At 40.1% G+C, this 70,633-nt stretch overlaps 4 protein-coding genes and 1 long non-coding RNA gene across 8 annotated transcripts in view; 4 read left to right on the top strand and 1 right to left on the bottom strand.

Annotated features, from left to right (window-relative positions):
- TTC23L (tetratricopeptide repeat domain 23-like) overlaps positions 1–1,068 on the top strand; it is a 51,650-nt gene extending 50,582 nt beyond the window's left edge. The window contains exons 10-11 of the mRNA XM_010853849.1: positions 174–323; positions 1,060–1,068. Coding sequence (XP_010852151.1) covers positions 174–323; positions 1,060–1,068 — 159 coding nt within the window. The remainder of the gene's footprint in view (positions 1–173; positions 324–1,059) is intronic.
- Positions 1,069–3,170: 2,102 nt separating this feature from the next.
- Positions 3,171–14,934, top strand: LOC104998567. The gene is made up of 3 exons (XR_826481.1): positions 3,171–3,253; positions 12,222–12,328; positions 14,225–14,934. It is a non-coding gene; the product is annotated as an uncharacterized LOC104998567 (long non-coding RNA).
- Positions 14,935–17,408: 2,474 nt separating this feature from the next.
- Positions 17,409–26,248, bottom strand: RAD1 (RAD1 checkpoint DNA exonuclease). 4 transcript variants are annotated; one of them, XM_010853812.1, is made up of 6 exons: positions 26,036–26,248; positions 25,349–25,576; positions 23,976–24,084; positions 22,430–22,688; positions 19,980–20,078; positions 17,409–19,669 (listed from the first exon to the last, which is right to left on the bottom strand). In XM_010853812.1, the coding sequence occupies exons 2-6, from the start codon at positions 25,541–25,543 to the stop codon at positions 19,492–19,494; spliced, it is 840 nt and encodes a 279-aa protein (XP_010852114.1). In that variant the 5' UTR covers positions 25,544–25,576; positions 26,036–26,248; the 3' UTR covers positions 17,409–19,491. The 4 variants fall into 4 exon arrangements, with proteins under 4 accessions (XP_010852114.1, XP_010852115.1, XP_010852117.1 ...); XM_010853813.1 differs by having other exon boundaries at positions 25,349–25,634; positions 26,036–26,122; XM_010853815.1 differs by having other exon boundaries at positions 19,581–19,691; positions 26,036–26,123.
- Positions 26,249–26,271: 23 nt separating this feature from the next.
- On the top strand, positions 26,272–35,155 carry BRIX1 (BRX1, biogenesis of ribosomes, homolog (S. cerevisiae)). The gene is made up of 10 exons (XM_010853816.1): positions 26,272–26,464; positions 28,899–29,010; positions 30,440–30,483; positions 31,855–31,925; positions 32,645–32,694; positions 32,822–32,895; positions 33,051–33,101; positions 33,228–33,329; positions 34,321–34,449; positions 34,699–35,155. Exons 1-10 carry the CDS (start codon positions 26,306–26,308, stop codon positions 34,966–34,968), a joined length of 1,062 nt encoding a protein of 353 aa, XP_010852118.1. The 5' UTR covers positions 26,272–26,305; the 3' UTR covers positions 34,969–35,155.
- A 4,264-nt stretch (positions 35,156–39,419) lies between these two features.
- Positions 39,420–67,137, top strand: DNAJC21 (DnaJ (Hsp40) homolog, subfamily C, member 21). The gene is made up of 12 exons (XM_010853811.1): positions 39,420–39,676; positions 46,997–47,090; positions 48,929–49,052; positions 49,373–49,495; positions 49,889–50,193; positions 51,045–51,196; positions 53,351–53,438; positions 55,983–56,141; positions 56,543–56,585; positions 62,267–62,439; positions 65,252–65,327; positions 65,819–67,137. The coding sequence occupies exons 1-12, from the start codon at positions 39,580–39,582 to the stop codon at positions 65,984–65,986; spliced, it is 1,602 nt and encodes a 533-aa protein (XP_010852113.1). The 5' UTR covers positions 39,420–39,579; the 3' UTR covers positions 65,987–67,137.
- Positions 67,138–70,633: the final 3,496 nt, after the last annotated feature.

Genomic DNA, 70,633 nt, shown 5'->3' with positions numbered 1-70,633 from the left:
CAACTCTTCATGGAAACATTACCTAGATGACATATCACACCCGACTGACTGATCCTGGTGGGTTGTGCCATTGTGGGGTAGGATGCCTCCTGTAGAGAACAATACAACCAGCATGCTCCTTCAGAATTGCCAGGTGAATTAAAAGTATGTATGTATTTTTTTTAATCCCCTAGGAGGCTTATGGACTGCTAAAGGCTTCATTGAGATCTCAGGTCATCAGCTATGGTGACTGTAGTGAAAAAGTGGCTGAAACACTTTATAACATGGGCAAGATCTGCTTTGCCAAAGGAGAGCTCAGAAAGGCAGTTCAACTGCTAAGGAAGGTAAATACTGGCTGGTTTTGTTACATTTGCTCCCAAGCCTGTAAGCACAACGTGAGGGGAGGGATGTGTGTGTGTGTGTATTTTCCCTTTGCTTCCTTTTCTCTCGCCCTCCTTCCTTCCTTCTCTCTTTTTCAAAGTAAAGTGTTCTCTTTTGAATATTCTCCACATTGTTAGATGTGCTGAGGAAGAATATGACTATAGAAACTTTTATTGTGTCCATGCCTGGACCAGAGTCTTAAAAGAGTAACACTCTAATCCTGAAATCTTGGTATGTCAGCAGCAGAATCTTGAGGAAGGACTCGAGGTTGTGTTAGAACAAGGAACACTTTGTACAGCCATCCTTACTCAAGTACTGATTCCTAGGATCCTAGAAGTTTATTCCCCAGTAGTAGGATGTGGCAAGAGGTGTGACTAACAGTTGTTCAACCAGTCAGCTTACTAACAGACCAAGCTTAAGACTTAGTAACATTAGTAGTGATGTCTCTACTTAAAACCCAGCTTTGTTCAATGTCAGAGGAAAAGTTAGTATAAATCAGCTAATATTCATGAAAGTGAAAGTGAAAGTTACTCAGTCATGTCCAACTCTTTGTGACCCCATGGAGTATACAGTCCATGAAATTCTCCAGGCCAGAATACTGGAGTGGGTAGCCTTTCCTTTCTCCAGGGCAGAGTCAAAAGCAGTCCACACATGTATATTGCCAAATGTCAGGACTGGATACATTTTATCTCCTTTCAGGTTAACTAAATGTAATCAGAAAATACGTATTAAAATAGTAAGTAACAGAAGAAAGGGGGCTTCATTTTGAAGGTTAAGGGAAAACAAAAACCCTGTGAAAATATAAGGTCACAACAACTTCTTCAGGGAAGGATAAACACATGGCTGGCAGCTCTGTCATGGAATCATAAACCTGTAAGAAGAGAAAACTTTAAAATGAATGGATCACAGTTTGAGGCAAAAAGATGAGATGAAATTAAATTTTTAAGGGTGAATTAAGGAATTTCAGGAAAACAAATTTGAAACAATTCAATCCGGATTGAAAATATTGAAGAGAATCTTAACATGCTGAGTGTTGTTGAGCAATATTCCCCAAATCTAGGATTGCAACAGAACAAAACAAATTTGTAAAACAAAATAAAAATGAAACAGAAAACAGATTCCTGAGTCCCACCCTATTAAATCAGATATTCTAAGACTGGTGTCCAGAATCTGTATTTTTAATCCTTTTTAGCCAAAGAATTCTAATCTATTTCTGAAGAGAGACTGTAATATCAGTACTTGAAATAGAAACAGTAATTAAAGAAATCATTGAAGATAATTTTTATGAATCATAAAAGACCACATTGTAAGGGTTTGCTTACCATATTCCACACAAAATCAATGAAAGGAGAGCCCCAGCTAGATCTTACCTAGCAATGAAGGCTCTGCCCTCCATTTGGAATAGGGATTCAACCTGAATCTTTGTTTGGATGCCAGACATTGTGTATTTTACATTGCTGAGTATTGGATATTTTTGTGTTCCTGTAAGTATTCTTGAACTTTGTTCTGGAATTCAGTCAAATTACTTTGTTGTGAAATTTTGTTACACTAGAGTTTGGTCCTTTTAGATCTTGCTTTTAAGATTTGTTAGATGGGACAAGGGCTCATTTAGTCAAGGGCTGTTTATCCCCCATTTCTGAAACAAAAGTGTCAGTACCTCTGAGTAGCCCACCCAGTGCTCCACGACAACGTGGCTTTCCAGTCTGGCTGGTGGGAACAGGCATTGTACCTGGCTGTATGTAAACACTGCCCTGTTCCCTCTGGGACCTGCAGATGATTCTTTTCTCAAGCCTTGGGCAATTTTTACATGTCTGTGTTAATCAGTACTCTCCTGAATACAGTTATCCCTCTGTGTCTGTGGGGGATTGGTTCTAGGACTCCCCACCCACCCTCTTCGCCAACACCAAAGTCTGCAGATGCTCAGTCTCTAGTATAAAATGGTGTAGTACAGTCAGCCCCACTGTACCTGCACTGGTCAGCTATATTTGAAGGGGATAATCGGCAGATACAGATATTCTTTTTCTGTGCAGCTGTCTCTCCTCTGTTACTCTGCCCTAAGAATCTTCTGAGAGTCTGAGCTCCATATCCTCAATTCAGGACGCTTGTTGAGCTCCACTTCCCTGCATCAAAGCTTGGAGAGGCTCTCACAGTAGTAATCTGGGGAAGTCGTAGGGTTTACTTCACTTGTTTTCCCTCTCTCAGGAACACCGCCTTTTGTTGCCCAATGTTCACTGTCTTGAAGATCGTTTCAAATACATTTTGTCTACTTTTTCTTTTTTGATTGTTTCATTTGGGAGGGTAAATCTGGTGCCTGCAATTCCATCTTGATTGGATCGAGAGAGATCAGCAGTTAAGTTTACAATGGAAAACTGCTTAAGGGTAAAGTTATGTAGCATAAGAATGCAATGCAAATTTGGGACTCATACACTGATTTCGTTTATATCCATCCATTTGGTTACAGCTATTTGGAAAATCCTGATAGAAACCACAGCTGTAATTCTGGTGGAGACCACTCTAGGTTTTAGATAGGTGTGCTGTCAGTTTTCAGGCCCGTTACTTAGATTATCCATAGCCACGGATGGTAGTGGAAGCTTCAGCAAAGCAGAAGGGAGAAGCTCAGAGGGGTCAGAGCCTTCAGTTCAGACTCCTTCCTGCTTAGTAGGGAAGCAGGAGGAAACAGAAGTTCAGCCTTTTGAAATGTAAACCTGTGACATCTCAGTTCCAGTTGTGCTCTCCTGAGTTTGATTTATAGTTAAGCTGCTTGCTATCTGCTTCTCTTTAACTTACTATGTTTCTCAACTTGCCTGCAATGTCTGATGATTCAAATACTCATATATGGAGATGAGCACAGTAAAAGCAGAGACACAAAAAACCTCCTGACCCTAATGCAGAGGTGAGTTCTGGTCCTGATCATCAACCAAGTCTTCAGTGTGGATATACGCATAGCATGGCCTCTCCCAGATTCATTTATTTGGGGTGATTCACCTCTATTATTCTTGTTAGGCAAAATGCCAACCTGTACTTTGGATGAGGTCAAATTCTAACCTGGAGGTACCTAGCCAATTTCTAGTAGTCTTTCGAACCCAAAGCTATAGGGATCTGCTGAAATAATATTTAGTATTTATATCTCCTTCAATGCTGAATGTTATAACCAAATCCCACTAGACTGTCTCAGCTAACAGAGTGATAGATACAAATTAGGTTTATAACAAAGTAAGTGAATACATTAAACTTACTTTTCTTGCTGAATATATAAAATCTAAGTCCCTAAACATAAGGCAAGTTTCACGGGGGGGGCAGGAAATATTAATAGTTGTCTCCAAAAGTAATAATTTAAGAACCTCTTCAGATTCATTTTAAAAAATGTTTAAAATTTCAGCCAAAGACAGTGTTTTGTGCTGACTTGCCCCTTTATTTATCCTTGGCATATCATTGCTGTTTATTTCAGAATGATGTTGATCCTGAACTGTTGTCTTTTGTTGAGTGTGTGTTAAATCCCTGAAACTGAGCTAGGTCCTATCCATAAAGAACCTAAGCCTGACAAACACCCTACACAATAGCTCTCATTTGCCAGAAGGAGTCTGATATTCTGTAAAGGAACATGCTTAAATTCATGTAAGTCCTGGAGGTTTAGATCCAAGCAAGTGTGACTCTAAAGGCCATGTGCTTTCCCCTTAGAGCCCTTTAACAAAGAAGGGTGCCATTATGGGGTGAGAGTTAGGATTCTGATTGCTTTTCATTGGAGGTGATTCATAGTTAGTACTTTCTCATCAGGTTGGCCAGGTGGGGAACAAGCTGGGCACAGAGAATTCATGCAGCCCATCTTGTCCCCACCTGCCTCAGTCAGAATCACACCTAAAAGAAGCCCAGCAGAAGACTGTCTCATGTTTCCTCTTACCCAGGACAGCACGTTCTCTAGCCTCTCTCAGAGATGCCCATGGTAGGAGGGGATATGGGGAACTCTGCCCCCTGCCCACTGGTGTATGTGAAAGTATGTCCTCTTAGTAACCATCAGTTCAGTTCAGTTCAGTTCACTTGCTCAGTCATGTCTGACTCTTTGTGAATCCATGGACTGCAGCACACCAGGCCTCCCTGTCCATCACCACCAGCTCCTGGAGTTTACTCAAACTCTTGTCCATTGAGTCAGTGAAGCCACTCAACCATCTCATTCTCTGTCTTCCCCTTCTCCCACCTTCAATCTTTCCCAGAATCCGGGTCTTTTCAAATGACTCAGTTCTTTGCATTACATGGCCAAAGTACTGAAGTTTCAGTTTCAGCATCAGTCTTTCCAATGAATATTCAGGACTGATTTTCTTTAGGATGGACTGGTTGGATCTCTTTGCAGTCCAAGAGACTCTCAAGAGTCTTCTCCAACACCACAGTTCAAAAGCATCAATTCTTTGGTGCTCAGCTTTCTTTATAGTCCAACTCTCACATCCATACATGACTACTGGAAAAACCATAGCTTTGACTAGATGGACCTTTGTTGGCAAAGTAATGTCTCTGCTTTTTAATATTCTGTCTAGGTTGGTCATAACTTTTCTTCCAAGGAGCAAGTGTCTTTTAATTTCATGGCTACAGTCACCATCAGTGATTTTGGAGCCCCCCAAAATAAAGTCTCTCATTGTTTCCCCATCTACTTGCCATGGAGTGATAGGACCAGATGGCATGATCTTCGTTTTCTGAATGTTGAGTTTTAAGCCAGCTTTTTCACTCTCCTCTTTCACTTTCATCAAGAAGCTCTTTAGTTCTTCTTCACTTTCTGCCATAAGTGTGGTGTTATCTGCATATCTGAAGTTATTGATATTTCTCCCAGCAATCTTGATTCCAGCTTGTGCTTCATCCAGCCCAGTGTTTCTCGTGATGTACTCTGCATATAAGTCAAATAAGCAAGGTGACAATATACAGCCTTGACGTACTTCTTTCCCGATTTGGAGCCAGTCTGTTGTTCTATGTCCAGTTCTAACTGTTGCTTCCTGACCTGCATACAGATTTCTCAAGGCATTTCTCAGGTGGTCTAGGTATTCCAAACTCTTTAAGAATTTTCCACAGTTTGCTGTGATCCACACAGTCAAAGGCTTTGGCATAGTCAATAAAGCAGAAGTAGATGTTTTTCTGGAATTCTCTTGCTTTTTGATGATCCAGTGGATATTGGCAATTTGATCTCTGGTTCCTCTGCCTTTCCTAAAACCAGCTTGAACATTTGGAAGTTTTCAGTTCACATACTGTTGAAGCATCGCTTGGAGAATTTTGAGCATTACTTTGCTAGAGTGTGAAATGAGTGCAGTTGTGCAGTAGTTTGAGCATTCTTTGGCATTGCCTTTCTATGGGATTGGAATGAAAACTGACCTTTTCCAGTCCTGTGGCCACTGTTGAGTTTTCCAAATTTTCTGGCATATTGAGTGCAGCACTTTCACAGCATCATGTTTCAGGATTTGAAATAGCTCAACTGGAATTCCATCACCTCCACTAGCTTTGTTCGCAGTGATGCTTCCTAAGGCCCACTTGACTTTTCACTCAAGGATGTCTGGCTCTAGGTGAGTGATCACACCATCGTGATTATCTGGGTTGTGAAGATCTTTTTTGAATAGTTCTTCAAATGTTCAGAAACCATAAGAACATTAATAATAACTGTAATGTAGAACTTATACCAATCACCTCATGTTATAAAATACATATACTATTTCTGACTCATAAATAACCCTATTTGGTAGGTGTTTTTATCTTTCATGTTCAGGTGGTGAAACTGGTAGTCAGAAAGTTTGAGTATCTTGTTTAAAATCATCTAGCCAGTACTGTGGTAAGATTTGAACCCAGATCTGTTGTATTTCAAAAATGTACTGCCTTTCACTCTGTAACAGGGATTCTGACTTTGAGGAATTTGAGAATACATATGGGGGCACCTGGCCAGCAGGCATGTCCCCAGAGTCTCATTTTACATATGGTGGAACTGAGTACAGATCACGTTCAAGTTAAATTTCCCAGGAGGAGGAAGAGCTGGGATGTGAACGTAGGTCTCTCACTCCAGAATGTGCCCTTCATATGGAAGATAGCCTACTCTCTGAAGGCAGGCTCTCTGGATTTTAAATCAGGCTCCATCACTCAGCTCTCTGACCTGGGTGAGGTTACTTAACCTCTCTCAACCTCTATTTATTCATCAGTAAAATAGCAGTGCCTTCCTTGAAAAGTGGGTTTTTCTGAGACTTAATAAGATCACATATAATACAGCACTTAGATCAGGGCCTGACAGGTCTTGAGTACTGAGTGAATGTTGGCATAAGAATAAAATTATAATAAGAATTATCTTTCTGAGGTGCTGGAGATAATAGATCAGATATCACCTATTACTTCCCAGGTGGCACTAGTAGTAAAGAACCCACCTGCCAGTGAAGGAGACATAAGAGACTCAGGTTCTATCACTGGGTTGGGAAGATCCCCTGGAGGAGGGTGTGGCAACCCACTCCAGTATTCTTGCCTGGAGAATCCCATGGACAGAGGAGCCTGGCAGGCTACAGTCCATAGGATTGCAGAGTTGGACATGACTGAAGTGACTTAGCATGCAAGAGTGATGGGTAAAGAGTATTGCAAGAGTCAGCCCTGTCATCTTAACCTGCCTCTGCCACTTACTATACATAACCTTGGGAAAATCACTTAACTTCTGAGCCTTGCTTTCTCCATCACTAAAATGCAGATAATAGTATATCACATAGAGTTACTGTGAGCTTTAAATAAAATAATGTATATAACATGCATAGGCTAGTGCCTGACAGAGTATGTTCTCAGTAAATGTTAGCCAAGCATCCTTTCCTCTGCATTATTCTGTACTATACAGCCTTTTGCTTCTAGGGAAGTGGGTCACAATATTTGAAATTGTAATTGTGATTAATTGTTAGACAGTATTACAATATGTTTGTGTTTGAGAATTTGAATCTGAACATACTAGGTACACTTTGTACTTTAGAGGTAATAATGAAACTAAAAGAGCAAAACATGTAGTTTCAGACAAGAAATGCTTGTTCCTCAAAACCGAAAGCAAAAGTTCTACTCAGCTTGTATTTGAAAAGAGAAACTCCAGAATAGCTGGAGTGAATCCATTGCCTCAGTAGCCTGAGTTCGCTTTCCACCTCCGCGTCTCAGTGTTCTTTGTCCTCCATGATTTGAAAAGAATCATAGGAGCGGGAGAAATTAAGAGGCATTGGAATAACCCAATTCAGATCCCAGGTAGTATGAACTTCTTTTGGTTCTTGGAGACTAATTCCTCTCTTTGTAAATTCAATGAAACCTAGACATACCAGGAAGGCACATGGAAGGGGAAGGATCTTAAGGACTCTGCTGTAGCAGAAGTTGAGTCAGTAAAGGTTTGTTTCCCTGAAACAAGTCCATATCTCATCCCTCAAGAACCACTGAGCAAAGCCATAGGAGTTGTTGCCAAAGCCCAGATGTCAAAAAAAAAGAGGAAAAAAAAAAAAAAACCTAGTCCAGGAATTGTTCTCTTCGCTTGAGCATCTTGCTGGAATAATCAGCCCCAGATGTCCTGGAACTCTGCTAGTTTTCCGATGTGTTCTTGTGCTTTCTACCCCACCTCCTCCGGAAACCCAGTGACAACATTCACTGGGCTTTCATTGCCAGGAGCCCAAATTCCTGGCTTCTGCAGCCTCTGCAAAGAAGTGAAAGCAGAACTGGCTGCATGAATTAGGAGTTAATTCCAAGGTTAAATGTTTGTTAGTTGCACGGGCCTCAAGTAAGATCTTAGTGTATAGAAAAGGTGCAGAAAATCTGATTTAGAAGTAAACATTGAGATTGTTTAGTCTGACTTTTACCTAAATCACAAGTGGACTTCAGTTTTAATCATTTATTTATCAAGCTCCCTCTAGGCTCTAGAAAATACTCAGATTTTTAAGATACAGTCCTTTTACAAGAAAACAGACACACTGGACCAGATTACAAGTTAGTCTGCAGTAAAGCTTTAAGAAAAATGTAAACAGAGGACAAGTAATAAATTGTGAGCCTGGAAATGTAGGTGGAGACTGTGTGTATGCTGTGGGTAGCGGGCTGGGTCTTCAAAGAAAAGTAAAATATCAACGGGTAGGAAGCCAGCAGTGGGCATTTGACGTAGCACGACCAACAGCATAGTGCCATGGAGAGGCTTGACATTTCTGAGGAAAAGCAAGTGGCCTGGAGTTGCTGTAGTTGGAGGTATATGAGTAAGACTCATTGGAAAAGACCCTGATGCTGGGAAAGATTGAGGCAAGAGCAGAAGAGGGTGACAGATGATGAGATGGTTGGATGGCGTCATCGACTCAATGAACGTGAGTTTGAGCAAGCTTTAGGAGATGGTGAAGGACAGTGAAGCCTGGCATGCTGCCGTCCATGAGGTCGCAAAGAGTCAGACATGACTTTGAACAACAATAGGAACATGCTGGAGATGTTTGGGAAGATAAATTGGGGTCTGATTATGGAATGTTTTCTGTGCCATGCTGATGAGTTTAGAATTTATTCTGTAGGCAGAAGATAACTATCAAAAAGTTTTGAGCAGGATGTGCCATGATCAGTTACTGGCTTTAGAACATTAACTGTCAGCCCTGGGAAGGATGGATGGGATCTGGGGAGACCACAGAAGTAGGGAGACCAGTTAGGAGGCAGATGCAACAGTGCAAGGGAGAGATGTTGAGAGCCTTAATTATCTAAAACCATAGTAGAAGGAACATGGAGAAGATGGATTGAGAGTAGTTTGGAGTCTCAAATTCGCAAGACCTTGGGAATTTAAGCCAATCAGATGTGAAGTATAATGGAGTCAGGGGCCCATTCAAAGGTGGCTTTGAAGTTTCTAGCTTGAGCAACTTGGTGAATGGCTGTGCTATTAAGGAAAGCATATTGGCAGGACAAGGTCATCTTGGAGGATGTTTAGGGGGTCTGAAGAAGATAATTTCCATTTTGAATGTGTTAAGTTTGAGGTGCCCATAGTACATCTACTTGACAGTGTCTAATAGGCTGTGTGGACCAGAAACTCGAGATATATTAGAAGTTAAAGGAACGGATAAGAAATCCATGGATTATGTGTATGTCAAACAAGAAAACTTAGGAACTTTGGAGAATATTTACACTTGCTTTGGAGAGAACATATGTGGTAATTTTTAATCAAAATAGAGAGGGATCAAGAGTGAGCTCCCCGCTTAGAGACATCCTGCATCTCCCTTTCTTCATCTAAAGAAATGCAAATAAGAGAAGTCTGTTTTACAGGTTTTATTTACTGTATGGCACATAGTAAGCTTCTGTGAAATGTTAATTATTGTAATTATTATATTATCCAGGGGTCATTCAGAAGGAGGAACTGGGAAGGAGACTCAGAAAGAGTCTTTAGAGAATTAGAAGAGTCAGGAAAAAACAGAAAGGAACTCACAGGAGGAGAAAGTTTCAGAAAAGGGTGTGGTCTTTGGCAATGTCACAAAAGACACGAAGGGGCAGTTTAAAGAAGAGGGATGCAATTGTCCAATAAACAGAAAGCAGGATTTCCAATCTCATACAGAATTTATAAATTCAAATGAAATATATTTACCACCTATTATATTGTGTGGTAGGGGCTTCCCAGGTGGCACCATGATAGAGAATCCACCTGCCAACACAGAGGATGCAGGAGACACAGATTTGATCCCTGGGTTGGGAAGATCCCCTGGAGAATGGAATGGCTGCCCACTCCAGTATCCTTGCCTGGAAAAGTCCATGGACAGAGGAACCTGGTGGGCTATAGTCAATGGAGTCACAAAGAGTGGGACACAACTGAGCACACACGCAAGAATATTTGTGGAAAGTACAGGTCATATAAACTCAGTCCTGTCAAAGATATGGGGAGATCAGCTCTCTAGTACCCTATGATGGGACTGTGGGCTGATATATATAACTATATATCTAGCTAGATAGGGCTTTGCTGGTGGCTCAGTGGTAAGGAATCCACCTGCCAATGCAGGAGATGGGGGTTTGATCCCTGTGTCGGGAAGATCTCCTGGAGGAGGAAATGGCTACCTCCAGTATTCTTGCCTGGAAAATTTCACAGACAGAGGAGCCAGGCAGGCTACAGTTCATGGGCTCGCAAAGAGTTGAACACAACTGAGCAACTAATACATATACACACACACACACAAATCAGAAACTCACTCATTATCTCTCCAGGTGGCCTTTTCCAATTATAGACAGTTCTAATTGTTCGAATGCAAGGTCATGAGCTTGAGAGTCAGACAGACCTCTGTTTGAATCCAGGCTCCTCCACTTTCTGTGTGCCATAAGCCAAGTTATCCTAAGCCTCAGTTTTCTCTAATGAGGATTAGAATCGCATCTATAATAAGGAAAGATAATAAAGAGTAAATTAGATTATTCACGTAAAAAATGTAGCACAGCATCTCATATATAGTAAGTGCCCAATAAATATTAGCTATTTTTGCAACTCTAGCTGGTCACCCATACTTACTGGAAGTATGAAGGTGTGGATCATTAACTTCAACTTTGTCCTTGTTAGCCATCTTTAGGAGAGCTGCATGCTGAAAAATTGCTTTTGAATAACTTTCAATGGCTCTTAAGCTGTAGAAGACAACAGAAGGATCCTTTTCTCTTGATAGGAGGGGAAAGGAGAAGAGTACCTCAATGCCCATTAACCTATTAGTGATCTATTGTCTTCTTGGTCAAAAATCTCTGTGAACAACAATTGCCTTTTCTGGGCTGAGGGACTAGGGAGAGAAAGCCAAAGAAAAGTAGGATAAAAAAGGAGGATTTTGGGGTGTTTATTTCCAGAGAAAATTGCAGTAAGTAGAACAGTGGATACGCTCAGTAAATTTTCTGTCAGCCAGACTAGTCTTGGGCAAGACCTTCATGATGAAAGTTATGCTCCAGAAGCTAGATTGTTTCCAGGCTACTGCATTTATATTCTTTCCCTATCATTAGTATATATTCTAATGCCTCCTCTACAAAATTAAAGGAGAAAATATTCTGCCAGACCTTGGTGTATGAGTGGGTGGGGAGCAAAATCTGCTCTAACATCCAGGTGCCCAGGGGCAGTGGCCTTTCCAAATTAGGATTCTGGGAATAGCTAGCAACACTGGGACAGGCAGAGCAGTGAACACTTAGGAGCATGTAGCTCCCATACTAGGGTCTCCATGGAGGGGAACAGAGGCTGCTAAGTCACAAAGAGCCAACTCAGGGTACCTGGTCTTTGGTAGTGCATCAGGGGAACTTAATCAATGGCCACTCTGCCATGCCCACAAAAATGGAATGACAGGAGGCAGAGTGTGAATAGTGCAAGGAAAGCAAGTATATTTCACCACCTGGGCCCACTCTGGTAGTGATTTCCTAGAGTGATGCTTGAAGTTCCAGAGCAAAAGGCTAGGTCCGGTGGAGCCTGATTTATTATCATCATCTGCAGTGGGGCATGGATGGGGGAAGAGCTAAACTTCTGCGACGGATTTGCGATTTATGCACAGAGTAAAAAGCAGTGTACCTTGAGTCCAGACATGTTGTGTGTGAGTCCCAACTCTGCTCTGAGATAGCTATGTGACTTTAAGTAGCCTAAACATTCTGAGCCTCACTTTTCCTCATCTTCAACATTCCTTCAACAAATGTATCTGGTGAGCATCTACTACATCCTAGGTGCAGTTAGCGCTGCAGGTGGTAAATAAATAAAGATAAATAAAACATGGCCATTACTGTGAAGGAGACAACTGTCTAGTGCAAGAGACGAGTATGAAAATAACGACAACGTGAAGTACAGGTTCTGTAGGAGAAGTCTCAGTGCACTAAGAGCAGCAAGGAGAGACCATCTAAGAAGTCTGCAGAAGACTTCAAAGAGAGGGTTACATTCGAGTTGTTTCTTGAAGGGCGAGTAACAGTTCATCCAGATGGAGAAGAGAAGACATGCCGGGAAGAAGGCACTCTCTATGCAAAATCACAGAGGCCTGACAGAGGGCAGCGTTTGGAAGGAATGGTAAGTTCTTAATGGCTGCTCTAGGGGACAGGATTTCCTAAAGGGTATTGTAAGCAATGTTGATTCCAAGGGACGGAGGAGGAAGAAAGGCTCTGTGGCAGAAATGTGTGTAGGAAGAAACCAAATTGGATTACACAAAGTGACACAGGTTTATTTCCTGAAGTACTTCCCAGAACTTGTTACACACTAAACTTCCCCCACTGGCATGTTGGGAAGAAATGAATTTTTAAAACGCCACTGTATTTATATTTACCTGAATTCTTTGTAAACTGGTCAGTGATTTAAATTTTGGCAAATAAAAACTTATTTAGAACCACAAAGATAGTATCTTAGGTCTAGTTTTATTTAAAGCAAAAGGTAAATATAGCACATGTTTGAACTGAGGGTACATGAATACTTCGGCAGTTTGGTAACAAATTTGGGCCCTACTTTAGGGCATAATAAGTTACTTATGAAAGATGATTATCTCACCAATGAACTATTTTATCTGATCATAGAAACATGACTTCAACACATCTTGATGAACTAATTTTTCTTTATGATTCATGGTGGTTAAGAGCTCTAGGTGTGGAGACAGGACTGTTCAGACCCCAGCACCACCACTTTCTAGCTAATTCTGGTTTTCTCATCATAAGATGGGGATGAGAACAGTACCTATTTCTTAGTGTTGCTGCAAAAATGAGATAATGTAGGTAAAGTGGTTATTAGGTAATAAATGGCAATTATTTTCGTACTTACTGAAACCTGGGCTTTGACTTTATCACCTTCTAGCCATACCATTGCCAGTGAAGGAAAATGAGACAGGGGCTAGTATCTGAAAAGCCACTGTGAGGCTGGTGTGGAGAACATTTTGCCGGTTAACAGCTCAGAAGTGAGGTAGAGCTAACCCCTGACAGTCTAACACAGTTTCTTAAATGCACAGATGATGTATACACTGGATCAGCCAGAGGCGTTTCAGTACCTGATTTCAGGAAAGGGGACTCCTGCCACCTTGTGGTGAGAGAGCGAGGCCCAAGGCCGGTATCTAGTTGCAGTCCCTAGCAGAGACCCCTCTCAGGTCTCTGCCCACCCCTGATTTTATGAGACCCCTGGGCAACTGACTTAATTTGTGCCTACTTTTTTTTTCAGATTTGGAATCATATTATCTCTTGGTTTACTGATCAGGAAATTAAAGTGCCAGATAGCTTTCTGTATTTTATATGGTCCAGTAGTAGAATGAATAAGCCTTTACTGGGGCTTGCATATAAAAAAGCCTCAAGTTGCTCATAAAATTTTGTATCTCATATTTCTGTGGAACAGATTTTTTTCAGGCAAACGGGCCTGTGAAAACCACACTTGTTGCAGGCTTGAGGTCTAAATAGGAGGTGACTGAGGAACACTTAATAGAAACCGGGTTTCTGGATCAGAAAATCTCTTGGACTAGATTACTTCTAATTCCAGGCCAACTTCTCCAGTATCAGGAAACCAGCATATGGAAATCTTATGGCTGGGAATGATGATGAAAGATCCTCTTTTTAACAATTACAGTGCCTCTGGGCTCTAAATCTCTGTGCTCATGAGGAGAAATCACCTGAAAAGCATGAACAATATATACATGGCCCTAAATTAGATAATTTTTTTTCAGCTGTGATTAAATGCAATCCACATATCTTAGATACACCCCTCACCTGCTGTCTGAATCAAAGGAAGTCCCCTGCTCTTTAGGGAGAAAACCTAAGACTCTTTTGGAGGCCCTTTAGCAGAGTTAGCATTTTAGGGGGATGGTCACTTGGTGAAATAGTTGCCTAAGACTGAGTTCAGCCTTCTAGCTCAATAAGGCAGTGGTTGGTGCTAGAAGGAGGGAGAGATGTCAAAAGCCAAGAAAACATGCACAAATGGTTTTCTCCTTTCCTCTAGGTCTTCTGTTATCAGTAAAGGGAAAACCTCTATCCAGGATAGTCAACAATAAAGCCAACCTGTTGATAACAAGCATTCTTGACCACAAAATATATTTACCAACACCGACAGCAGTGGCAGATCAAAAACAGAACCAAGGATTCTGGGGGGAAAAAAAAGGTCCACTTGACAGTGGCATTACAGGTAAAATACGTATGGCCATTACAAACCGGGATCCTGTTACCTGAGAGGAAGGAACCTTTTTTAGACACATGCTTTAAGTTAGTTTCTCATGTCACTGGGACTCCCATTACCTTCCATTTCCCCATTTCTAATTTCATTCTTTCCCATTCTGACTTTTAAAAAAAGTTCTGCAGTGCCTAAGTAGTTTATGTGTGAGCATTTTAATACAGTACTTATAAATATCTTTAGCCATAACCTGTTTAGGGTCCCTAAAATTGCTTTGTGTGAGGAAATGTTTGACCTTCTGGAACACTGACCTAACCTGGTTTACTGAAGTCATACCACATTAGAGCCATAAGGCCTTTTTGATTTTTGTAAATGAAGAAAACAGGACAAGAAGTGTTGATTCATTTGTGGTCAGTCTCGTGACTATAAAGCAGATGGTCACCTGAATCACAGGAGACTACTCTTTCCATCCCACTATGCTGCCCCTACCAGACTGGATTAAAAAGACTTGTTTTGGGAATGGAATGCTCACCAGGGTTGTTAAAAAAGAAATCCTAAGGCCCTGAATGGGCTTCCTTGGTGGCTCAGACGGTAAAGAATCTGCCTGCAATGCAGGGGACCTGGGTTCAATCCCTGGGTTGGGAAGATCCCCTGGAGAAGGAATGGCTACCCACTTCAGTATTGTGGCCTGGAGAATTCCATGGACAGAGGAGCCTGGCGGGCTACAGTCCATGGGGCTGCAGAGTCAGACACGACTGAGCGACTTTCAAAAAAAAAAAAAAAGGCCTTGAACCAGTGTGTGTTTAGGAAATTGGCAGTCTCAAATCATATTCCTTTGTGTGTTGAGGGACAGAGGAGAAATCAGATTCAGTTTGTACTATAGCTTTTATTTTTCCCTTGTTATCGCTCCTCAGTTACCTGAGCTGATTTAGTGGAGCTCAAACACCTGTGTCTTTGGGATCCACGTGTTTCTAAGAACATTTCTATCACTCATCAGTGCTTATACAACCACATCTTGGTTCTTCATTCAAGGTATTTTCTCATTTCATTCTGTTTCGTCTGTAAAACCTAGTAATCAGCCAGTATCCACAGTATTAGTAGTGAGCAGTGTTCTGCTGTGGCAGGAGGACATATATACTGGTTTATCCAGTGGTCTGGCCACAGACTGCTAGGCTTCCTCCTAGTAGCTGCCGCTGTCCCTCAGCTGATTCCAAGAGTGCTTTAAGCTTGGCACCCAGGAGCAGGGTTTCTGCTTACAGCTCTGGCCGAAGGCACCTATATTCCACTGACCTTCTCGGCAAGTACTTACAAACTAGTCACTCAGTGACTCACTGCAGATTTTAGCCCTGTTTGGAGATGGGACTGATGTTCTTGCCCAGAATATGCTGAGTTGACTAAAGCAGCCTCAGAAGAGTGGCTTGTTTTCACACACGCAGTTGAAAATAGTTTTTCAACAATGACTGTGATAAAAACAAAGTATTAGAAGTGGCCATTTTGGACTCCATTTTGGGTGGCACTAAAATTTAAAAATTTTACTATTTTGTGAGGTCCCAAAGTCTTAACATTTCCAAACCGACAAACCTCTATCAATAAAACAATAGCATAAAGTATTACATTGTAAAATAAAACATTATTGTGTAACCCTGTTGTCTCATCTTATTTTTAGTATCTCCAGTTTTTCTTTGTTGACAGTACAAAATTCCCACCTGTCCCCCAAGATTTTGATTTCAAAATGTTTTATGAAATGGTTTTAATATCCTCCTATCTGACAAAATAGAAAGCTGCCATCTATCTTGGTTCTAAAAATTTAAAAATGTTACTATTTTTTGAAATCCCCAAGTTTTAAGAAACCACATTGGAAATGTTCAGCACAATACAACTTAATATAAAGTTTCACTCTTGGAAAACTGGAGTTGAGAACTAAGCTCCTTTCTAAACTCATTCAGTGGGAAGCAGCGATCTGGACAACCAATCAAAACACCTGAGGTTTCCAGCCACCCTAGTCCATAAGGTCATACACAGCTTAGACATTCCTTTGGTTATCGGGCACTGAAATTTCTGAGATAGATGAGGGTTAGCTACTTTCTTTCAGTCCCTGTAACTGAATTGGAAAACAAACAAAACCAAGCCCAGCTCAAACTCTCCCACATATAAATTTTAATAAATGTTCATTACCAAGCAGTTTCTGCAACTGGCTCTGGAAGTTCGGTGATGCCTTACCTCCATGTGTTGGCAGTTCACCCATCACTTTGCATTAAAGGTCCACTTAAGGCAAACCTGACAATATTCGAGACGGGACTGTCCTAATCCAGTCAGCAACAAGCAACAGAAATCCCTGGACAAATGGCAGGAAGTAAGTCAAGCCTCAGGCACCAGTCCTAAGGGTACAGACTACAGGCCTCACTAGATTCTCATATTCTTTCCGTAAAGGGATGGGGAACTACTCTGAAATTTAGTTCACATATCCTGAATACCTCTAGTTTTACCAATGAGAGCCACTACTATTAACTAGGAGTTACATCCAGTCAATGAGCTATACATTTCGAAAAGATAACCTACTTCAAACATTTACTCTTTTATTGAGGCTTCTGAAGTGACTGAGATATGGATGCCAGGAACACCCATGCCAGCTGCCTGGGGCATTTCTGATTAGAGGTTGAGCTGTCCACTGCTGGAGCAGGAAAACCCACAGTAGAGCTGCTAACTGCTGCAGAAGAGCATGCAACCTGACACTCATATAAAAATGCTACGAATACAAACTCGGGAAAAGAGAAAATGCTATTTCCCAATTCCTCAGAACCCAGCAGATTTTGTTTCAGGTGGGGACAAGAGCCAGCAGTATGAAGACGGAAAGGGGAAAAGGGAGTCTATGTAGTTCTGAACCCCCCCACTCACCCTAAGCTGTAGGGGCTGCCACATGCTGCCCTTTCAGCAATGGTAACTAATGCTTAGCAGGACTTGAGAGTATCACAGCAACTGTGTGGCTTCTTATAAAAAAAAAACAAAACAAAACATGTATTACAAGACTTATTTTTATTACAACAGTAAAATTTAACATTTTTGTTTTGAATCATTTCATCAGTTCTAGGTGGAAGCATAATCATAAGTTGGGAATAAACTAATTAAAAATACAAAAAAATAGCTACTGTTAATTTTATTAGAATTACAATTTTAAAATTTATTACAATTTTATTAGAAAGAATATGAGGTAAACTTCAGAAAGGTAAAGCTAAATCTTAGTCTTTTGTGACACGTGAACTCAACTTACAGTCACCAAAGCATCTGCGTTGCCCAAGTAAGTGCTCCCCCCAGTGGTCTCTCATAGGAACTTGAACAAAGTTAGGCTAGCAAATTAGGGAGCCAAACAGAACACACATAACTAGAAAATTCTTTATTAAAACATATCTTGATGTTACGGTGACTGAGAAAGAATTAAATTTATTAGCTTCTGAATTCTAAGTAACTCAAGATATGTTCAGCTGAAATAGTCTTAAATGTGCAAAAATGTCAGTCTTATTTAATCATAGGTTCAACTTTCATAGTGACTAATAATCTGAAAGTGGAGGTCCTTTTATCTGATGAATATTTACCTTATCCTGGCACTATTTTAGATACTAGACATGCCAATGGAAAAAAACCAAGTAACTGTCCAGTTTTAAATTTAAAGGAAAATTGTAGTCCTTGAAATGTTTACTGATTAAGTATTTTCATAATTATGTTTTAGACGTGTTTTGTTCTTAATGCTTATTGAGACAAAAAAAAATCTGGACATTTGGCAGATTCAATCATTTCCTTCTTGAACACATACTGTAACTTTACAAAACTCCAACGACTTTTGTACCAGCTGGGCATCCCGAGATTGCCTGGGAGACTTAACTAGTTATCCGGCATTCACCCTGGGCTAAATACCCAGCATTGCATGAGTCGTACAGGTACCCGGGAGCAGCGCCTACGTGCCTGCCCACTGAGATATGCCTTGGTTTGGTTGAGAAACTTAAAAAAAAAAAAAAAAAAATTATTTTTGGTTGTACTAGGTCTTTGTCAAGTGCAAGCTTTTCCCTAGTTGCAGAACACGGGCTCTAGGGCACGTGAGCTCAGTAGCTGCACCTGCCAAGCTCTAGAGTACAGGCTGAGCAGTTGTGGTGCACGGGCATGGCTGCCCCACAGAATGTGGGAGCTTCCAGGATCAGGGATGGAACCTGTGTCTCCTGCACTGGCAGGTGGATTCTTTTACCACTGAGCCACTTGGGAAGCCCTGGTTGAGGAACTCTTATAGGCAAATAGAAGGTATCTAATAAGTACTTACTACAATGAATGGTTTTCAGAACAAGATGAAAACCTGTAATTCTGAAGACTGTTTTATATCATGTTCATAAATGCCTTCAAAATGTAAATAAATCATATAATTATTCAGACTTGTTTGATGACACCTAAACTTCAGAACACTTGCAAAGACATCACCTGTAAAAGCAGTCACTTCAATGCAATTAAAATGCTATTTTTAAAAAATATCCTTTAAAACAGTGGTTCTCAAACTTTAGCAAGGATCAGAATCTCGGGGGGTGGGGCGGTGAAGGGGGGAAGCTGTTTAAACTATAGATTGCTGGCCCCACCCTCAGAGTTCCTGACAAGTTTCCAGGTGGTCTAGGCATGACACTCTGAGAACCACTGCTTTATGACAGAGTCTCCAGAATTCCAACTAGGAAGTGATGCCCATATGCTATTGCTTTTTCTAATAGTAAATAAATAAAAGAACATTTCTGATATGGCTTCACCAAACTTCAAATTTTTATACTCTTGGAATGTCCTACTTAAGTAGAATAACACATAAAACTTATGCACCTTGACTTGTAACAATTTCCGTGAGTTCAAAAGACAGAACCACAAACTAGTCCATACTGGATAATCTATGACTACGTGACAACATTACTGACAAAACCTACAGCAACTATCGGGACAGGGACTGTGCTGCTCCTCCTCCCTGCTTCTTCCCCTTACAAAATCTTAACAGGAAGTCATGAAGGGCACTGCGCTCAGCATGAGAACATGACCTACTACGCATGTGTACATAAACAGTGTGTGAACCGCCATACTGAAGACTAAGAGTCAGGAACTTCTTCATCAGGACAGCAGTAATATTCCACAAAGCATATTTGTCCATCTTCATTTCTAATCATATACTGTAATGAGAGAAATCCTCGGTTATCTGTTCGAATAGATACCTTACAAGACAGGACTAATGCCTTTGTAGAGGGTTTCAGTAAAGAAATCTTGTATCTGCAGAAAAGTAAACAAAAAGCTGTTATTTGGACACATTTAAAGCATAATTCCAAGTAAAGGACAGAAGTTAGCCAAGAACTACCAAACAGCAAATATAAGAACAGAATCAAAGAGCCGTCCAATTTGCTAATATTTTCATTTTGAAAATTTAGTTCACTATCACAATGCCAAATTCCCATGTAAACCCAGCAACCTACTATTTATTTTTTGCTATACTTTTATCTACACATTGAAAGTCTTAAAAAATTTATTTAATAGAAATATAGTATTTAACCTCACCTTCATCACCAAATGGCAACCTACTGACCTGTTGACCTGGGTCTCATTGCAGTGAAATAATTCCATCAAATCAGAATCTTTGGGATAGTCAAGGTGGGAGCTTCCTGCATTCCCAAAAGTAGATAACCTATAGTAGAAAATGAGCAATTCATTTATTCATTGGTTCAACAATAAGCCACATTAGTATCCAAATAAGCAAACACTTCCTTAAGAAGCTCATTCTGGTGAGTGAAACACATATGTAGACAGCTGTAGACACGGCGCTGTAACAACAACATAATAAAGATTCCTGTAGGATGCTGCAGTACAGAGCTAGCAACTAATAAATGACTTTGCAAAAAGCCAGTCACAGAAGGAATCTAGGGGGCTCTGCCTCAATCTCATTACCTTAATATTACTTTGATATTGTCCTTCCCTCTTCCTCAAATCAGAACCATGTAACAGGAGAGTGGCAGAGTGACGCAAGACCCTGATCTATGTCAATGGCAAGCCCAGGGCCCTGCCAGCTATGTCTACTGCCACACCAAGCAATTAGGGCTTTTGTGTGTCTCAGATGCTTTTCAGGCTGTTTTATGGTTTTCTTTGCTTGGGAATATCAGTAGTTTGCAGACAATTTGTGAATGTTTATGTTTACTTAACTTACTGATCATTTGTTTTGGAAAGTGAAAAGTGTTAGTGGCTCAAGTCCTGTTCGACTCTTTGTGACTCCATGGACTGAAGCTCACCAGGTTCCTCTGTCCATGGGATTCTCCAGCAAGAATACTGGAATGGGTTGCCATGCCCTTCTCCAGGGGACCTTCCTGACCAAGGGATCTAACGTGGGTATCCTGCATTGCAGGCAGATTCTTTACCATCTGAGCCACCTGGAATTAACATATATGAGCACTGTATGTGAGCGCTATATGAGCACAGTGATAAAGACCTAGGTGCTTGCTGGCTTTCCCCAGAATCCATCTTTTCCCTCTTCTAACATCACCTCTTTCTCTGAGCCATGTTGTTCATGCCCAGCCATGCTGATGGTTCCCAAATCTATATTTTTAGTCTAGACTGATCTCCTGAACTCTACACCTATCTATCCAACTACTCCCTAGTGCCACAGGCTCAAGTTTAACATATCCAGAAAAAAATATTTCAACTTCCAGTTCCCCACCACCAAATAATTTCCTGTATGGGAGATGAAAAATACCATGATCCATCTAGTCACCCATGCTGAGAGAGATCATGTAGATGAGGAGCCTCTGGAATACTCTGTTTAAAGTGTCTGAGATCTTTAATTCACATCACTGCTTAAGTAGGGTTGCACTCATTTCCATTTTGATTAGCATTTTAACCAATCTTGAGCAAATTTTTTAACTACCTAACCAATAAGAAAAGCCTGCAGTTCTTCTAAAGGAGATACAAAAATAATAATTACACCTCTCATACCGTATATATTTAACTCCTTTACTCTAATATTCTGAACGATTTCAAAAGAGTAGAAATAAATAAATTCTCTCTCTGATTCTAATCCTGAAGAGTTTTGCCATTTCATTTGTTGGGTCAAAATATGAGAAGCAGCTTGACAGTTTTTGATACTATATTCCTGCTGAAAATTGCCCTCTTAGGAATCTCACCTTGACCATGCCTCCCAAAGTACTCCTGTGCTGGTTCCCTAATCTTAACGGCATGTAATTTTGTTCTCTCTAAGGTGTTTCACGTATAGCCTCATCATCTTGATTTTAAGCTTTTCCTTCCTGTAGTGCTTAATGTTGGAGAAGGCAATGGCAATCCACTCCAGTACTCTTGCCTGGAAAATCCCATGGACGGAGGAGCCTGGTAGGCTGCAGTCCATGGGGTTGCTAAGAGTAGGACACGACTGAGCGACTTCACTTTCACTTTTCACTTTCATGCATTGGAGAAGGAAATGGCAACCCACTCCAGTGTTCTTGCCTGGAGAATCCCAGGGACGGGGGAGCCTGGTGGGCTGCCGTCTATGGGGTCGCACAGAGTCGGACATGATTGACACGACTTAGCAGCAGCAGCAGCACTTAATGTAAATATGCACACTATAGGTGATTGATACTTAAGCGAATGAACCACGTATAGAAAACACCTATTCCCTCCAGCATCTGTACTAACTTGGGAAAAAGAGATACCACATGCTGTAAACACCTTTTGCAAAAGTTTAAGCCCAATTTTCCTCACAATGCAACTGATCTATGATGGTAAGTAGAACAGCAATGAAATGATCACTAGTTTATGAACTCAGAGATGGGGCTACTCTTCTAGAAACCAACACTACCTATGAAGCTTTATAGTGAGTTAGTCTTCCTGGGTCTTCTAGTGTCCTGACACATAAAAGTATGAACTAAGAGTAGAAGCTCTCTGAAGTTCTGAAAACTTTCATAACCTGGGTAACAAAAACTGCATTCTAAGAAAATGTGTAAGCAGGTAGATGGAGTAAACTACATTAACCAGGACTGCAGGGCTTTCAAGTACCTGAAATAAGGTTTATCTGGAGACATGGTGATCTGCAGGACCTCACTCGTCATATCCAACTCGGAAAATGCTTCACGGAGCCCCTCTGACTGCAGAATAATTTTATTAATGACATTGGTGCTGCAGAAATCAAAATCCAGAGTCTCCTCAGGCTCCTGAGTGTTGATTTTACACACTGTCACCACGCCTCCTTCTTCCAGAAACAGCATCAGAGGGTAACCATAACCTTGGTAACACATCCGAAGTGCAGTAAAAGTCCCTGCAATGGAAACAAATACTACTCTGGGCTTAGCTTTAGAGCTCTGGGCTCAGCTTCTCCTCAAATCATGCCTAAAACTCAAGAACATTTTACCGTGTCCATTTCTAGCATATATGTATGTATATCCTTATGAGAAGGGATCACATCTTTCCTGATGATAGTTGTGTGTAGACAATTCCAAAAATAACTGCAAAAAATTGGGAATAAAATGTAACTCTTTGAAATCATTTTCCAGGTTGAAAAAAAAAACACTTTAGAGATAACTAGGTGATTATATATAAATATACACCTTCAGGACGGAGAATCTATACAGTCCATATTGCATGTATTAATAATAACTGTTGTAGGATAGATTATGCTATTCTTGAAGGTTCAATCTGGATTGCTTTCATATTGTCTTATTATAACATCAATGTATTCACTGTGATAAGGACCCTTCCAACGTTTTCTACTGGGAGATAGTCTTTATATTTCACCACATCTTAAGGTCTAATTGGGAGAAAAAGGGTGGTTAATGGAGGTTAGGGTTTTAGCTCTGCAAAACTAGTACTAAAGAGGAGAAGGACTATGACAGGACACTCTACTCCTCTTAGTGGGTGGAGAACCACACTGAGGAATGGAAGAAGGCAGGTACTTTTATGGAAAACCAGTTGGGGATCACTGCATTAGAAAATGTATAATTTTAACCAATTCCTGACAATTCCGGAACTGTCAGTACACAATTAAAACACATTTTCTAGAGGACCATAACTGATCCTTTCCTATGAAGTAAAAATCATTCTTCTGGGGTTTCCTTGTAGTTTTAACTATTGTTAAAAGTATATGACTTTTAAAGAAAAGCATTTAGGAAAATAAACTGAATTTATAAATAGGGCTTAAAGAAAAAAGAGCAAATGTCAAACACAGTGAACTGGGAGTCAGGACAACTGGTATCTGTTTTTCTCTGCCACTAACTATAATTCTTGACAAATTAGGGAAAAGAAGCAATTAAAATATATTTCTCAATGTTAAACATATTTAAGACATGTTCAGAGTATTCTTTTGATTAGTTCAAATTTAAAATCCTAAAAGCTTTGTAAATTAAAAGGTGAATGTAAATTAAGAACCATTAGCATCTACTAATATTATGAAAAATCAGAACATATGATTGTGGCAAATGAAAAATAAATTGGCAATTAATTTTTTAAACAAATGTTTATATTACTTATATTCTAATAATTTTCCCTGTATTTTTCTGACCATCCAGAAATGCTTTTATGTTATTATAATGACAATAAAATAGTTCACCTGGCACAGGACTTGATCCAAAAATAGATAAACAGTCTAAAAGGACAGTTAAATTAATTCGAAAAGTAACAGACTCTTCTTGAACTCTAAACTCTTGAAATATTCCAGCCTATAAAAAAAAAGTAAATGTGAAAATGTATGTTAAAGAATGAAAATGCACACATACAATTCTAGAGCTGACTTTATGTTTTTAAAATAACAATATTGTGCTAAACCCATGAAAATAATTTGATTATCAGTCAACACATCTTAAACTTTTTCAACTGAGATCCATTAGAATACTACTACTCAGTAGTTGAAGGTGAAACTGATTTCAGTCTGATGCAAAACTTTATGAAAAGGTCCTTCATCTATCTCCTTGGAGCTAAACTATCTCCTACATGACTCTCCCTTGTCTCCTTTTTGTGCCCATCAGTTGGGCTAAGGTCATGTGGAAAACAGCCAAACAAATTAGACAATGCATGAGTAATAACTGACTCTCAATTTCTTTTTGAGGACAGGAACCATGTCTGATTAATCCCTCTATACCTGAGGTCATACTGTGCCCTTAGGTGTTCCAAAAACATGCTAAATTAAATGTGAAATCCTATCTGAACCATACAACTATTACTTTGTAAGAACAAACAGATTATAACCAATAAGAGGAAAAAATACTAACAGGGAAGTAGTGCAAAAGAGCATATACTACAGAAACAAATGTTGTGGGTTCTCATCCCACCTAAGCCACTTGCCAGCCATAGTACTGCTGACAAATCACTTAAGTGTCTCAGTTTCCACAAATGTAAAATGGGAATAATAACAGAACCACCTCATAGGACTGTAGGACTGTTGACTTTTTTAAATTTATCAAAATAAATTTATTAAAAGTATTCAAAGACCACTTCAAAGTTTAGCCGCCATCAGTACAGTTTTGGCACTCATAATGGACATTGTCATTTTCTACACAAAACACTCATTTTAGTACAAACACCAATTGACAGTTCAAACACATATCGTTTCAGTTTTAGAGTTATGTGAGACAACAGTACTGATGATCTGTAGTCATGGGAACTTCAGTACCCTTGCACATAGTAACCGTATATTACCTAGAACTAAAGAAACTACATCTAAACCACTATTGTGAGCATTAAATGATTTAAATATATAAACATACAAAACACTCAGAAAAAGTGCCCACCTATAGTTTAAAATATTTTAGACATTATTAACCATTATTTCTGTAAAACACGATAGGAAAAGGATTTGTTACCAGGAGAGAAAAAGAATTCAAATAATGATATTTTGTGCTCCAACTTAAATAAGGACCCTTGGAATTCATTGAGCTGGGTGAAGAATGTCATATGTCACCGGATTAAAGGTGCCAACTTCCATACCTGAATAAAAGCATTTGCTTGTACACATTTTGCGTTTTCCACTGTAACCTTGATTCCATTTTTAGTAGCGAAACACGTGGCATGTTCTCGGAAATGAATAGCCTTCAAGATAGTGGAGAGGTTCCTGACGTTGTCAAGGCTGGCCACTAAGCAGTAATCATTCTCGTCTGGGATCCGCTGGGTTAGGAGGGGCATGGTCCACGGCGCATGCGGCCCCGAGGGATGCTCCTGATGAGATGCGACAGTAAAACTCCCCGTCCAGGCTGACGAGGCCCGCGATTTCAACCTGCGCTGAGCCGAGTGGAAGAGGCCTGGACGCTGAACTCGCCGAAGTAGGGACTGAAACCCCACCTCTGCCACTTAACTATCTCTAACTTTGGGGGAAATTACCCTGTAAACTAGGGTTTCGTCGTCTTTAGTAAGGAGACAGTAACACGAAAAGTTAAGAAGGACAGAAATACGCAACTAGCACGGTCAACCGGGGTCAGTTTCGCCAAGCCAAACAGAGGCTCCGCTTCCTCAGTCAGAGAAGAGGTGTCCCGCGCCTCCAATCTTGCTTCTAACAGGATATGCGCTACGGGGGCGGGCTTGAGTCCTTCAAGAGACCCAGACAACCACCCACCACCACTCACCAGCCCACGACCCGCTTACAGACTTGTCTTGGGATCCCCAGCGCCCAAACCCTACCTGTGCGCAGCGCCCGGATGCAGCTCCTAGAAAACTGCGGAAGAAGTGGAACGGCTCCCGCCACTCTATTCAGATTTGCCGGTCACCTCGGCCACCGTCACCACAGAGATAGAAGAGGCCTAGAGAGCCGACCGGGCCGTACCATAAAGACGGGAAAGAGGCACCATAGAGCTGCAGGACTGTGGAGCTGGGGGCCGGGACCATAGAGACGGGAAGGCGGAGCGAGCGGCAGAGCCGGAAGGAAGGCCCAGAGCGAAGGCGCGGAGCAAGATGGCAGCGACCAAGAGGAAACGGCGTGGAGGCCTGGCGGTTCAGGCGAAAAAGTTGAAAAGAGACGCGAAAGATGGCAAGCTGCCGGCTAAGGCGAACGACGTATCAGAGGAGGCGGCAGAAGAAGAGAAAGATCGTATCCCAGGCCCAGTTTGCAAGGTAAAGGGGGCTTTGCGGCCGCGGCTCCACGCGCTTTCGTTGTGGTACCTACCTGATTACCGCTCTGCGGGTTTCAGAGATGCTGGGGGTGTTACGGGAGCTCCGTCTCAGCTCTCGGCGGGATCAGCTGCCGCCTTTACATCTAACCCTAGTGCACGTGGCTGCACTCTTGGCAGGCTGCTGACTGAGCAACTTGACCGATTTCAAAGCTGTTACTGCTCGCAGAGAAGCGACTTTCGGCGACTGTTACAGTGTTTTGTCTTCATTTCCTTCGTTTTTTGTTGTCGGAGAAAGGAATTCTTCCTTAAACTTGTTTGTCTCTCTCGAGTATATATCCCTTCCAGTGATGGGATAGCCAGAATACTTCCGTATTCTGAATGTTGAAGCTGGTTATGCGGTTCTTTAAAAAGCTACTGTCCTTTGGGACTGTGCTTTAGACGTGATTTTTTTTTTTAAATTTTACTTTAATTGGAGGATAATTGCTTTACAATGTTGTGTTGTACAGTTTTCTAATGTACAACAACGTTAATCAGCCATAAGTATACATATATCCATTCCCTCTTAAATCTCATTCCCATTCAATCCCCGACTTGATTTGTAACTCTGAAGGGATACGAAAAACTAGGGTAGATACTGTGAGTTTTTAGGTGTATTCGACGAAGTTTTAATGTGCCAAGCACTGTAAGAAGTTAGGTTTCCCGTGCTTTGGGATTGCAAAACTAAAACGTGACCACTTTCTCCTAAAATATTGGAGTTTAGAAGGAAACTAAGAACTGATATGTAAGTTGATGGTTTTGTTTTTTTTTTTTTCAGAAGAAGGTGAACACAAGTTGTTGAATCTTTCATTCATCTTAAGCTAGATAAAATACTGTGGAGACAATTCGTCTGATTTAGTAATTTCCTTCCGTCGTCCCCCGCCACCCCCACAACAGCTTAGCATGCTGCTGCTGCTGCTAAGTCGCTTCAGTCGTGTCCGACTCTGTGCGACCCCATAGACGGCAGCCCACCAGGCTCCCCCGTCCCTGGAATTCTCCAGGCAAGAATACTGGAGTGGGTTGCCATTGCCTTCTCCAGTGCATGAAAGTGAAAGTGAAGTCGCTCAGTCGTGTCTGACTCCTAGCGACCCCATGGACTGCAGCCTACCAGGCTCCTCCGTCCAGGGGATTTTCCAGGCAAGAGTACTGGAGTGGGGTGCCATTGCCTTCTCTGACAGCTTAGCATAGATCTGTATATACCACGTAGTGAATGACAGGTAAATTTGGCAAGCGCTGGGAAAGGAGTTAGCTTTGAGGAATGAAAGATAAGCTTGAATTCTAACCCTGATATTAATTAACGGGGACATTTTGAACTCTTCTCATTTGCAAACTAAGGAAAAAAAATGTAATTTACTCTTTGTGAAGAGTAAACTAGACCTGTAGATTATCTGTAAATGTTAGTGTTCTCATTCTTCCCTTTAGGAGCTAAAAAGAAATGTGATAGTATCTGTCATCTGAGTCATAATATGAAATTTTTTATGTAAGTGCAGGAGATAAAGATTCCTTTAGAATAACCAGGTAAGGGATCATGAAGGATTTAGCCTTTGAATTGTATCCCAAGGTAAGGGCAAAATTTCTGTATTCAAAAATGAGAGGGAACAATATAAGTCCAGAGGGAGAGAAAAAAACTAATCAGAGGTGTTAAAGTGGATGAAATGCTGACTTGAAAAAAAAAAACGACAGCCAAATTGGCTAAAGTATAGGTAGAAATATAAATGTGCTTCAGAATCTAGTGTTAAAGCTGTGTCGTTTTGAATTTTGTTTAGAAAACCCTGGAAGATAAAGATGTGATTGGAGCGAGCAGGTGGTAGTCCACCTTGTCTATTGGAGGAGCTCCTGGCAGGGAGGACTAGCATTTGAAGATCTGCAATTGTTATGAGATTATAAGAATCTGAACCTTGAAGGCAGTATCACTAAGAGAGGACTAAGAGTTGTTGGAAAGAGAAATTGACAGCGTTTACTGGTGCTTATGATATGAGATAATGGAAGATTCAAAGCATGGGGGACTGAAATGATGGTGACATCATCAGAAAAATAGTAAGGAAGTTTACCAGCTTTTAAGATTTGGCATCCTAAAGTTGAATTTGAGGTAAGTCAGATACTGGATTATTTGAGCTAGAAAGAGTTCCTTATCTTTCTGTAGAGTTAGTTGACAGTGAAAGCTGTGAGAGTGATTATGAGAACTGTCATAATCAGGAGGAGGAACTGGAGAAATTGAAGAAAAACAAAGGGAAGCCAAGGAGGTTTCTGGAAAGCAGCTGGGATCAGTAAATGCTACTGAGATTGAATTAAAGGCTGAGGTCAGGATTGTTTGGGTTGCTACTTGGAAGCATTTATTTTTAAGCAAACAAGATAGATTCACCATGAAATGTTAAAATTCTCACACTTTTTTCCTTTAGGGAAAGTGGAAAAATAAGGAACGGATTCTCATCTTTTCTTCTAGAGGAATAAATTTCAGAACAAGACATTTAATGCAAGACTTGAGAATGTTGATGCCTCATTCTAAAGCAGGTGCTTTTATATCATATGTGTTAAAATTTCATATTTGTAAACTTGCCTGTTTATATATTTTCACTTCTAGTCACACTTGTTCATTCAGCATGTCAGGTAAAGAACAACGACTTCTCAGAAGTTTTATCTGTTCAGTGCCAAGATTTTTCCAATTAATATTTTTTAGAAATTCTCTGCAAAATGCATTAACCATTGTCTTCTCTAAAACATTTTTTGAAAATCCAGCAATGACTTTATTATAATGTTCTCAGAGGCCATGAGCTGGTTTGTCCTTCTAAATTAATCAAGACTGCTATGTATTATTTTCTGCATTCAAAACAAAACAAAAAACTGTTCTTATTAAAAACTTAATGTACCCGGAGTATGATTTGAAGAACCTTTAAATTGGGGCTCAGTCTATTAAATGCCAAGCTTTTTCTTTTATAATGGGATGTCTTACAGGCAAATGAAAAACATTTAGTAATGGGATTTGGAACCATGACAGTGTTCTCATGCAGCTGTATTTTGTGCCTGGGTTGGGAGGTGCTTAGGTTTTAATTCTTGGCAATAACATAACAGTGTTTCTGAATAAAATAACAGTGTTTCTGAAACTGAGGTCTGTAGTTACATAAAGAGAATTTTAATTTGTATTGTTTCCTAAGCGAGTGTTTCTAAAACCTGTGTCCTAAAATTGGTTTGTGAGAATTTTCCTGCTTTGGAAAGAGATTAATAAAATGAGGTAGACCTCATTTTATTGTGCTTCACTTTTTTGCAATTTGTTTTTTTCTCCATATGCAGACTTGTGGTAACCTTGTGTCAAGCAAGTCTCTTGGCGCCGTTTTTCCAATGGCATTTATTTGCTCACTTTGTATCTCTGTCACATTTTGGTAATTCTTGCAGTGTTTCAAACCTTTTCATTGTTATTTTGTGATCTGTGATCAGTGATCTTTGAAGTTACTACTGTGGCTCACTGGAGGCTCAGATGATGGTTAGCATTTTTTAGCATTAAAATATTTTTAAATTAAGGCATGTAGGTTGTTTATTTAGACGTAGTGTGTTTGTACATCTGATACTACGGTATAGTATAAGCATGACATTTATAAGCACTAGGAAATGAAAAAATTTATGTGACTTGCTATCTTTCAATATTCTCTTTATTACGGTCATCTGGAACTGAACAGGCAGAATCTCTGAGGTATGCCTGCACACAAAGAAACACTGCCTAGATCTTTATAATTCCTGAGGACTATTTTCAATCACTCATTTTTGCATTTCAAAAGAACAAGATTTTTAAAGAGGTCATTTGTCTTCAGCTCTAATCATTTTGAAGATCAATCTCATTTAAACTGAAAATTATAAAGATACTTAATATTTAATTTTCTAGAAAGTATGAGTGATTTGATTGAAGTAGCTTTGAAATCTTTTTAATTGTTTTTTTTTCTTTTTACAGATACTAAAATGGATCGTAAAGATAAATTATTTGTGATTAATGAGGTAATTTAAGAAAATAAAGTAAAATATTCTAGCAGCACTATTTAGAAACTATTTTAGAACATGAGAAGTTGATCATTTAAAAAATAAATCAGTTATCCAGTGACTTAAGTTGTTTTATATAAGATACGCAAACTTTAATTATGTACCTTCTAAAATTTTTTATAGTACTCATTGTCTATTTCACACAGTTTAGTGCTTCAGTATGTATTATTTCTTGGTCATTCTTAAATTTGTCTTCTCTCAATAAACATATTGAGGAAAGTATTTTGCTAGTATTAAAAGCAGTGCATATGATATTTGCTCTTAAGGTATTATGAACTAGTAATAGGTTAAAATTTCAAAGTAGTGTTGAAGACTAAACTTCCATTTTTAAAGCAAATTTTTTTAAAACTTAGAAGAAGTGTTTTGAAAAACAATTAGATACTTAGATACTTCTTTTTAGTTATTAGAAAGGCTTCTGTTATTCATTTAGCACAAAATTTTGAAGCCCTGTTCTATCATGGGATTATTCTATAGAAACAGTGTTAAAAGAAATGCCCCTGTCGTCATGGAACTTACATTCTAATGAGGGAGTCAGGCCCCTAATAGGTAGTATAATTTCAAGTGAAGATAGTAGACATAAACAGGATTTGGATTGCAGCAACTAAAGCTCACAACTTAGCATGTAGTTGTATTTATTCCGAGAAAGTAAGCAACAAAAGCATTGGGTTGATGAATTCTTTAAGCCTCAGGTAGTATATATATATTAATTTATAAATACTACAGTAATAAAGGACATCATTCCCTTATTGCTTTTGTGCATTTCTCACTTGCGACTTTATAAATCTTTAAGACGTTGAAGTTTACTTCAACTTGAAATAGATTTTGTATACTCCTTAGTGATTTTACAGAACCAAATCACAGAAATGGTAGTACAGATGAGGAAGAAAAAACAAATTTCTTGAGCTTAAAATAGAACAGCAAAAGAGTTACACATCAAAGTAATGGTTATAAAGGATGTTTTTGGTTCTTTAAGGAGTGTTTTTCTACAATTGGTGAGGTTGTAATGTGCTTTATTCCTGGGGTTGTCTGTTTTTAATCTTAGTAGTTTGTACACAGCAATATGGTCAGAAGAAGAGGTTCCCCAAGGGAGGCCAGTTAAAATGCTAGACCAAAAAGAGTAGCTGTTTCCGTCAAAGAGGTGGGCAGAGCATAGTTTACCTTATGCAGAAAATCTAAACATTTCTGCAAATAAATCTACTTTGATTTAGACCTTTGTAACCTCTTAACCTGCTGAAGTATTCTTAGAGGAATCTGAATATTCATTCTTTGAATTGCTTTAGATCTTAGTTTTATTATGTATTTCATTTTTCTATACTTTGCTCCATTTAGGTTTGTGAAATGAAAAACTGCAATAAATGTATCTATTTTGAAGCTAAGAAAAAACAAGATCTCTATATGTGGTAAGAGAATGTATTTTTTTTTAATTTTTTAAATTATGAAAGTATAACACATTTACAGAAGACTTAGAAAATAAAAGTTATAGTTCCACAATATATTGCAATTATTTTTTAGTAGATTAATTATGATTTTTAGTTGGAGTTTCAATATCAAACTCTCAAAAATTAATAGAATGAATAGACGGAAAAGTAGAAGAATATAGTGGACTTGAAAAGCACTGTGAAACAATTCAATATAATTAAGATTTATCCAGTTTCACACAACAGCAGGATACAAATTCTATTCAAGTTCCCAGAGACTGTAAACCAGGAGACGCTGGAACATATCTAGGGATGTACAACAAATGCAAAAATTCTGTGGTTTAAAGGTATTGAAATCATACAGAGTCTTTTCTTTTAAAACTGTGAAATTATGTTAGAAATCAATATCAAAAGAGAATGTATTAATTAAATTTGGGAATATGTGAGTATTGTTAGCACTTTATGGTATCTTTTCTTTTTTTTAAACTGTGCATTTTATGTTTTTGACTGCACCATGTGGCATGTGTGGGATCTTAGTTCCCAGACCAGGGATCAAACCTGTGCTGCCTTGCTTTGGAAGTGCAGACTACCACTAGACCACCAGGGAAGTCTTTGTGATATCTTTTAAATCGAGCTGGCAGTAAGTTTTTACTACATTCTAAATTCTAATTAGTTGAAAAAGCTTCTTTTATATTTTTTAGGCTTTCAAATTCACCTCATGGACCATCTGCTAAATTCCTTGTTCAAAATAGTAAGTTGACTCAATTTAAATTTTTTTTGTGAGAAAATTGAAAATAATCTTTTGGGATAATTGAAAATAATCTTTAGGGATAATTGTGCCAAAGTTATAACTATTTTTGTTGTTATAATTTTTCTAGTTCATACCCTAGCTGAGCTAAAGATGACTGGAAACTGTTTAAAAGGTTCTCGGCCCCTCTTGTCTTTTGACCCTGTAAGTTTCTCATTCAGTGTATGAGGTTTAATTTTCTTACTGTGCATTGTTGTTTTTTTTGAGTGGATATAGTTGTATAATTCAATTTAGTTAATAAAACACAACTTTAAGCAAAATTAATGTTGTCAAATAATATGTTCACTTTATTCTTATAGGCTTTTGATGAATTACCACATTATGCTTTGTTAAAAGAACTCTTAATTCAGGTAAATATCTTTACTAGAAACTGTTTTTAGTAAAATATTATAAATAAGTGTCTTCCTTTTAACTTTATCTAAAACACACATGGTATGTCATAGAATACAGAACTAACGCATCCCTTTTGCCACCAGATTTTCAGTACACCACGGTACCATCCCAAAAGCCAGCCGTTTGTGGACCATGTGTTTACATTCACCATTTTGGATAATAGGATATGGTTTCGGAACTTTCAGGTTAGCTTTTGTTTTTAATTATATAAGTTAGTATATATAGTGTTTATGATGTAGAATAGGAAATGATACTCTTTTTCTCTTAAATAGCTTTCTTTTCCCTACAGACTTGTAGTAAATAACCCCTATTTCATAATCTAAGTTCATGGCTATCAGCTGAGTATGGATTTTCTCACAAGTCATTATACATTGAATAAAATATAAGTTTCTCTCCTAAGAGGTTTTAGAGTCTGCTGGGGCTGGGGCGGGGTTTTAGACTTAGAAAAACATAGCCCCCATAGAAAATATTTGATGAGAACTATTAGATGAGTCATACAGTGATTCATTCAGGAGGAGTGGTGGATGAAAACAGCAAGACAGAATTTCAGACAGCGTGTGAAATAAACTGGGCTTTTTTCTGCTTGTGTTAAGCAGAAAAGATATGTGAGTTAAACATAGCCCCTTCTTAACCTCTGAATGCAGGCCTGCCTTAAACAACAATAGTAGTATTTGTGGTTCAGAAGTTGCTCCTTAATTCCACAGTCAGTAGCCATTCAAAAATAAATTTTGCCGTGTATCCTTTTATATGCCTTTTAATCTAATTTGAATTAGATTTATAAAAACAACTCAAGGATTGATTTAAATTTTGAAAGAGTGCCCCATAGGGTGCTTGAATATTCACATTTTGTTATCATGGTTGCAGTCTTAAATAATTATTTGACCAGTTTTGCAAGAAGACATGTGTTGTGAGAAGCTAGATACAGACCAGATTGAAATGACTCAATTTTAAAGACACACTGAAAAGACTTTTATATTTTCCTATGACAACTGCCTGTAACCAGTAATACATTTCAGAAAATATTGATGATTCGGCATTTGCCAAGTTTCCCTTCCACCTTAGCTTTATTGGGTATCAGTCCTTTTAGGCACATTTGTAATGAGGATATAGCCTGTGTACCATTTAGAAGTATTTTATTCAAATCAAAATGAAATGTTTTCCTTTTTTTAATTAAAGATCATTGAAGAAGATGCTGCTCTTGTAGAAATAGGACCCCGTTTTGTCTTAAATCTTATAAAGATTTTCCAGGGAAGTTTTGGAGGACCAACTTTGTATGAAAATCCTCACTACCAGTCACCAAACATGGTAAGCTGTTTCTATTCTGTGGTCCTTGATGTCCTAAAACTCTTGGGCCAAAGTAATTCTGTCAAATAAGTGTTCTGTTAACTGTGAAACTGAATTTGGCTTTTGCTGCATCCAGTCTTACAGATTACTTTTTTTTTTTTTTGATGATGCAGGGTGAAGGGAAATAGGTATCATAAGTGAATGTCCTTGCCATGTATAAAATGTTTATTTTTATTCAAGAGCACCTTTCATATTTTTTTTTTTTTCTAGCATCGGCGTGTCATAAGATCCATCACAGCTGCAAAATACAGAGAGAAACAGCAAGTGAAAGATGTGCAGAAGCTGAGAAAGAAAGAACCAAAGACTATTCTTCCCCATGATCCCACTGCAGATGTTTTTGTTACGCCAGCTGAGGAAAAGCCGGTAGAAATACAGTGGGTGAAACCAGAGCCGAAAGTCGATTTGAAAGCCAGAAAGAAAAGGATTTACAAAAGACAAAGAAAAATGAAACAGAAGATGAGCAGTGGGAATGCAAAATGAATCAATGGAGAACTAATTTGACTTCAGTTGTTTTATATTTATTTTGTGTTCAATGTGTAAATACTTTTGTTATTTGTGATGACCTTACATCTAATTAGTGTGACATTTAAAAGAAAAAACTTAAGATTTTGTGACTTTGGTCCGGGTGGGTCTATGTTTTTCTAAATAAAATATCACCAGAACTCATCACCTAATTTGTTTTTCTTTTTAAAGCTTTACATATTACTAAAAATTTAGCACACTTAAAGTTTAGGCCCACTGTCTTGGATTAAAATTTTCAGTTTATTAAAGCTGAAATTCAGGCAGATTTACTGGGTTGTTGTCATATGTAAAACAGTATTAGGCACTTTGAGGGCATCGTTTCAGATGGTGCACAGTGAGGGTAGAGTGCTAGAAGGGGAAGCATCTTACTGAAGTTTGAGTCCCTGAGTCACAAGGCACGGGAAGAGCCAACTTCTCTTGTTTTCTTACCTTGAAAAAATATGAGAAAAATATTTAGGTTTTGCTAATCAAATAAGTTGATATATGTATTGAAAGTGTTTGGTAGATTACAAATTTAGAAGCAGTGGGTGTAAATTACTTTAACAGTAAAAGGAAGAAAAACGGAACAGTTACGGCACCAGAACATGTGAGTTTTTCCTGTTATGAAAGAACTTTATTTGAAGCAGAGCACTGGGCTTATCACCCTGAAGAACGATAAGTAGTAGACAGGATTCTGGGTGCAAGCGGCCAAAGACAGGGTAGGGCCATGTGTGTGGTGGTCTGTCACTTTTTTCCTGCTAATCGTTTTCCCGTCCTTGATCTGCAACATTAGTAATTGCACAGTATTCTACTCTGCAACACCTCAGCAGTCCCTTACTGTTGGATATTTGAGTATTTCAGTTTTATCTTTTCTGATACAGATGCTTGCAACAAACATTCTACACATATTTTGTACACTATATGTAGTTAACCCTGGTCAAAAGTTAGAAACTTGTTCCTCTAAATATTGTACCTTACCAGAGGTTAGTGTTCATTTCCTTGTACCCTTGCTAATGAGATAATCTGTCAATTTGATAGGTAAAAAAAATGAATACTGTTTTGGCTGGGTATTGGTTTTTCTTTTGTGACTAATACTGTATTTGTGTGGTAGTTACATGAATTTGTTGGAGAAGGAAATGGCAACCCACTCCAGTATCCTTGCCTGGAAAATCTCACGGACACAGGAGCCTGGTGGGCTGCAGTCCATGGGGTCCCAAAGAGTTGGGCATGACTGAGCGACGAACGTTTACTTCGGGGGGAAAAGCCCTTATTTAAGCAATTGAATATAGGATGAAACTAAGACGTTATTGTAATCATTTATGTGGATACCCTCTTGAGAGTCCCTTGGACTGCAAGGAGATCCAGCCAGTCCATTCTGAAGGAGATCAGCCCTGGGGTTTCTTGAAGGAATGATGCTAAAGCTGAAACTCCAGTACTTTGGCCACCTCATGCGAAGAGCTGACTCATTGGAAAAGACTGTGATGCTGGGAGGGATTGGGGGCAAGAGGAGAAGGGGACTACAGAGGATGAGATGGCTGGATAGCATCACTGACTCGATGGACGTGAGTCTCAGTGAACTCCGGGAGTTGGTGTTGGACAGGGAGGCCTGGCGTGCTGCGATTCATGGGGTCACAGAGTTGGACACGACTGAGCGACTGATCTGATCTGATCTGATGTGGATACCTCATTTGAATGAGAATTTCTCAAGTCCATGTTCATTTAGAAGTCAACCTGTTTAATAAAATCTTCCTTTAGGCTGAAATTTACATATAGTGTAATTGTCTTTAAATTTTGATACAGTATTAAAAGCAAAAATGGATCCTCTTTCCTTCAGGAGGAAAAAGAGGCAAGTGACTGAGAAGTAGCAAAACCAGATGGAATTGGAGAAAGAAAAAAGTTATTTTTTTGTTCACTTTACTCCCCTTTCCTAATTCCATTCTCAGATAGGGAAATGTCCTGTTTTTCCTTGCACTCAAACTTCTCAATCTTCCCTATTATCATTTATAATCCAAGACCATATAGTATCTTCCTTCTTTGGAAAAGAGGCTAGTGTTTGAATTTTTAGTAGTGAGTTGGTTGGACAGTGTTGTGCCTAGAAACTTGAGATTTAAGAGTTGGTTTGTTTTGATTGTGCAGAGGGCAGGATGTTAGGGAAGAAAGGGACAACTTCATAGACTGGGTATCCTGATCCTGTACAAGAGAGATTTGTTAGCAACAGAGCCAACCCTTCTAACCGTATGTGGCTGACAATATAAATTTAACAACTGATAGGTAAACATTCCAGGTTCTAGTGAAATATATTTGAACAGTTGCAGGGATCTTTCATCCCATAATACAGTGTATCAGTTACATCAACCAAAACCTCCTGCTGGTTAAATACTATCCCTTTGCTGCATTTTTTTTTTTTTTTTGGTGGCACCTCTTTTTTTGTGGCTTCAGCAGTACATGAACACTGAACTTTCAGATGTTAAAGCTGGTTTTAGAAAAGGCAGAGGAACCAGAGATCAAATTGCCAACGTCTGCTGAATCATCAAAAAAGCAAGAGAGTTCCAGAAAAACATCTATTTCTGCTTTATTGACTATGCCAAAGCCTTTGTGTGGATCAGGATTAACTGTGGAAGATTCTGAAAGAAATGGGAATACCAGACCACCTGACCTGCCTCTTGAGAAACCTGTATGCAGGTCAGGAAGCAACAGTTACAACTGGACATGGAACAACAGACTGGTTCCAAATAGGAAAAGGAATATGTCAAGGCTGTATTTTGTTACCCTGACTATTTAACTTATATGCAGAGTTCATCATGAGAAAGGCTGGGCTGGAGGAAGCACAAGCTGGAATCAAGATTGCTGGGAGAAATATCAATAACCTCAGATATACAGATGACACCACCCTTATGGCAGAAAGTGAAGAACTAAAGAGCCTCTTAATGAAAGTGAAAGAGGAGAGTGAAAAAGTTGGCTTAAAGCTCAACATTCAGAAAACGAAGATCATGGCATCCGGTCCCACCACTTCATGGGAAATAGATGGGGAAACAGTGTCAGACTTCATTTTTTGGGCTCCAAAATCACTGCAGATGGTGATTGCAGCCATGAAATTAAAAGACGCTTACTCCTTGGAAGGAAAGTTATGACCAACCTAGATAGCATATTCAAAAGCAGAGACATTACTTTGCCAACAAAGGTCCATTTAGTCAAGGCTATGGTTTTTCCAGTGGTCATGTATGGATGTGAGAGGTGGACTGTAAAGAAAGTTGAGCACCGAAGAATTGATGCTTTTGAAGTGTGGTATTGGAGAAGACTCTTGAGAGTCCCTTGGACTGCAAGGAGATCCAAACAGTCCATCCTAAAGGAGATCACTCCTGGGTGTTCATTGGAAGGACTAATGCTGAAGCTGAAACTCCAATCCTTTGGCCACCTGATGTGAAGAGCTGACTCATTTGAAAAGACCCTGATGCTGGGAAAGATTGAGGGCAGGAGGAGAAGGGGACGATGGAGGATGAGATGGTTGGATGGCATCACCGACTCAATGGACATGGGTTTGGGTAGACTCCGGCAGTTGGTAATGGATCGGTTCCTGGGGTCGCAAAGAGTCGGACACGACTGAGCGACTGAACTGAACTGAACTTTTCATGTGGGATCTTAGCTCCCCTGACCAAGGATCTAACCCGACTCTCAGCAGTGAAAGTGCTGAGTCCTAACTGCATTCTTAACCTAAATCGATCTTGGAAATGTAAGTTTAGAGGCCAAGAAGTTAGTGATGGATGTGATGGATCCATCAAGAGTGATGGATGGGTGGATCAGCGTAATTTTATTCACGGTAGTAAAACATAAAAACGTGTTGATGCTTCCCTCTTAAATTGTTTCAGTGTAAGTCATTTTATTTATTATTATTTCTCATGCACAGTGGTTAGGACAAGGAGTATTAGAGATCTCATTAAGTGGTAACCGAAGCAAAGAGTTAAAAGACCTGGTTTTGATCCAACGGAATCCTGCCATTCATAAGTGGGGAAGGCTTGAGTTCCTCAAGCTTGAGTTTTCTCATCTGTAAAAGCGTGGCTCAAATTGAGAAATTATCTTCAGAACTACAAGATGTTTTCCAGAATCTCATCCCATCAAACTCCTTTCTCATCTCTCAGGTCGGATGTCAAGTTAAGTGTCACTCTGACTGGCGTCTGTGCCCCTCACAATGACACCCGCCGGGGCCCCGCCTCCTGTGACCCTACCTCCTTCTCACCTCGGCCCCGCCTCCCGCCCGCCGCGGCCCCGGCTCCTCCCCGCCGCGGCTCCGCCTCCCTCCCGCGCGGCTAGTTCCGGAACAGGGCCTTCCCCCCTGTCCATGCGGAGCCGCCGCCGGCGCCGCCCCTCCGCGCTCCCGCGTGCCGCAACCAGCACCGCCTTTCGCCCCCGCGCGCCGCCGTCGCCCCGAGCCGCCGTCGCTGCCGCCGCGCTCGGTGGCTGGCCCGGTGCGGGCGCCGGGCTCCCGCCGCAGGAGAGGACCACCAGGGCCGTCGCCACCACTTCGGCCCGGGTCCGGGCTCCGGCCCCGCCCCGGGCCCCGGCCCCGGCCCGAGCCCCCTGCCCTGTCGGGCGATGAAGTGTCACTACGAAGCGCTGGGGGTGCGGCGAGACGCCAGCGAGGAGGAGCTCAAGAAAGCCTATCGGAAGCTGGCCCTGAAATGGCACCCGGGTAATTACTCCGCAACCGCCGCGGCCCCTCTCAAAAGCCGCGGCTCTCGCGACCTTTCTCACCGCTCTCCGCAGGGTAACTCCAGGGACCCGGCTGTGCCTGGGCTTGCCCGCCGGGTAACTCCCCTCGCCCTGGAAACCGTGCCGGCGTCCGGCCGGGTGGCCCCTGCCCAGCCCTGGCGATGAGGGTTTTCAGCCCATCGGCGGTCGCAGCCCTCCACCCCCAGGCTTCACTGGAGACCCGAGCACCTCGTTCTGTCCCAGACGTCCCCGGGTTCCCGCGTGGACACTTGATGGGGAAAGATAACATCCTAGAGACTTCTCGTGCTCCTCCCACCCCTCCGTAGATGACCCCGAGCGGGGAGGAGTCGAGCTTTTAACCCAGTCCTGTCTCGGGCTTTTCCCTTGCTGGAGTTCCTGCAGCTTTCCTGGGCTTTCACCGGGAAAGCTGCCCTTAACTTCAGCGGGAAATCCCAGCTACTTAAGTGTAATTAAGACAAAGGGGCTAGTCAAATGTCTTCTAAAGAGCTATGCTTTTTTTCTCTTTTGGTAGGTTGAGTGATTCTGTATTTCACTTCGGGTGTTCTGCAGATTGAAAATTTTAATTGCGTGCCTTCCCTAGTGAAGTTATGTGATTACATCTATAGAAGTATGCTTCTTTCGGATGTTTTGTTTAGTTGTAGTCCAGGCCTGTGTGACTGGTGAAGTAATCTGATCTTCTCGACTGGGTAACGAAGACAGTATTTGAATCTCAACTTTTTGAGGTTTATAAGAGGCTTTCATATTAGCACTAGTCCATAAAAATGCTTATAGAGTGGTTAGGATGCTAAGACGGAGACCTTAGCCTTGTTTGAAAAACATGCCTTACTGGAAAGGTAAATACAAATGTAAGCAAAATAGTATAACGCATATAGTTGGTAGTGGGTTACTAGAACAGTGACTTGGTTACTACAACATGGGTAGTCGGTTACTAGAACGTGTTACTAGAACAATGACTTCCCTGGTGGCTCAGATGATAAAGCGTCTGCCTACAGTGTGGGAGACCCGGGTTCAATCCCTGGGTCGGGAAGATCTCCTGGAGAAGGAAATGGCAACCCACTCCAGTATTCTTACCTGGAGAATCCCATGGATGGAGAAGCCTGGTAGACTACAGTCCATGGGTTCGCAAAGAGTTGGACAGGACTGAGCAGGTTCACCTTAACTTTCACTTACTGAAACAATTAATAACTGCCCCAGGAATTCAAGACAAGGAGTTTTCACCATGTACTGAAAGGCAGTGAGGCTTCCCCTGGGCAGCGGAGCCTGGCCATTAGCTGGCTCTAGAGGAAAGAGGGAGAAGAAAATTTAATTGTATGGGAACGAGTACCGTGGTGGCCAAAAGATGGTCCAAGGGACAGTTTGACCGAAGGCAGCGTTTATTGGAAGTCTGAAAATAGGCGTTGAGAGAAGGGCTGAAGGAAGGGCTTAGAACCCCAAATCAGAAGGTAATGGTTCTAGTTGATGGAATAGGAAATAAAGGTATGGGTTTGTTGCTTAAAGCTGTAAATGATGACCGTCAGAGGAACTAAAAAAATCTGATGTATACTGGAAGGGAAGAGGTAAATGAGCCAAATGTTCATCAGGAAGTCACGAGCTATTTCCAAAATTAATAGGTCCAAAAACAGTATAGAAGAATGTTCTCAGAGTAATAGGGATTACTGTTGGAAATGGAGTTGGAAATTTGTTAACTGTCTGGGTGGGGAAGAGTGAGAAAGAGAATTAATACTTGTGACCAAATGCACATGTAATTTTTATGGCAATATTAAAATGTTTTTGAGTAGTAATCTGAGATTAGGTTGTAAAAGTTTTTGAATGGCAAAGAACGGTGAAATGTGTTTTTCCAATAATGGATAGTTGTGGCCAGTTTTATTAAGATGTCCTGGAAAGGTACTATGAAGGCAGCTTAGTAGGTTGAGGGGGACCAGAGACCAAAGTCAGGTAGAGTCAACTGTGGGCACTTAAGGACCCAAACCAGTCTTGGGATCATTGGGAGGGGTAAGGACTGCATTGAAGGGAAGTTGCAAAGGAAAAATGACCAGATTTGATTAGTTGGAAATCAGTGCAAGGAAGAATAGGATAAATACTGTCCCATAAGACATGTGATTTTGATGTGCTTTACTTTGCTCATTAATTTGTTAAGTCTGTCACTCAGCAAATGTTTAATTTCATCCTATGTGCGAGGTGATGCATTAGATATTTCCAAGGTTAACATTTGGGCTGTGCTTCAAAGACTAATGTGTGTCTCATATAGAGGCCACCCATTTTCATTGTTTAAAAAAGGAATTACCTTTATTTATTTTATTGAAGAATTGAGAATAATTTCCAGTAGGGTCAATAGCACTGCCTAGTAAGATCACTCCTTGTGAAAGTCAGTCTTTCAGTAATTCATCTGATGACCGTTCCCTGAGCAGCTTACTGTGGACAAGACAAGAGTGGTCCCTGCCCTGCTGGCCCAGCTGTCTTTGGAGAGACACGGAGGAAAACAGTCACTCCATCCCCTGAGATAAGGGCAGTATGAGGGTAAATGCAAGGTGCTTCTGAGCCCCTGTACCAGTCTGGACTGGGCTTTTGTGAGGGTGGGATAGATGTGCATCCCCGAGCGACATCTAGGTTGAAACCTCAAGTGGGATTGCAGGGAATATAGGAGGTGGGAGGTAAGAGGGAGCGCAGCAGAGCCTAGGAAGGGAAAGAAGTGAGCCTGCCCAGGTGAGCAAGGGCTGGGTCTTGAAGGTTGTGGTAAACCGGATTAGGAAGATTGGGCTTTGAGAAGCCATTGAAGGGTTGCAAACAGGAGAAATGATAGGTTTGTGTTTTTCAAGTATTCCTTTGGCTATATGGTGGAAGACTGGGTTGGAGAGGCTAGGCAGGAGGTAGGGAGAGCAGCAGATCTCATCAGGGACACTGACATCACCAGGATGATGAAAGGACCAGGGAGCAGAGATGATTCACATGCTAAAAATCTCAGTGAACAGGGGGAGTAGATGGGAGGCTAGTGGAGGGTGAGAAGGAGGGGAAGGAGGAGAGGTAGCCAGGTTGTCTGAATCTCCATTTGAATGGACAGAATGCTGATTTGTACTGAGTGGTGAATAAGGATTAGTGACCAGGAGAGGAGGTCAGCTCCATCACCAGACCTTCTGTATCAGAGCCCCAGAGGCCTGTATGGAAGTGTGTTCTCAGGGAGCTTGGCTTCAGTTAAGGCAGGGCTTAAAAGGCGCAGTCCATGAAATGTTCTATAAGGTACTGTAAAATCATTTGGGAGAAAGTAGAGGAGGGCATGAATTTATCTAGAGAAAAACACAAAGAATTGTATAAGAGTGCCTTTTAAACTTCTGTGGCTGGATTTGAAATACCTGTGGCATTTGCCTAATATTAGTAATTAAGGTAGACTTCCCATTTTTTAATGATCGCTATTTAACTTTATAGTCATCTTTTAGATCTCAGTTCAACCTCCTAGTCAACCAGTCACAGGTATATTTAAGTGAAATAAAAAGCCATGTGACAGATTGAAAACGTTATTTAAAAAAGGAGATTCAGAAAGCGAAAGATCTTGCTTTCAGATGGTACATTGATGGGTTTTCTCGTTTTAAAAGCTTTAGCTGTCACCAGACTTCTTTGAGGGAGGCAAGAAGGGAGTGGGAAGAAAAAGGACAACAAAGTACAGTACAGATTAAAAGGTGAAGAAGGACCACCCACCTCCCACCCCTAAACAGTCACCTTTTCTGTCTCATGTCAGGAAACTTAGTTGGCGGCTTTTTCTGCCATTCTGCTTTAATGTGAACTATGCTTCTTTGTTTATCAGACCATCATTACTAATGATTTGATGAAGACATAGAAATCGAGCTGGACTGTACCCTTGTATGGATATCAGGATTGTGTTCAGCTGCAAATGATAGGAAGCCAGCAGTCGTGTTCAAAAAGTCGTTTTATTTTTCACATGTAGCAAGAAATCCAGAGGTGGCCCATTTTGGTGATTCTGGCTGCTTGATGACGCCATCGAAGACCTGTTCCATCATCCTGAACATAAGACTTGAGTCTTTGTGTCAAGTGTAAGCAATTAAGACGTTCACTGCTTTCATTTGGAGGTGCAGAGAGAGGCAGGTGAGCCCCAGGGCAGCAGGTCTCCCGAGAGGTCCTTGGACTCTGCTCAGCAGCTGTCAGATGTGGCCTCACTCACCATCCCAGATGGCAGAAGGGGTCCCAGATGGCAGCATGGAGGAGGAAAGGATAAAGCAGGAATAGGGTGTGTGCTGGTTGTCTTTCCAGGAAGAGTCTAAAAAGCTGCCATAGAACACTTTCATAGATTTTATTGACTAGAGCTTAGTCACACGGTCAGTCCAGGCTTCAAGGGAGACTAGAAATGGCATCTTTATTTGGGGGATCAGTTTCCCCCATAAAATCAGCATTCATTTGTTCCTGGAAGAGGGGATGAACCTGCAATCTCTGCCTCAGTTGTCATAATCTGCCAGTAGGCAGTATACCCAGGCTTTGGGCAGGATGCAAAGGGTGAGTTAGAGCATAAGTTGAGTGCCACCCAGGCCCACCCCTTTCATTAAGAAGAACAGTGCGTCTCCTGGGAAGCTTCACTTAGTTACTGATCGATTTGTGTTTGTATCTGATGGGCTGAAAGTGGGTAACCTGATAATCCCAACTTCAAAAAAGTCTGAGGAGGTAAGGTTTTTAAGTGTGTATATTACTGCTGTGATCAACGTCATAGTTTTGTTAGGAATAAGGGGAAAATGGTATTGAGTAGGCAACTAGTAGTAGTTGTCACAGAGTAGTAATAAAAATCTAAAATAATTAAAACAGGATACTGGGTGTCCTGTGTTTAGAACCAGATGGCAACAAGACCACAACAAGATGAAAGTTGATAGTACTCATTGGAAGTAATAGAAAACCTAGCCATAGTGGTTTAAGTAAGTTAAGAACTTATTTTTCTCACCACAAGAAGGCTTGGAGGTACATGCTTGCTGGCATTGTTTGAGTGGCTGAGTAATGTCATTGTGAATCTCTTGACTTTTCCTTCATGGTTTCAAGACGGCTGCTGAAGCTCCAGCACTCATGTCCGTGTATAAGACAAGGAGAAAGGAAAGAAAATATAGTGTTTTCACCTCACTGGTCAGAACTGTGTCACATGGCCCTCTCTAAGCAGCAAGGGAGGCTGGATAAGCCAAAATGCTTGCTTAATTTTTAGCTCATCCAGCCTGCACAGTAAAGGCTGTAAGAGAAAAAAGAGGGAGAAGTTTTGGATCAGCTGACCTTTAGTATCTGCCACAGAGTGGATTGAGTACTCTATTTGAGGTTAAAAAACTATTACAGTTATCAGTTGGCTTGTCAGTAATTAATATGAAAAATACTTAAAAGTTTGTCAGGTATAAATTCAGCATGACATAATGTGATATTGTTGCTGAAAACTAATATAATTAGCTATAGTGATTAAAAGTCGAATGTTAAGGAATTAATGGTAGCTCCTTGATCATTACTGTCTTTGACTGCATTTGAAGTGTAGGACACAGCTAAGCAACACACACGCACCTGGGCCTCCCAGGAAGTGCAGTGGTAGGGAGCCTGCCTGCCAGTGCAAGAGACACAGGTTTGATCCCTGGGTTGGGAAGGTCCCCTGGAGAAGTAGATGGCAACCCACTCCAGTGTTCTTGACTAGAAAATTCCATGGACTGCAGAACCTGGTGGGCTACAGTCCATGGGGTTGCAAAAAGTCAGACACGACTTAGTGACTAAACAACAACAGTTCCTTCCTTATGATTAAATTCAGGTTAAACATTTCTAGCAGGAATGTTACAGAGGTAATGCTGAATGACTGAGCATGCACACATAGAGTAGAGTATATTATGGTGCACGTAAGAAGTAGGAGATTAGTCCAGAGAAGAGGTAGGCTAGAAGATGACCCATGAGCTGCTCTAAGGAAGGGGAGTTAGACCTGTGATGGAGTTTTTTTATTTCTGTTTTTTACTTTTTGTTAATTTCAAAGGAGCATGGTTCTAAAAGCTTTTTGTGTTCAAGCACCTAAACAAAAAGAACTGAGGCAAAGTACTGCGCTTGAGAAAGTGTTGTCAGTATCAGTTGTTGAGCAGAAGGCTGCTTGAAGGACGTGGGACTGTGTGGTGGTATCTAAAAAGAGGAGGTCAGATACACTTGAGAGCCTTGTTTTAAGACTATTTCTGTTATTTTTTTAAAGAAGTATATGTTGCGTTGTAGCCTAAAGAATGTTGATGTACTCCATAGTAGACTCAAGATACTGATATTTTGCTTTTTGAGTGCTTATATTTAATCACTATAGCTAATTATCGCTGTGTAACACATTACCAAAAACTTAAACAGCAAATATATTCAGGATGTGGACTCACACCGTTTTCTGGGGATCAGAATCAGAATGGTGTACCTGGGTGGTTTGACTCAAGGTTTCTCAGAAGGTTGAATCATCACTGGGAAAACTCATGTTCAAGCTCGCCCCCAGAGTAATGGCAGGCCTCAGTTCCTGTTGGCGGTGGGCCAGAGGCCTCCACTCTTTACCTCATGGTCTTCTCAGAGGCCACCAGAGTGTCCTCACACTATGGCAGCTGGCCACTCCCAGAGATCCAAGAGAGGGCAAGCACCCAAGATGGAGACTGCAGTCTTTCATAATCCAGTATTGCAAGTAATGTCCTGTCCTGTCATCACTTCTGTCCCTGGGTTTCAGTCACACAGACCGACCCTGTTGACGGGAGAGAGGATTACACAGGGTGTGAATGCCAGGAAGGTGGGGGTCCATGGGGGCCATCTTGGAATCTGGCTACCACCCTGAGGCAAAGATGCTTTCTGAATCCCATGGTTAAAGAGGCAAACTAAGAGAAAGGTAATTAGTATAAATTTTTTAAGCTTTATGAGATTTATTTTGGTGTATGTTGATAAGAAGGAAAACCTTAAAGATGATGGTAAAGACACACTGAATGTAATCTAGCACGAAACAGTAACAGTCTTTCTATATCTGATGTATTTTGCTCCTTCTAAAAATAAAATGTGTACTACTTAGGGTTTTCTGTTTGTGGATATCCAGATTGAGTGCTAAGTGACATGCTGAGATTTAGAGAAAAGCATGAAATTTCTACTCGAGTTGACACTTCCAACTGATCTTGATTATCAGCTGTCAGCCACTTCTCTGCTTTTTCCTAGTTGTTCTTCTTCATTTTGTACACATCCATTTATGGCATTCCTGATGGAAGCAGTCCTTTTTAGAGTCTGTCCTCTACTTTTCTGATGAGTGAATTTCTGTCCTTTATTTTAACAGATAAAAATCTGGATAATGCTGCAGAAGCAGCTGAACAATTTAAACTGATCCAAGCGGCATATGATGTGTTGAGTGACCCTCAGGAGAGAGCATGGTGAGTATCGTGCTGTCCCTCCTGGAGTATCTGGTTGGGAGGAATGGTCAATAGAGGTCTTTTTAGAAATGTAATACATCAAACGGTTCGGGGTGTGTTCTGAAGCCCAGTCATCTATTCATTATGTAAAATGCAGTGTTTGGGTAGGAAGGAACCTGAGAGATGATTACTTCAACTCTGATCTCGTAGGCGAAATTTGACAGTAGTAGAAATAGTTTTAATTTTCATACTTATGAAGCTCCTTCTCATTTAATAAGGTCTCTTTGATGTCTGACAAATTAACTGATGTCAGTATTCTTGCCTGGAGAATCCCAGGGATGGGGGAGCCTGGTGGGCTGCCGTCTATGGGGTCGCACAGAGTCGGACACGACTGAAGCGACTTAGCAGCAGCAGCAGCAGAAAAGGAAGAATGTTGACTTATCCTTAAAAAATAGCAAAATTCTGTAAAGCAATTATCCTTCGATTAAAAAATGAATAAAAAATACAGTGTTTTTGTCAAAAATTGTAATATTTTTTCCAAGAACTTCTTTATATGCAGGAGTTAAATATCTACATCTGTGACAGACTCTTTAATGATAACCTGATCACTTAATGCCATTTCTAGACATAAATTTCTACTTTTGAAATCCTTTTGAAGGTTTCCAGATTCTCAGTGAACTTTTTGCTGTGAAACAATAGGTTTTATACTCTGACATAACCATGCAAGATGCTGCTGGTACAGAGAGCAGATGGGTGTTCAGTTCACCTGTGCAAGTTTAAGGGAGAAAGGCTATAAAGAAAATTCTTATTAAATTACCTTTTCTATAAAAACTAGAGAATACTAAATTTTTCTCCTCCTGAGGAATTTGAAAATGTGGCCTTAGACATGCTTTTGCTTTCCTTTGGAAACTTTGAGATTCTTTCCTGCCTTCCATTTGCTCTAGCTCTTGCCTAGATCTTAGGTGATATTCCTGTCCCGAGGAGTCCCTTGTCCTTTGGTTTAAAGCTCCTATCTGTCAATTCTCCTGTGAATTGAAATCAGTTCGGCACAGTGGCAAGGAGTGTGGTCCTTCTGGTGCTGGACTCACGGTTTTGAATTCTAGCTCTTCTGCTTATTGGCTTTATGATTGTGGACAACATTATTTAATATTGCTGAGCTTCAGTTTCTTGTTGTATCAAACAAGGATAATAACTAACTTTATGGAGTGAGGGTCAGTTGTATGTGTGTGAAGCTCTTAGATGATTTACATAAACACTGGGAGAGTGTTATTCACGTCCATGTTGGCAAATTCCCAGATCCCAAAAGTGTTTTTAGTCTGTGGACCAGATGATGTCCACTACTGTATTACGTAGGTTTCTTTCTGGTGAAAGTGCTGCTACCTTTCTGGGAGAGTAGAAATTCCCTGGCTTATTAAACTCCTCTCTTCATGTTGGCTAGTTTCATATATGGCTAGGATCATATAATGACTATAATGGACTTGGAATTGCAGTCGAAGTTTTAATCAGCAGTTCTGTGAAAGATTCTTGCAGAACCATGGATTATAGCCCACCAGGCTCCTCTGTCTGTGGGATTATTCCAACAAGAATACTGGAGTGGGTTGCCATTTCCTTCTCCAGGGGATCTTCCCAGCCTAGGGATCGAACCTGTGTCTCCTGTATTGACATGCAGATATTTTACCACTGAACCACCTGGGAAGCTATTAAGCCTTTACCTGTTGCTATTTTTCTCCATGGTTTTGGTTGTGGGTTGGCCACATTAAAGTGTAAAGAAGTTATATTTTGACTTTCAGAGTAAGGAATCTTCTGAATTCTTATTTATTCAGCCTTCACTGTTGCTGCTAATTTTTTTTTTTGCTTAGGTATGATAATCATAGAGAGGCTCTGCTTAAAGGTGGGCTTGATGGAGAATATCAAGATGACAGCTTAGATTTGCTTCACTATTTCACTGTCACCTGCTACTCTGGTTATGGTGATGATGAAAAGGTAAGAAGTGAACTCACTGATAATTTATCAAGCACTTAAGACTCTTGAATGCAAAATTCCTAAAATTATTCAAAAATAGAAAGTGACAGACTACTCATTTGAAAACTGAGAAACATGGCCTTCATATTTAACCTGTCAGCATGTAAAGACCTTCAGTTGAAACCTAAATGTATTTGCAGTGACAGAGCTTGGGCCTGTAAATTTTTTTAACAGTTTAAAATTTTTTTTAATTAAAAATTTTCATGTTGCATTTAAAAATCTTATCCTATGAGTAGACTACGAAAGTGTTAAGAATTTGTGTTTCTGTTACTGTTTTTTAGGGCTTTTATACGGTGTACCGTAATGTTTTTGAAATGATTGCAAAGGAAGAACTAGAATCTGCTTTAGAAGAGGACATGGAAGATTTCCCAACTTTTGGAGACTCCCAGAGTGACTATGATACGGTAAAAGGAAAACTTACTACCATTTGTAATTAGCATTTATCAGTGTGTCTTTTCCCTATTTCTTAATTTTTTTTAAAAAGGTTCTAGTTCTCCGTCTTGTACTGTGACTCTCTTGTCTTTTGTTTTTCCTGATCCCCTCCCCTCTTTACTTTTTCCTATTGATCATGGTCCCATTCCATTAATTTCCTCATCAAATTAATTCTGAAGAGTTACTGTGTAAAGCCATCAAAGGACTGTCTTCTCTATTGATTAATAGTAATGTTTTATATATATATATATATATATGTATATAAAGAAAAGAGGTTAGATGTTTTGCAGCATCAATGTTTACTGCCTTACTGGAAAAAAAACCCAAATAAGAAATGAGCGTTCCGCCTATTTCTTTGTCACTAGGTGGTCCACCCTTTCTACGCTTACTGGCAGAGTTTCTGCACTCAGAAGAACTTTGCTTGGAAAGAAGAATATGATACACGGCAGGCTTCAAACCGCTGGGAGAAACGAGCCATGGAAAAAGAAAACAAAAAGATTCGAGACAAAGCGAGGAAAGAGAAGAATGAGCTTGTCCGTCAGCTGGTCGCTTTCATCCGTAAAAGGGATAGAAGAGTGCAGGCTCATCGAAAACTCGTGGAAGAGCAAAATGCAGAGAAGGCGAGGAAAGCTGAGGCGATGAGGCGGCAGCAGAAGCTCAAACAGGCCAAGTATGTGGGCTGGGCTGGAGCCTGTCTAGACGTAGGTGCCGGTCCCCGGAAACGTCATGGATACCTGATCTGGCGCTTTCATGGGGTTTAATCCTCACCCTGGCTTCAGCCTTTCTTTTATGTCCTGGCACTGGGATGATGTCTTTTCATCAGCTATGAGAAAGTTTTTCCTTTAGGTTGGGTGTTTTCCTTCAGAGGCCCATTTACACTTGAGATCCTTTACAGGCTCTTATAACATTTAATAATAACTGATATTAATTGAATTCTCTTTCTGTACAAGGCCACATCCTAAGTGCTTTTCTTGCAGCAGTGCTGTGATATAAGTTCTAGTTTCTGTCCTCTTTCTTTTGAGGAAATGAGACAGGCCCAAGATCATGTAGCTAATAAATTGCAGAGGTGGGAATTGGAGCCTGAAGTCAGTCCAGGGCTCTGCTTTTAAGCCCCATGCAGTATTCTACTTTGTCATAGAGACTTAGTGCCTTTAAACTTCTGTTGTTTTGAGTTACTATAAAAGCATTGTGTTCAGAGCTTTATAACATTCTTTAAAAAAACTATTCACTTCTTGAAAGTTCTACCCACCTCATGTTTGGGAAAGTGCCACTTACACTGACACTTAAGATTTAAAACCACCTGAAGACTTTCAGTAAGTTGCTAAGAGTTAGATGTTTCAAAACCTGTTATCTACTGGAGCGATGAGAGTCAACCACAGAACCGCTAACAGATTGAAGTGACTTGGCCCGTTTCAGCCAAGCACAGGTTTTAAGTGTGTAGGCATGGACAATTGGGGAGGATGGGTTTTAAGCCCCAGAAGTAAATGAAACCAATGCAGAGACCGTGCCATGTGTATCCAGGCTGGCAGAGCAGTACAGAGAGCAGAGCTGGATGGCGGTAGCTGACTTGGAGAAGGAGCTCAGGGAGATGGAGGCGCAGTATGAAAAGCAGTTTGGAGATGGATCAGGTGAAGACGAAGCGGAAGACCAGGAGCTCAGAGATGGACAGGATGGTAACTTCCTCCATTCGTTAAAGACTATAGGAAATGTTTTTATTATGCGCTCAGCACGCTCACAAGTACCTGCACAGGGTTCCGGTGTGACACAGCAAGGGACGGGGGGTGGGTGGAAACCCAGAGAGCACCTGGGCTCCAGCCGATGGTTGCCAGCTTCATGCTTGTGTTAAGAATGAGGCTGGAAATTGGATTTTTATGTGCCATCTCCCAGTTTTTAAATATGGCAGATAATTGAAAAACAATTTGGCATGGCCAAATGATGGTAGTCTATGGAAGTACACAGTATAATTGCGATAATTTCATTCACAATTTTCTGACCATGTTTTAAACTACTTGTCTGCATAAATATAATGAGAAGTGGGCATATTATCAGGTGTAACTGGTTATTTTCTAAAAAGGCAATTAAGCAGTAGGTCAAATTTTAATAGTAAGTCTTTCCGGAAAAGCTGGTGTTGTGCAGAAGTCTGTCCAGTATATATAAATTGTCTCATTTCTGACCTGTTGAGGGGCTCCTGTTTTGTGCTGCAATGTGTCTTTTCTCTGCCTCTGTCATTAGAGCACAGGCATGTGACTACCGTAAAAGAAGAGGAGTGGGCATTGTTGAGAATAGTGATCAATATACCTGACTTTCCCCACTGTCTCTGGCTATTCCATGATAAAAAATTAAATGATCTAAACATAGTTTAATTAATTTTACCTTATTTACAAGTGTGGCTTTTCATTGAGTAATAGCTCATGGTAAAATGATACTTTTGTTTACTCCAAATGATTAGGAAATGGAACGTTTTCTTAATAAATTAGAAGTAGTGTGTGTAAAAGTGCTTTGAGAGCTATAAAGCACCATATAAATGTAAGGTGACGTGATTACATGGAGCTTTACAATCTATAAGGTGCTTTCACACACACAATCTTGCTTTGTCCTCCCACGGTACCCCTTAAATGTAGGTTTTGCTCATGTAATTATCTCTGTTTTACTGATGAAGAAACTAGGACTCTGAGAAGCTCTGGTATGTGTCTGAGAACATATGAAAACATTCTTAGGTGCAGATTATGTCTTCAAATTCAGTATTCTTTATTCACTATTTGAATAAGCTATTTGAAAGCGTACACGTAATTAGAAAGTATCTTATGCTAAAATTGGTGGTATTTTGATTATTTCAGAATGTCCTTCAGAATCATACTACCATTACTTATGAAAAAAACAAAAGGTAGAATATAGGAGAGATATCTTGGGATCTTGATCCCATAATAAATTTGAAACAGCAATCAGTTTACTTGTTTATTTCTTCTAAAGATAGAATGTGAGATTGTGCAAAGACTTTCAGCAGAGCTTAGATTTTGTAAAGCATCAGTACTGATAGTAATTATTCCATTATAATAAAGCTTCAAGCTTATAAAATCTGTGAAGACAGTGTTGGAGTTTACATATAATATACTGTTTTATGAACCGTCTTTCTCATAAGGAATATCATGAGCTATTTAAGCTGACTTAAGCGTTTAAAAGTAGATTACAGTTATAGGTACTATACTGTATTTCCATTTGTATGGGCTTCCTTGGTGGCTCAGGTGGTAAAGAATCTGCCTGCAATGCAGGAGATGCAGGTTCGATCCCTGGGTCAGTAAGATCCCCTGGAGAAGGGAAAAGCTACCCACTCTAGTATTCTTGTCTGGAGAATTTCATGGACAGAGGAACCTGGTGGGTACAGTCCATGGGCTCATAAAGAGTAGGACATGACTGAGCGAATAACTTTTTCACTTTTACATTTGTATCAGACACAACTGAGTGACTGAACTGAACTTGTTGAAAAAACTGCTTTGTGGTAGAAATATGAAAGTGACATTTGATTTTCTGAGCTTAACACACATCTCGGACTCTGACAATTTTTTGAATCATCTTCTGAGTAGACTTATAAAAAGAACTTGAAAGATAAAGTGATTTATTTCAATGCCTTCCCCTGTAATTCAGTGCTGCTTTTAAAAGGCCAACTCAAATCCTGGTAACATGTTTTTTTCTTGGTGAAGAAGTAACAAATTTTAGTTTCTAATTTGTGTGCAATTTTAGATCCTTACCAAAGAGATGTACCTTGCTAACATGTTTTAGATTTAGGTTCTAATCAAACAGGATTCTCACTGTAGGCTTCCCTCTGATAGGTAAAGACAGTGACGAGGCCGAGGACGCAGAACTTTATGATGGCCTTTACTGCCCCGCATGTGATAAGTCTTTCAAGACCGAAAAGGCGTAAGTTTACTATCTCTGCACTCACCTCTTCTTTTGAGGTGAGGTGTAACACTTTGAAAGTCCTTAAAGAAAATGCTCAGAGCAGTTGTTCGCTCTCCCTCACCTTTCATCTTGGAGGAATATCTTCCCAGTGGAGAAGAGGGAACCATCTGCACCAGCAGTTAAGCCTGGTGTACTGATTCTCGTTCATGCCGTGTTCCTCTTTAAACGCATATGCTGTCTCTAGAAAGAAATGTTGCTTATTTTGGTGAAGAAGGCAGAGTCACAGAGGCAAGGGGGCGCTGAGCTGAGGCTGGTCCCCTGTCTCCACTGATGTGCACACTCACGTCCGGCCGTCACACTACACTGCCTTGCAGGCCGTGGCCCCCAACCCAAGACCTTTAGATCTGTCCTGCCTGTAGTGTATTTGCTGAAGTGGCAGGACTTTGTCATTGGGGAACAATGATGAAGGGAGAAGTATTAAAAAGGATACTGTCCTAACGCAGGAGGTACAGGGGCAAACGTGGGAGAAGACGAGAGGAGAACTAGCAAGGGAAAAAGGAGCAGAACGTGTGCACTACAGAAGGCGGAGGTCAACAGTGGAAATGGGGCTGTGGGAGTCCCAAGTGGTACCACCATGTAACGCCAGGGAAAAGCGGTAGTGTCAAGAGGAGCGGTGGGAGGCAGACAAGTTAGAACCAAACAAGGAAACAAAAGCCACAAGGAAGGAGGTTTGAAAAATTATTTTTATTTGGAAACTGAATGTCAAACTGGCAAGTTGCATATATAGAGTGCCCAGTTCACCTTTTGCTCACATTTCACCCCGTTTGCATCTGCTTATTCTCTTTCCACACACAGACAAGATTTTTACTGGAATAATCTGAGAGCAAGTTATGTGCGTAAGGCTCCTTTACCTCTAAATACTAAAGTATATATTCCTTAAGAATAAGGACATTCTTTCACATAATCACAGCTGTCAGCTTCAGGAAATTTAGAACACTGATGCAGTACTTTTCATTTACTACCCATATTTCACTTCTGTCAGCTGATTTCTTTGTTAACGTCCTTTGTAGCATTTTCCCAGCTTCAATATAGGATCTAGTGTAGGATCACGTATTATTGCATTTATTTATTTGGTCTCATTTAATCTGGACCAGTTCCCTTGTCTGTGCCATTGATGGTTTGGAAGAGTACTGACCTTCCAAATGTCTTTTTAAGCAGAGCATTTCTCACTTGGGGTTTGTCCACTTCCTCATGATTAGATTCAGGTTGCTCAGTCCTAGCTAGAGTGCTGTGCACACCTGTGTTGCTCTCAGGGTTTCTGTCTAGAAGCACAGACGGCTGCCCGCCTCATGGCTGGTGACCATTTTGATTATCCAGTCAGGGTGTTGTCTTATTTTTCCACTGTATAGTTAGTGTTTTTTCCCTTGCAGTGTTTTCCCTTGTAGCATGTTTAATATGTGGGGAGACACTTTAAATCCCTGCAAATAATCTTTCTCTTGATCAAAATTTTCTTCCTAGATTTGGCATCTATTGATGGTTTCAGCTTGTGCCTGTCTTCACTAGAATTGTCTCAAAATGAGGCTTTTCCGGTGCCAGTGCTCCTGCATCATAAGTCATCGTTTGACCTGCTGTACATGAGAGCACTGATCTGCATGTCTGTTGTCAGAATGAATTTAGAAAGTTTGTTTCAGTATGTTAAATTCATCATTGCCCTTTTCATGCTCAGAATTTCCCAGGTGTGTTCAGTGACAGTTCCGTCAACATGACTCCTTGTCCTTTGACGTGTCTGAGTCATATTATTGAACACTTAATTTCCGGCACAGAATGTTCCAGTTTCTCCTGAAAACCTCGTTCTTAAAGAGAATTTTAGTGGGAACGAAAAGTAGGCAATCCCCACTACAAAATCCAGCTCTGAACAGGATGCGATCCAGTCCTTTAGGGTTGTCAGTTTTATTGTGTTAAGTGTTATTTAGCTGCCCGTGGGAGCACTGAGATAGACATCGCTTACATAGTTTCACACAGAATGATGGAGATGCATCTGAACTTATATTTAGGGTAGTGGGAGAGAGAAGAGAGACCCTTCTTGAAAAATGCAAAAGGACATAAACTACTCTTATACTTCAAGGCCTCACATCACCATTTCTGAGATCCAAGGGGGCTCCCTTTAAATGTTAGAATCTTGCTTTGTGATTTTCCACTTAGCCATGCTTAAGTGATTAAGAGAAAACAGTGATGAAGGTTTGAATTCTTAGAATGCGAAAAGAAAAATATAGAGAATTTGACCTAAAAAAAAAAAGATAGGAAGAAACTATGTAGATAAGAGTACAAAGGGAAGGGAGGGAGAATGCTGGAATACAGGGAAAAAGAACAGTCATGGGCTTCCAGTGTACTTAAATGCCTAAGAAATCCCCAAAGGGTTCTGTCTCATAGTATCACTGATGATTTGCTTATTAGTTAATGGGAAAAAAGTAGATTTCAGCTTGGTTGTATTCATCCAGCGACACAGTTGGGCATCTGTGAATTAATCTCCTTGCAGTCACTCATTTCAACTTGTCCTTTCAGTATGAGGAATCATGAAAAATCAAAGAAGCATCGGGAAATGGTTGCCTTGTTAAAACAACAGTTGGAGGAGGAGGAAGCAAATTTTTCAGGACCTCAAACTGACGAAAACAGTCTGAATGCCAATTCAGAGGAAGAGATGGAGGATGCGCCAAAACAAAAGTACTTCTAAAAATGTCACTAGACCTACTTAGCCCATTTAGAGATTGCATTTAAATGCTGTTTTATTGCAGAGAAATTATTCTGTTATGCTAATACTGTCTGTGTTTCTTCTAGTTAAGAGAACTTTCAAGTATTGAAATGGATAAAGACATGATGTCAGATATAATTTTTACAGACTGTATTATGACTTAATAGCAGTTTTATAACTGGCTGATATGCTAATTACTATCAATTGAACTACTATTATATTTTTCTAAAATGATAATGTGGGTATTTTTCTTTTAATGCTTTCTGATACTCATCATTTTTTAATATGTTAGTCTTTGTATCACTAGTATTTTGGTATTTTTTTCTTTTTACTTAGTCACATATTTGACATTTTGATCTATGTTTGTTCTTAGGCTTTCTAGAAAACAGAAGAAAAAGAAACAGAAACCAGCACAGGTATGTTGAAAAAGTTTTATTAACATTCAATATCAAATGTAAATTGGAGTACTCTTGTTTATTCAGTGTAAGCTGTATTAAGGAGAGGAACTTTCACACCCTAATTTCATATTGATTGTAAAACATTAAAAGGAGCTGAAAATATTTTGGTTTTTCAGTGCTTTGCCCCATTATACGGGCTTCCCTGGGAGCTCAGCTGATAGAGAATCCACCTGCAACGCAGGGCCTTATATGTGTGGTCAGTTCACCTAGTTACTGTTGTCTGTGTTTAAAAAATTTGCATGTGGCATTCTCATAATACGGGTTTAACTGAGGGATCACATTACAAACATCTAGACACACGTGACGGTAAGATTTTTAAATCAAGGTAGCCATTCACCTCATAAATATATTAAAATGAAAGGATTGATCATTTGTATATCCAAGTTTATTGTGCCAACAATGTAAATGAGATTATGGAAAGGGAAAATTTGCTTTCCTACTTCTGGGCTTGTATCTGGAGAAAACTCTAATTTGAAGAGATCTATGCACCCCAGTGTTTATAGAAGCACTGTTTATAGTAGCCAAGACATGGAAGCAAGTGTCCTTCAATAGATGAATGGATAAATAGGGTGTGGTGCATATACACAATGGAGGAGTATTCAGCTATTTAGAAAGAATGAAATAATGCCATTTGCAACAATGTGAATGGACCTAGAGATTAAGTGAAGTAAGTCAGAGAAAGATAAATATCATAAAGTATCACCTATATGTGGAATCGAAAAAATTATACAAATGAACTAAACAAAAACAGACTCATAGACATAGAAACCAAACTTATAGTTCAGTTCAGTTCAGTTCAGTTCAGTCGCTCAGTCATGTCCGACTCTTTGCGACCCCATGAATCACAGCACGCCAGGCCTCCCTGTCCATCACCAACTCCCGGAGTTCACTCAGACTCATGTCCATCGAGTCAGTGATGCCATCCAGCCATCTCATCCTCTGTCGTCCCCTTCTCCTCCTGCCCCCAATCCCTCCCAGCATCAGAGTCTTTTCCAATGAGTCAACTCTTTGCATGAGGTGGCCAAAGTACTGAAGTTTCAGCTTTAGCATCATTCCCTCCAAAGAAATCCCAGGGCTGATCTCCTTCAGAATGGACTGGTTGGATCTCCTTGCAGTCCAAGGGACTCTCAAGAGTCTTCTCTAACACCACACTTCAAAACCATCAATTCTTCAGCGCTCAGCCTTCTTCACAGTCCAACTCTCACATCCATACATGACCACAGGAAAAACCATAGCCTTGACTAGACAGACCTTTGTTGGCAAAGTAACATCTCTGCTTTTGAATATGCTATCTAGGTTGGTCATAACTTTCCTTCCAAGGAGTAAGTGTCTTTTAATTTCATGGCTGCAGTCACCATCTGCAGTGATTTTGGAGCCCAAAAAAATAAAGTCTGACACGGTTTCCACTGTTTGCCCATCTATTTCCCATGAAGTGGTGGGACTGGATGCCATGATCTTCGTTTTCTGAATGTTGAGCTTTAAGCCAACTTTTTCACTCTCCACTTTCACTTTCATCAAGAGGCTTTTGAGTTCCTCTTCACTTTCTGCCATAAGGATGGTGTCATCTGCATATCTGAGGTTATTGATAATTCTCCTGGCAATCTTGATTCCAGCTTGTGTTTGCCAATGGGATTAGTGGTAGGGGGAGGCAAATTAGTTGTTTGGGAGTAACATATATACTCTACTGTTTATAAAATAGTTAAATAACAAGGACCTATTATATAGCACAGGAAACTATATTCAATATCTTATAATAACACATACTGGAAAAGAATTGGAAAAATATATATGTAACCGAATCACTTTACTGAAAACCTGAAACCAATACAACATTGGGAATTAACTATAATTTTTTAAAAGTGATTAAAAATGGAGTATTTGCTTAAAAACTTGTAGTGATTGTGATTCTTGAAAAAAATGTTACTCAATAAGTCAATAAGTCATTTAAATATTTCACCTTGGGGGTTCATATTGAATTTCTATCTTAAGAATCATTATTAACTAAAAATATGTTGTAACACAACATACTGTGTTACACATACATGTTGTTAATATATGTAACACAATTTTTTGGATTTTTTGAACCTATAAAAACAAAATGAGCTTGTCCATTTTACTAAGGATATTTGTTGATTCTACAGGGAATGAAATTGATTTCTGTTCTGTTTTAATGTGATCTAATTATGTTAGCTTATATTAAGTAGTAAATGTTAACTGTAGTTTTTTTTAAAAATTGGATGTGTTTTTATGAAAACTTAGGTATGCACTAATAATTTTTCATAAAAATTTAGATTTGGCTTGTCTATCCAAATGGTTTATGTTTGATAATTTTTAGCTATTTTATGGGCTTCCCTGGTAGCTCAGCTGGTAAAGAATCCACCTGCAATGCAGGAAACCCTGGTTCGATTCCTTGGTCAGGAAGATCCCCTGGAGAAGGGTTATGCTACCCACTCCAGTATTAGGCTTCCCTGGTGGCTCAGTCGGTAAAAAATCCATCTGCAGTGTTGGAGACCCGGATTTGATCCCTGGGTTGGGAGGATCCCCTCCCTGGAGGAGTACATGGCAACCCACTCCATTATTCTTGCCTAGAGAATTCCCATGGACAGAGGAGCCTGGCAGACTACAGTCCATTAGGGGTAGCAAAGAGTCAGACACAACTGAGCCACTAAGCACAGCACAGCTGTTTTATATTTCAGAAATTATCATGACACATGAATTAATCACTATTAAAACTGTGACTTGGAACTTTTTGCCTCAGTTATAAAACCACACAGCAAATTGTATGTTACTTTTATTAAATGATTCATGTCATTTTCTACCCAAGACTTGCTAGTCATTAGTTTAGAACACTTTTTTTCTTGTGTGCCGGAACCACTGGAAAAGACAGAATAGAGAGGAATTTATACCCAGTAGGTCCTAAGAGTGCAGCAGTAAGCACATATATTTGTATTCTCTTACCAAGGAAGATACTTGTTTGCTGCTGCTGCTGCTAAGTCGCTTCAGTCGTGTCCGACTCTGTGCGACGCCATAGATGGCAGGCTCCCCCGTCGCTGGGATTCTCCAGGCAAGAACACTGGAGTGGGTTGCCATTGCCTTCTCCAATGCATGAAAGTGAAAAGTGAAAGTGAAGTCGCTCAGTCGTGTCCGACTCTTAGCGACCCCATGGACTGCAGCCTACCAGGCTCCTTTGTCCATGGGATTTTCCAGGCAAGAGTACCGGAGCGGGGTGCCATTGCCTTCTCCATACTTAAGTTTACCACCCCATTTTTCTCCTCCAAAGGTGTATGTATTCCTTGATGATACCTATGTTTTCTGATTGTATCGGGGAGAAAGCCCCAGTTCAGATCTAGTTTTCTGTAGCACTTTTCCCTGGATTTTTTCTAAGTTCTTTTTGAAGGGAAAGGTAGTGTGGAGACACATACAGGTAGATAAAGGAGCAGAAAGCAGCAGAAACTAAGAATCATGAAACTTCAGGTTGGGCGTTTTCTGTATTGTCAAAAAAATTTGCATAAGCCAACAAGGATTGTGAAAGAAAACCTCAGAAAATTGAAATTGAGTGTAAACAAATAAAACCCTCTTGCTGACAACAAGGAAGAATTAATGCAAGAAACTTTGAATGCAGCACTCTGAACACCATCCATGGGACATACTCTGAAGACAAAATTAACTGCAAAAGAAAAAAATCTTAAACTTTACTTAGATATTTTAGTGATATTGGTGTGATATTTCTGAAACTATTTTATGTGTATTATACGATAAAGCAAATAAGTAAATGTACTAATGTTGTCGGGAAACAGATTCTCTTGTAGGAGAAGGGAAATAGAGGTATAGATTGAGGGAAGGAGAGAAGAACACCAGTGTACTACTGGAATTGGAGGTATGATGTTAAAAAAATAAACAAGACACAAATGCTCAGTATACGCTGAGGGCCCTGAAGCAGTGATACCCAGCGGCAGTGAGCATGTATAGTACACACATCTTCGTTTCTAAGCCCCCTTCCCCAGTAAAAGGAGTCAGGATTTGGTCCTTGGGAAAATGACTGATTCTAGGGCCAAGACAGAAAGTACAAAGTGAGCCTGGATTATAGATGCTGGAAATAAAGGGAGTATTCAAAAATTATGGGAATAAGTCAGAAGTATCCAGAAGTCAGCTTACGGGCTTGCCAAATATGAGAAATTTTGAGTCGTCAAAAAGAATGGTGACAGATTTTACATATTGATTTTATTTTAAAAAAAAATCACGAGTCTATATTGAGCCTTAAAGAAGAGAGTTGGAGAAAGGAGGCAGATGGGAAGGCATCACTCCAAGAATATGAATTAATACAAATGCAAATGGCAGGACTATTCTGGACCCACCAGTATAATAAATGGTTCACATAAGAATCATCAATAGATGCTAGATCCTGAGGGTAAATAGTTATTAGGAAAGAAGATACTGATATACTCTGCTTATTACTTATTAAAAAATGAAAAAGGTGCTTTATAGTAGAAAAATCCAGCAATAACCATCTTAACCAAATGATGAGACTTTAATCACTGGAAAGTGACACTTTGCTTCCTGATAAAATGTACTGAGGGCACAGCATTATGTCTGTAACATTCCTGCTAGAAATGTTTAACCTAAATTTAATCATGAGGAAGTAACTGTTGTTGAGTCACTAAGTTTTGTCTGACTCTTCTGCAACCCCATTGACTGTAGCCCACCAGACTCCTCTGTCCATGGGATTCTTCAGGCAAGAATACTGGAGTGGGTTGCCATGCCCTCCTTCAGGGGATCTTCCCGACCCAGGGATCAAACCCACATCTCCTGTGTTGGCAGGCAGATTCTTTGCCACTGAGGCACCAGGGAAGCCCTGCAAAAAAGGACATTACTGCAATACGTATATGGATTGTGTAACAGATAATGACAGTTTAAGTTCTTGGGTGTGAAGAGGGAACTGGAAAGGAAGGAGAATGTTCTTAGGACAGACATGATATCTTCCTGCAGCTTGCTTTTATAGTTCTGGGGGCGGGAATCAAGGGGGGACATTTTGCAGAGAAAGGGAACAAGGGGAGAGAAGAAGGAGAAAACAAATGTGGCAAAACATTACCGGAGGCAAAAGCAAGCCAGAAGATACATTTGTCAGGTGTTTTTTCTTGTATAATGCCTGTGTGTTGCAGTTTTCTTTTTTCCAATTGTAAAATAGTTGTTCATTGCCTGATCATTTGGAAATTATGGAAGACTATCAATATCATCCCTAATTCTGCCTATGGATATTCCTTAATGTTGAATTAAGTTGTAATCAAAGGTTATATATAGTTTTCTCTCTTCTGTTTTTGCTAATGTGTTCTTTTCCCACATAATTGAATCAGTGTCTTTGGAAATGTGACTTTGAAGAGCTCCATAGTTTTCCTTCATTTGTTCAACCATTCACTTACTGAATATTTGGATTGTTTCCAATTTCCCCTAATTTAATATTTCTCTAATGGACATTCATATTCTTCTTTTCTGCCTCTCCTTTTTATACCTTGAAGATAATCCTCCTACTAGAGTATATAGGACATGACCATTGTTTATTATAGCTGTTTGGTAACATAATATAAAAAACTAGTGGTATTATAGTATTTATTTTATAATGGCATACATGTTTTCTTACCTAGAACTATGATGATAATTTCAATGAAAATGGAATTGGAGAAGGAGTAAAGATTGACCCGGAAGATACCAACCTAAATCAAAACAGTGCCAAAGAATCAGAAGATAGTCTCCAAGAAAACGTTGGGGTCACAGAGACTGTGGAACTGTGCGATGACCCCAAAACTGAGGCTAAAAGGTAAGACAGAGTCATGTGTTGTTTTCTAATACTTAATACTGGTAGTCAGGATGGCTTTTCATATATCAAGTAAAATACCCTTTCCCATGGTGGACGCTGGGAGTTGGATGTATCTGTGACTTGTTCTTACACGTGTATGTCTACCAAGGATGATGTTGGAGGGAGATTGCTAGACAGTGTGCTCAGACGTTTCAGCAGCATGGCCCAAAGCAGAAAGGGGTTTCATGGACCGAGTTTCTGTTTTTCTCATCCTGGTGAAGTCCTTATTTTGTGCTGGGTCAATAGTCCTTGGTGAGGCTACAAGGCTACAGACAAGGCCATGCCCCACTCACCCAAGCATCACTGCCCGAACTTCCACACTCAGGCAGCCAGCCTGCGTTCGGCCCCAGCACAGGGCATCAGGGTGGATGTGCCAGCTTGGGGCCTTCGCTGTCTGGATGCCTGGGAGTCATGGTGCTGCCCACGCCTCCGGGGTTGGCCAGGGAGAGGTCTCACTCAGGAGATGAGTGGTGTGGGTGCCTTGAAGACTGGAGAGTGGAAAGCTGGAAGAGGGGGTTGTAGCCACTCTGATGCTTAGTGTGTGTCCCCATCTTATACACGAGGAAACTGAGTCTGGGGTAAATGACTTGCCCCAGAACAAAAACTGGTAAGTGGAAAGGCTGGCTGACTACATGGAGGACCCAGCTCTGCTAGTTCCGTGGTGCCCTGCTGTCCTGTAAAGATCCCTCGGGGGCTGCTTGGGCACATGAGGGGTGGACCGAAAGGTGGGGTTCCAGGCCCCTGAGCACCTCCTTCATCTAGAGCTGAAGTATTTTTATTTATTTTCCATATGACTTCTGTGTGGGTTTCACTGGGGGAGGAAAAGGGTTACTCAGTGCTCACAGTCAGACTTTGGCAACCACTAATAAAATTCCATTTCCTCACTTAATGATGTGAGAAAAAGAATCAGAATTCAGGTGACCTCTTCCCTGCTGAGGAGTGGCGGAGCTGGGGTAGACGCCCCACCAGCCCGCGTCCCCCTGCCCAGTATCCTGATGCCCAGTGCTTTTCTGCAGGTCCCCTCTGCTGCTTCTCGGCAGTGCATAGACACTAGCCACCTACTACGTGTGTGTGTGTCTGGAGTGCATTTTTTTTCTTCTTATGTATGTTTTATTAACATTGACATACAACATTATTTTAGTTGCAGGTATATAACAGTGATTTTGACATTTATATACATTACAAATTGATACCACAATAAGTCTACTAACTGTCTCCATACAAAATTAGTGCAATTTTCTGGAGTATATTCATATGAATACATTATATCTCCTCTAAAGTACATTTTAGAAATAAAGTCTTAGATACTAACTTCGGAGTTGTAGCTGTCTTTCATAATATGGTAAGTTCTTTGGGAATAGTATCCTAAATTTTCCCAAATTAGCCTAAATGCTAAATATTGTTGGATATATTTGTGGCCTCTCTGATGTTATTTTGTAAATTATTTTGTAAATGTTGAATCTTTTGCCTTTTATGTCATTGTGTCTTTTTCTTGATATTCTCAAAGCTGGCTGAATACTACATAGGATTGTGTTACACTCCTTATCTGCATCTAAAAAAAGGTTTTATTGTATTTATTTTTGGCTATGCTGCATCTTCATTGCCGTGCGGCCTTCTTCCTCTAGCTGCAGGGAGCGGAGGCTGCTCTCTACTTGCGGTGTGCGGGCTCCGCATTGCAGCGGCTTCTCTCACTGTGGAGCCTGGACTCCAGAGTGCTTGAGTAGTTGCGGCACGTAGACTCAGTAATTGTGGCTCCTGGGCTGTGGAACACAGCCTCAGTCAGTAGTTCCAGCTCACAGGCTTAGTTGCTTTGTGGCATGTGGAATCCTCCTGAATCAGAGATCGAACCCATGTCTCCTGCATTGGCAGGTGGATTCTTTACCACTGAGCCACCAGGGGAGCCCCATTTGTCAGCATCTTTGAATGTATAGACCACGTAACTTAATACAGACTCCTAGGTTCTGACTGAAGAACTGTATCCTTATGAAGTGCTTGACAGCATTTTAAGTCATTGGTTATAAGCCATCCCATCTGTTCTGTAAACACAGTTGCACTCAGTTTGGCTAGCACCAATGAGGGGTATGAGAGCACTGAGGAAAATGAACATTCACGTAGCAGAGTAAGTGGAGGGATGTTCTGGAGTTAAAGCAGAACAGGAGGAAACTGAATATACCGACTGGCAGTCTCTGGATTATAGAATACAGGGGAGAGAAACTCATCACATCCACAGAAAGACATCATCTTTTAATAAAATGCTTTACATGTAACAAATTTAATTATATGAAAGTGCATTGCAGTGTCTGTTTTTCTCATTTCACTTTGGAACTGGTGAAATGTTTATCATCAGCTGAATCAGGTTTAACAAGTTGTCTCTTAATGTCATAGATTATTTGTGAGCACTGCTGGTTGGCCATGAAGATGGTTTGCTTCAGTAAATGGAGTATTAAGTACTTACTTTTTTTTTTTTTTTTTTACAAAAGTATGCTGAATAAAAGTTCAAAGATATTTTAGAGGGCTTGCTTTATCTTGTGTTTCAACTTTTAAGTAAATTCCTTATTTTTTGTATCAAATTTGGTATTTAATGTTACCTCTAAAGTTGTTTTTTAAAGTTGTTCATTTGAGATGTGAAAATTAATTCACTTGGCCATTAAAATGAATGAATTTTTCTTTAAAATGCATGTTACTCTTTTGAATCTTCTTGGGTTCTAGATGACAGTTGAAAGGGCGGTGCGTTATTATTGAATTAGTCTGAATTCTTTCATTTATTTTCCAGTGTTTCTAAACCCAAAGGAAAGAAAGCCAAAGATACTAAAAAGTCTGTCAGAGTGCCTGCTGAACCACAGACAATGGTAGGTCCAAAGAATATTGGCAGCTTTTCAGTGGACCTTGTTGTTTAAACAGTGTAATCTACATTCTTGATTCTAATCTAAGGATTTAAGTGTGTACCTGGTGAACCCTTCACCTGCTGCATGCGATGGCTCCATCAGCGGTTTTCCTTGATGAATGGAAAATTTATTCCGAATATATGTGCCACTGACGTTTTTTTCTTTATAGTAAACAGAGGCACACTGAACATATCAGATTATACCAGAACAGTTACTATTGTGTTTTCATTACTTTGAAATCCGGGGCCTTATCCTTATGGCGTGTGCTCTTGAATTCTCAGGACCCTTAGAGTTGATGGTATTGCTTAATGGAACTCAGCTTCCAAGAACAGTTGCCTCTGCTGAGTCTGTCTTGTTATTTTGCAATTGCTTGATATTTAATCTCAACATGAAAACATTGCTCTCAGATAATAACACTTGCTTTTATTTATGATTTTTTTTTCCCCCCTTCTCAGAGTGATGTGCTTATCAGCTGTACAACCTGCCATAGTGAATTTCCATCCCGGAATAAACTTTTTGATCATCTAAAGGCCACTGGTCATGCAAGAGCACCTTCATCCTCAACATCTTTGAACAGTGTAACAAACAGTAGAAACAAGAAAGAGAAACGTAAAAACAGATAGAAATTCTGCCAATGCTTTTTTCTTTCAGTTGTCTCTAGCTTTTGAAACCAAAAACTGAACTGAAGTCATCTAAAGAGTTAAAATTTCAGTGATCTGCAATTTATTGCATTGTGGAAAATTATTTTTTATCCTGTAAAAACATTTTTTTTTGTTTAATATATATTTTTTAAACATGTCATTAGTGACTGAATTCTACTTTTGCCATCTGAAATTGACTTGAATGTCCGAAAACAGGTAAATATTGTAAAGTATGCTTTCTTGACTTTTGTTGGCTCATGTGGACAGAAATGTACAGGGAGAATTAAATTATTTTAACACATACAAATTCTCCTTTCTGCTTTATTTTGTGAATTTCACATGAAGTATTTTTATATGATTCAGTGCTTCTGTGTTGTTCTGCTTCATGATCTGTTGATGACTCAGATCATTTTAAAATCGTCATGGATTTTTTTCCACCTGATACCATGACTCCAGTTCTGATTTTAAAACCATTTCTAAATAACCTGTTGTTGATTAATGCATTTCCCCCCCGGAGGATAATGATAAATGGAAACTAATTGAACATATACGGTTGTTTTTCAACAATAGTATTTCTTCAAGGTATATCTGTTTAACTTGAGATTTTACTAGTAATTATCAATAGGATATATCTTTTGGTTTTGCACCCTGATTTGACTCATAGAGTTGAAACAAATTAATTCATAGGGTGCTTCCTCCTCATAAATGTGCACAGTGGCAGGTATAAAGCATGATGAATTCAGGTGGCCCATGGTTCACAATGAATTCTGACTCTTTAATAGAGAATATTCTTCCTTAGATTTTTTTTTTCACTGTTTTCAGAAGTTTTTTGTTTTTTCATCATTCAATGGAGAGAAACTTTTTAAATGAAAGATTGTTCTCCAGGTCTGCTATTCATGCCATGTGTTCTTTAGGAAGGATGAATATTAAATCAAAAGAAATAGGGAGAATCTTTATGAGTGTGGTCGAGTACATGGATCAGTGACGAGTCAGGTTTTAGGATGGATTAAATAGGCGGTGTTTTTAGCTGAACTTGAAAGTAGTTTTGAACTCACTCACTTTGAAATATATACTTGCTGTTCAGTGAGGTTCAGATCAGATCAGATCAGATCAGATCAGTCGCTCAGTCGTGTCCGACTCTGCGACCCCATGAATCGCAGCACGCCAGGCCTCCCTGTCCATCACCAACTCCCGGAGTTCACTCAGACTCACGTCCATCGAGTCAGTGATGCCATCCAGCCATCTCATCCTCTGTCGTCCCCTTCTCCTCTTGCCCTCAATCCCTCCCAGCATCAGAGTCTTTTCCAGTGAGTCAGCTCTTCTCATGAGGTGGCCAAAGTACTGGAGTTTCAGCTTTAGCATCATTCCTTCCAAAGAAATCCCAGGGCTGATCTCAGTGAGGTTAATTCTCTCTATATATCCTTGAATCATCAAATGAACCAATCTTTAGTTATGCATAAACTCTAAAACAGGGTCCCTAATGGCAAGTTTTTATGAACTGTTCATGGATGATATTGATGATATGGATCCATTTTGTGCGATGGACTTAAAAATATGCATTTTTGGCTGAATTCTTTTATCTTTTTCATTTTAGATAGGTGTTTATTTTCTTTACCTTCTCCTCTATCTAACTTATTGCTAATTCTTTCTAATTGTTTTCCTTCATTTCTTGGTCCCTTTAGGGGAAATACCAGCCAGTTTTCTGTCTTTGGTCTTTTCCTCTCAAGTTTCATCTGAACACTCACCATCTTCCTGTAATTTGAGCAAGATGAATTGGTCATAATCATGAATAGGGATATTAATGAACGGGAGGGCGTATTAGTCACAGGTTATTTATCGTCAGTAAAGAATTGGATGTCATCTGGGAAGGCAGATAGTGTCCTGCAGATACCCTTCAGACCTCCTTTGCTTTCCATGCAGTCACCAACCCTGCTGCTGCTGCTGCTGCTAAATCGCTTCAGTCATGTCCCACTCTGTGCGACCCCATAGACGGCAGCCCACCAGGCTCCTCTATCCCTGGGATTCTCCATGCAAGACCACTGAAGTGGGTTGCCATTTCCTTCTCCAGTGCATGAAATTGAAAGTGAAGTCGCTCAGTCGTGTCCAACTCCTAATGACCCCATGGACTGCAGCCTATCAGGCTCCTCCGTCCATGGGATTTTCCAGGCAAGAGTACTGGAGTGGGGTGCCATTGCCTTCTCCAACCAACCTTGCAGGTGTATTTAAATTTATTCCTACTACATGTGAAGATCGTTTGGGGTTACTTGTCAGTTTTATTCTGATTGTCAAAAATCATGCTTTTTAAGAAATCTTGGGAAATTAGGTTTTACATCTCATCCTGTGTGTGCTGCTAAGTTATTTAACTTCTCTAAACTTCACGTTGCTTATGTCTGACTCAGTTGTTAGCATAATAATATTGTCTCCATTTATCACACAGGATTATTATTAAGATCAAATACAACAGTATATGTGAAAATGTTTTTTTAAATGAAAAAACTTTACACACAGTGTTGTTGAATTTGGATAAATTAAACCTTTTCCAGTTAAAATATTTGCAGATAGCAGTATATGTGCTGAATTAAATGTGCTTTAAGTTTTAAGGGAATTTCCAATCTACTTCTGAAGAGGAAAATAGAAACATATGTCAAGGGTAAAATATTATTTTTGGTGACTCACAGACATTCAGTTTTGTCTGAGGCAGAGCAGAATATTTAAAAATATCCGAGCTCATATTTTACATTGATCTTATTTAAATCCAGTGGTAACTATTATCTTGATTGACGTTAGTTCAGGTGTGGAAGATACATTGCCTGTTGGTTCTGGAAGGAGAGTGTTGGGGAAATCCCATTTTTTTCTCTCCATAATCCATTCAATGATACCAAAGCTTGGGTTCTCCATAAAGTCCAGTGAGTTTCCCTGTTTCAAAATAGGAGCAGTATCCTTATCAAAAGCCCAGTACTATAGGAAAGTAAGATTGCATCAAAATGAAATGTTCATCAAAATGTTCTGCCTATCTGCAGAACAATAAGCACCATAAGTAAAAAGACAAGCCTCACTCAATCTGGGAGAAAATGTTTATGATACATGTAACTGACAAAAGATTAGTATCCCAAATACATTAAAGACAAAAGAACCTCCTATAAGTCAGTGAGCAGTTAACAGCTATGCATTAATATGAAGTAGTTCTGAAAGTTCAAGACCCCTTTTAACAGTTGAGAAGCTCAAACTGGTTTTTTGTTGGTAGATTATATCTATTGATAGTTACTCTATTAGAAATTAAAATAGAGGAATTTTGAAAGTATTAACTTATTTAAAATAATACATGTTAAATAACACTTATGGAAAGCAACTTTTTCAAAATGAAAGTTTAATGAGAAGAGAGGCATTTGTTTTACATTTCTGAAGATTTCTTTAACGTCTGGCTTAATAGAAAACAGCTGGGTTCTCATTCTGCTTCTGCAGTCAGTCTGTTGCTCTCTGTTTTGGTGAAAGTATATGAAGAAAATTGAGCCTCCTGTGGATAGGAAATTGGATGAAGAAGGACCTTATGAGCGTCCCTAGATCTCCCAAGGTCCTCAGATCACACTTAGAACTGCTGCATTAGAAAGATGGGTAAAATATATGACCAGAAAAAACTTGAGTAGTCAAACTGTGAAAAGGGGATCATTATCAATGATAATCAGGGAAATACGACTTAGTCGTTTCAGGTGTTCAGATGGGCAAAAGGCAAAAAAGTCTCACAGGATCCAGTGTTGCCAAGAATGGAGAAATGAGAACAGTCGCTTCAAAGTGATGGTGTCTATGACAGTGGAAGATGAACCCCCTGACTTGACAACTCCAGGGTAGTCTCAGAGGCTCACAGTGTCTGCAGAGTTACAGCATGGGGACTGTCACCCAGGACCCACCCCAGAACTGCTGAGTGAGTTTGAGGTTAACAAGACTTCTCGGTTGACTCCTTGCAGCTTGAGAAGCAGCACTCTAAGGAACCCATGTGCAGGTGGACAAGAAGACTTAGTGGCTGGTTACAGCTGAATTGCTTGTGTCTGGGAAAATTTGGAGATGGACCCTACATTTCCATGAACAAGAAAAGAAATCAATTGCATAATGGATAATTAGACGGCAAATGAACAGTTAAAATGAGTGGACTTGATATGTAGCATCAGTGGCTGGCCCTTAAAAAAATATTGAATGAAAACAAGATATCAGAAGGTGATATGTATGCCACTTATATGTAGTTTTTTTAAAGTACTATTGTTATTTATAAGGAGAAAATACAGAACCATCAGTGGAAAACACATCATTCAGAAAAGCAGTTGCCTCGGAAAGGGAGGGAAAGGCTCCCCATCTGAGCCAAGACTTCTTAGTAAGATCTGAAGGAAGATGTTAGCACTGATTGAATTCTGAGCAGTGGCAATGAGGATTTATTACTCTACTACCATGTTTTCATTAAATACTTCAAATATCCAGAGAAATACAAATTAGTGGTCCATTTCTTGTTAACAGAAAATGCACGGAAGGGGAGATGAAGGATCTCAGGTCTACATTTTATTGCTGGCGTATTCCATGAGCTCACTGGCAGAGGCTGTTACTTGTCTTTCTCAATTCCCTCCCTCTTACAATTCTGATTTT

The sequence above is a fragment of the Bison bison genome, unplaced genomic scaffold (assembly GCF_000754665.1).
Source record: "Bison bison bison isolate TAMUID 2011002044 unplaced genomic scaffold, Bison_UMD1.0 scf7180017864331, whole genome shotgun sequence".
Classification (NCBI taxonomy): Eukaryota; Metazoa; Chordata; class Mammalia; order Artiodactyla; family Bovidae; genus Bison; species Bison bison.
This window is presented reverse-complemented; position numbering and strand designations above follow the sequence as displayed.

What these genes read in the sequence shown, in the direction of transcription:
- DNAJC21 (XM_010853811.1), top strand. Translation starts at nt 39,580, where the DNA reads ATGAAGTGTCACTACGAAGCGCTGGGGGTGCGGCGAGACGCCAGCGAG. An exon ending in GGCCCTGAAATGGCACCCGG is followed by an intron (nt 39,677 to 46,996) that starts GTAATTACTCCG and finishes TTATTTTAACAG; the next exon opens with ATAAAAATCTGGATAATGCT. An exon ending in GAGGATGCGCCAAAACAAAA is followed by an intron (nt 56,142 to 56,542) that starts GTACTTCTAAAA and finishes GTTTGTTCTTAG; the next exon opens with GCTTTCTAGAAAACAGAAGA.
- BRIX1 (XM_010853816.1), top strand. Translation starts at nt 26,306, where the DNA reads ATGGCAGCGACCAAGAGGAAACGGCGTGGAGGCCTGGCGGTTCAGGCG. An exon ending in TCCCAGGCCCAGTTTGCAAG is followed by an intron (nt 26,465 to 28,898) that starts GTAAAGGGGGCT and finishes TTTTTCCTTTAG; the next exon opens with GGAAAGTGGAAAAATAAGGA. An exon ending in AATTATTTGTGATTAATGAG is followed by an intron (nt 30,484 to 31,854) that starts GTAATTTAAGAA and finishes TGCTCCATTTAG; the next exon opens with GTTTGTGAAATGAAAAACTG.
- RAD1 (XM_010853812.1), bottom strand. Translation starts at nt 25,543, where the DNA reads ATGCCCCTCCTAACCCAGCGGATCCCAGACGAGAATGATTACTGCTTA. An exon ending in CCAGATAAACCTTATTTCAG is followed by an intron (nt 20,079 to 22,429) that starts GTACTTGAAAGC and finishes TTTCTACTATAG; the next exon opens with GTTATCTACTTTTGGGAATG. An exon ending in AATGAGACCCAGGTCAACAG is followed by an intron (nt 19,670 to 19,979) that starts GTCAGTAGGTTG and finishes ACTTTTCTGCAG; the next exon opens with ATACAAGATTTCTTTACTGA.